Below are 72,089 nucleotides of genomic sequence, written 5' to 3'. Positions count from 1 at the left end.
ACTAGACCAGCAATTATACCTCTCAAATGGATACATCCACCTATATTGAACTGGACCAGCAATCTTTGCTTCATAAGCTAAGTGGATTGGTAGATGCTCCATAGAGTCAAAGAAACTAGGTGGAAATATACGTTCAAGTTTACATAGAATGAGAGGTATGTCATTATCAAGCTTCGTCATTTCCTCAACTGCAATTGTAGTGGAAGTAAGGTTCTTAAAGAATAAACTCAACTCTGTAAGAACTTTCCAAACATTTAGCGGGAGCAACTCACGAAATGCAATTGGTATTAACCTCTGCATAAACACATGACAGTCGTGACTTTTCATACCAAACAACTTCAACTTCTTCATATCTACACATCGACTCATATTCGATGCATAGCCATCAGGAAATTTGAGATTCCTAACCCATTCACACAATGCTTCCCTTGCCGGTTTGTCAAGTGTGTAACAAGCTTTTGGGAACTTTCGGGTCACAGGGTCTTGCTTCAGCTCAGGCCGCCGACAATAATCATTCAACTCTTCTCTAGATTTATACGTGTCCTTTGTTTTTCCAGTAACATCCATTACTGTGTTGAACACATTATCAAACACATTTTTTTCTATATGCATGACATCCAAATTATGTCGTACCAAGTGTGAACTCCAATACGGCAAATCCCAAAAGATACTTCGCTTCTTCCAACCGCAAGTTTTGGAAATTAATCCATTAACTTCAGCTGCATCCAATTCAGTGACCTTCTTAAGGCCCAAAGTCTCAATCTCTGCAAGGATATCATATCCTGACCGAACAGGCGGTGCCTCAGTTGTAACCGCTCTGTTCTTAAAGAATGCAGTCTTATTCCTGCGAAATGGATGATTCGGTGGCAAAAATTTTCGATGATTGTCAAACCACGATTGCTTACCACTGTGTTTTAGGGTGAAGGCATCCGACTTGTCCATGCAATACGGACAAGCTAACTTCCCAGCAGTGCTCCACCCGGATAACATCGAATATGCAGGAAAATCACTAACTGTCCACATAAGGGCAGCTCGCATCTGAAAATTCTGCTTCTTTGAAATATCATATGTTTGAACACCGACTTCCCATAATTGGGTTAACTCCATAACAAGCGGTTGTAAAAAAACATCTATCTTCTCTTTTGGATTTTTTGGACCTGGAACCAATACGGTCAAGAACATATACTCCTCCTTCATACACATCCAAGGAGGCAAGTTGTACGTTGTAAGTATCACAGGCCATGAGGAGTATTGTTGTCCTGACTGTCCAAATGGTTGAAAACCATCGGTGCACAGACCTAACCTGACATTTCGAATTTCAGATGCAAAGTCAGGATAAGTGTCGTTAAAATGCTTCCAAGCAAGCGAGTCTCAGGGATGACGCATGATTCCATCTTCAACGGAATTTGCATGCCACTTCATATCATTTGCTGTAGCATTAGATGCATACAACCTCTGCAGTCGAGGAACCAAAGGAAAGTAATACATTTTTTTGTATGCTACATTAGTTTTCTGTCGTTTTGTAGCTCCACGAGAAGTTTGTTTAAATCGAGGGTGGCCACAAAACTTACACGTTGTCATATCTATATCTGATTCCCAATATATCATGCAGTTGTTCTTGCAACAATCAATCTTCTGAACCGGCAATCCCATACCACGTAATAGCCTTTTGGTTTCGTAGAAGTTGTCAGGAACTAGATTATCCTCCGGAACAACTTCTTTCAAAAGTTCAGTGAATTGATTGAAACATTTTTCTGATATGTGATTCTCTGATTTCAAGCTCATCAGTCGAGCTACAAGAGACAATTGCGAGTGTTTTTTACTCCCAGGCCACAACTCTTGATCTGCAGCTTTCAGCATGTCATAAAACTTTTGGGCATCAGGATTTGGAGATTCTTCTATTTCATCCACATTAAATTCAGGACCAGCAGCATCCATAACCATTGTGTGGTAAGCATTAGATGCTTCTTCACTAGCCACTTGAGATGGGCCACCAACGTCTTGATCAACATCTAAATTGACATTGCACTCGCCATGGAAACGCCAAACATAGTAGTCTGACACAAATCCATATTTTGCTAAGTGATAATTCACGGTAGGCACATCTAAATACTTGGTGTTTTGACACTTGCGTTGATTACATGGACACTTAATTCTTTCCCCGTCCATCCAACTATGTTGACTAGTAGCAAATTGGATAAAAGTTTCAAGACCAGCCAAAAACTCTTCAGTGAGAAGACCATTTCTAATTCGTGTATACATCCAATGACAATTTGAACTCATTGTACTTATCACCTATTTCAAAATATTTTTCAATGCTACATTTCATTTTTTTTTTAAAAAACAATCACTAAGACATTCAAATAAAGTTGCAAATAAACAATCATGCATTCATAAACCTCCGGTACCCACAGGCGGTTTAGCCGGAGAAAACACATGTGCCGGTACCCACAGGCGGTTTAGCCGGCAAATAAACAACAAATAAACAATCATGCATATTTATAAACCTCCGGTACCCACAGGCGGTTTAGCCGGAGAAAACACAAGTACCGGTACCCACAGGCGGTTTAGCCGGCAAATAATAAATAATAAAGAACAAATGAAAATTTTGTAATTTTTCAAACCTTATCAATCGCCGAAGAACTTGAAGAAGCTTGACTGTAATAATGCGATTCCCAACCAATATTTGTGATTCTTGACTTGAAACTGCAATTATACAACGTTATTATTGGCCGCTTAGACATTTTGAGCTCACAATTCAAAGACAACAAATAAAACACAACAGCTATCCATATATTTTATTAAAATTTAAGAATATTTATGCATTCATATATCCGTGTTGGAGACCATGTTTTATCCATCCACAACTATGTTAAACATCAGGGAAAAGAAAGGGGATTCACTAAAATATGAAGTAAAAAATAAAGAAATAATGCTTCCTAGAGGTATGACACAAACTGTTTAAGAAAATGAGAGGTTTTAGTGTAATAATTTGAGCAGAGATTAAAGAAGGGTAATTATTTATGTTGGTCAGCCTTAAAAGAATGCAGAAAGGCTTCTTTTTTCAAAACACAATCTTTCAAAATGTGATGCAGAAAGCAGAATGTAACCAAAGGCTTATGTAATAACTTACATCTATCAAAATATTATTTTGATAATTGAAGCGCAACAACTTAAATTTGTAATCTCTCATAAATTATATATGTTACGTAATTAAATATACATTTTCTTTATTTTTAAAATACAACATTTTTATGAACCAATGTCAAACATATTAAAGCGAGATATATTAGCTATAACTACCCATATATATATATATATATATATATACCCAAAAGAGCTACCAAGTTATATATATATATATATATACCCAAAAGAGCTACCAAGTATTGTAGGTTGTGGTTAATATATTAAATACCATGCATTGAGTAAGCTGAGTTGGTCGAGAGCAATGGGTGAAGCAATCATCCACACAAAAGACAACTAATTAATTTATTGTTTGCAATTTGATCTTCAAAGTACTGTACCATGCATGCTGCCTTATTTTAGTAGGTTCCAACTTAAGGCAATTCAAGTAGCCTGCATTTTTAAATTAAAGTTTTGGAAAAATTTTATGTAATATATGGGCTTGAGCAAGCTAAGCTTCCCGACGATAGTACATTAAATTTGACAATATCATCATGTTTTATAATTTTGTAAAAAAAAACATAGTTAATTAATATAGATGTCTGCATAAAATTAAATGTAGTAGTTAATTAACAACCCGAACTTAAAATAGTTTAAAAAATTTAATATAAAATTTGAATATATACTGAGACTCATATATTGATTATGTGGTTCTGTGGCTGATCTGATCTGCTTGATGGTTGATCCCATCTAGCAGTCTTCTGGTTTCATGAGGTAAAGACAGCAGAATGCAGAGATGTATTTTTTTGAACCAATTCATTAGACTATGTACTCTGGAAGCTAACACTCACATAGTCATTCTGGTTGATTAATTAAACTCAGATGATAGAGTTCCTACATTTCCAACTGCAAAGAATAAGACACTTCTGCAACTTGCAAGACAACACATTAAGCAACACAGGTTGTTCCAAGAGATTGTCTAAAGAACTAAAAGTAATTAGTGTGGTTCATGGATCAATGCTAACACAGGTTGTTTCATCACCTTCTTCCATAGTTCCATGAAAGAAAACTTCAATGATGCTTATATTAAGCAACAATCTATGGCTGCTGTCATGCTCCTAAGACAACATCATCTATCTGAAGAAAGACACTTTTTGTCATCACTAAATGCCATCAAAACTAGTTGTCTTGCAACATGAAACATACTTCAAGTTGCAGTTCATCCCGACACTGAGTTATTTTGGAATGTTGAAATAGTACACTAATAAAGGATGTACCTTTACCATTTTTTAGTTATTATACTTGTAAAGAATTTGATGGATACCTGCACCATTATATACATAAGACAAGCTCTAGAGCTAAGCTACTAACACTTGCATTTAGTAACACTTGCTTTTAGAGTTAAGCAGCTAACACTTGCACCATTTATTATATTGCTTTAGTAGACTAGAAGATGAAGACCAACACTGCATTTTCTCCTTAGTAAATGATTGGAATAAAAAATTGTGTTGTGTGCCCTGGTTTTATGTGCAAGATAGAGTACTTAGGTGTAAGGTCATTTGTAGGTACAAATCTGCAGAAAGCAGAATGTGACACAAATCTGCAGAAAGCAGAATGTAAGGTAGTTGTTCAATCTGATTTTTTTTTGAACCAATTCATTAGACTACGTACTCTGGAAGCTAACACTCACATAAGCCAATCATCACCATTTACTGTCTACCCTAACCCCCATTTACCTGCCCACACCACAAGAAAATCGCAGGACAATCACGAAGTAGGAAGTAGGAACCCTAGTGATAAAATTGCACTACTGCTACTGCAACTTAGGCTTAAAACCTATCATAATCTCTTTATTTCACAAATTATATATGGGGAAACCATAAACACACATACCAGAAGGAAGCAGGTCAACCGGCGGCCGACGGAGCAAGCAGCGGCTAGCTGGCTGAGGAAGTAGCGGCGGTTGGCGGGGCAAGCAACGGCAGTCGGAGACGATGCAGGGGCGGTGGGAGACGATGCAATGGCAATCGGAGGAGAGGCGGTACGCTGATTGGTCCCAGCGGCGGTCGGAGGAGATTTATCGGGAGGAGAGGCGGTCGGAGGAGATTTATCGTTGTATTACACAAAAAGATGGTCAGTGTATTAGTTGACCCGCGTATTTTAACGACGGAAATTTAAATCCCTTGCTAAATGAAAAATACAGATGCAATAACATTCTAAACCATGCTAAATGATAATTACGGATATATCAGCATTACAAGGCTAGCGACGGTTTAAATTTCCGTAGCTATTTTAGCGACGGATAATTAAATCCGTCGCTAGATGATAAATACGGCTACACTACCATTATATTCCTAGCGACGGATTAAATTTCCGTAGCTATTTTAACGACGGATAATTAAATCCGTCGCTACATGATAAATACGGCTACACCACCATTCTAATCCTAGCGACGGATTAAATTTCCGTAGCTATTTTAACGACGGATAATTAAATCCGTCGCTAGATGATAAACACGGCTATACCACCATTCTAATCCTAGCGACGGATTAAATTTCCGTCGCTACGTTAACTACGGAAATTTAAATCCGTTGCTACACTATGAATTCGAACACACTAACATCCTAAACCTAGCAACGGAGACAAATACCCGTCGCTAACTAGCGACCGATATAAATATCCGTCGCTAGCTAGCGACCGATACAAATAACCGTCGCTAAAGTAATAATACAAACTAACATCGCTTTAAATTCTAGCGACGGATGTAGATATCCGTCGCTAATCTGTAGCAAAATAAATATTAGAATTAACCCGCGAAAAATCCGTTGCAAATCCGTCGCAAATATGTCGTAATTTTTTGCGCCAAAATTTACCGCTAAAATTAGCTACATTTTTAACGACGGAAATATTCCGTTGTGATATCCGTCGCCAAACCGTCGCAAATCCGTCGCTAAATGTTCCTGTAATAAAAAAATGAAACTCCGTCACTATGTTGTCGCTATTTTGTCGCTATATTAACAACGGAATGGGTCCGTCGCTATATCCATCGCTATTTTGGCATTTTTTTGTAGTGAATATAGTGAGTTCTCAAATTCCTTTCCATGATCACTCCTCAATCTCTGAACTTTTATAATGGACTCATCCTTTTCCTTCTGAATTCTTATGCACAGAGTCTTAAAGGCCTTGAAGGCTTCTGTTTTTTCTCTCAGAAAGTATACCCAGCTGTATCGAGAGAAGTCGTCCACACACACAAATATGTATTTCTTTCCCCCAATACTTTCAATTTATGTTGGCCCCATGAGCTCTATATGGACAAGGTCTAGACATTTCTCAGTGGTGATACCTCTTACTGCTTTGTGTGGAGTTCTGATTTGTTTCCCAATTGCACATGCGCCACAGATTTTTTCTAGATCAATTCTGATCTTAGGTACACCTTTTACTGCTTCCAGTTTTATCAGCTTATCCATATCTCTGAAGTTAATGTGACCCAGTCGTCTATGCCAGAGTTTTTATTCATCAGACTTGGATAGATGACAAGCAGTTTCATTTGTCAAAACATAACAATTGTCTGAGGACCGAGTTCCTTCCATGACAAGTTGATTTGCTTTGTCACTGACTCTGCAGCAGTTACGATCGAAGCACACATTCCAATTTTGATCACACAACTGACTGATGCTAATTAGATTCGCTTTCAACCCACTGACTAGCAGGACTTCTTCTAATTGAGGTAAGCCTGGTATATTTAGGATACCTTTTCCCACGATTTTACCTTTTTGTCCATCTCCATATGTTACAGCTCCACTGCTGGATTGAACAGCCATCAGACACTTAATATTTCCAGTCATATGTTTGGAACATCCACTGTCGAAATACCATCTAGCATCAGTTGTAGATGCAGTCAGAGCAATGGTGGGGTAGCAGATGACTTCTGACTTTCTGACCCAAACTTGTCTAGGGAATGGTGTAATAGTCTTATTCTGATATTTTTCCTTCCTTTGATCTCTGTAGAAAAAATAACACTCAGGTCGAGTATGACCTTTTGTTTGACAGTAGTGACAAATGGGAGTGTAAGATTTAACTTTGACAATCTTATTTTTGAACCTCGAATAATGAGATTGATGAGTTGATCTGGCCAGGTTAGTATTAGTATTCTTATCGTACCTCCTTCCCTTGTTTTGTACTGCCTGAGATGACTGTCCTTGTTCATACCTGTGATCAGCAGTGGTCTTAGACATTCCCTCTTTGATGAACTTTGGTGCGTTATTCGAAGACTCACCTTGTTCAAATCCCAGACCCTTTTTATCATTAGGATTTCTGCCAGAGTCTAGAATTTTATCTAAGGTAGATGTGGTGTCCATCATTTGGATAACTTCGAAGATTGGTGGCATCCAACACCATCTTTCCCACAAGCTTCAGTATACAACCATCAACACTTACACCCTTCCTGACAAGAATCCAGCTCAACACCATCCCATACGGTAGGCTCTTTTCGGTTGTGATCACGGCAGAAAACCATATGTTGCAACATCAAAGCCGGCAAATTGAACTTGACCATATTCTTAAGACAGAAAGCAAGGGTGCACTCCAACTTCCCCAACAACTGACTTTTGTTGTTATTAGGCAACGGGCAATCAGACACCAGCATAACCAAGATCCTTTGCTCCGCGGACAACCACTTTTTCTCTGGTCTTGAAGCTTGAGTGAAACCACTCGTGCGACCCAACAAGTAACTCAAATAGTCCCGATACCCCTATGGTATCCGTACTAATCCACGAGTTACCGCTTTACTAAGCAACTTCCGAAGCAGATAAACTCAAAAGCTGAGCTAGCCTCTTTTCAGACTGAACTACTTTCACACCTCTCACTTTAGAAGTGATCTCAAGCTTATCACCATCCTTTGTCACAACCATGTGACGATAAAATTCCTTAACCAAACATGGGTAGGTCTCGGCCCTTATGGCGAGGAACCCATCTAACAAACCTTGGAATCTAAGCATATCCAACAAAGAATTAGGAAAAGATTCCGGGTCAAAAGCTTTACCTTCAAGAACAAGGTGATGGGCATCCACCCATTCCACTTTCCTAGGCAAACTTGACCTTCTAGGCATGGTAGGATATGACCCAAAGCTCAACAAAAGAAGCCCACAACTTTCTTCTTCTTCTCTCTCGACGGCTCTCACTCTCACCCTCGTTGGTCTCTCTCTCGGCTTCCGGCGAATAGAACTGCTCGGCGGGGAGGCTCCGGCGTGCGACGACAGCAGCTCGGCTTCGACGGCGCCGGTCCAGCGGTAGTGCGTCGACGGGTGGAAGGAGGGGGGTAGCGGGTTGGGGTTCTTCTCGGCTGCACACGGGTAGGAGGAAGAAAGAGAAGGGGAATTTGGAAATTTTAGGGATTTGGGGGAAAATTGGGGAAAAGATGATTTAATTTGGGAATTTGGGTAAAGTGGAAATTTATGGTTTAGATGGAATTAAAAGAGTATACCTGGGTTCCAAACTCAAGGCTTGTAATTAAATATTTTACTTGACTTTTAGGCTCAAACAAGAAAGGATTTTGGTATGGGTTTTCTACTTCCAAATTCAAAGAATACTTGTAGAGATTTAGGTGGTTCTCAAAAAGGAAGGTTGCAAGAATACCCAAGTGCAAAGGTTATAGAATTAACCTAAGCCTGATTCATTTCAAGAATGAATAACTAACTCCACAACAAAGCTTACACATAAAACTAAGAGAATCATTCATCAAGAAAGGCTTACCCTTAATTCCAAAAGAATCATTTATCAAGGGAAAACATGACAAGGATAGCAAGGTAACTCAAATAGGCAACGAATAAACGCAAGGCAACACACAAGGCATTCAAGGAATGAGATGCGTTCTAAAGACAAGGGTAGGGCACTAGGGCTAGAAAAGGATTACCTGCTAGCTCCACCTCCACTAGACCCTCAGTCTCCGCCTGCGAACGCCCCATCACAAAGACTCTCCCCGATGGCCTGGCACCGGCTGCTCCACAGCTCGAGCTACCTCCAGCTTCTCCACGGCTCGAGCTACCTCCAGCTGCTGCTCCGACTCCTGGGGGTGGTGGCAACGCCCTTTGACTGGCTTGCTGGGGACACTCGGCGACTTTGTGGCCCCTATCTCCGCATCGGTAGCACCAAAACGCTTGGCCATTGCAATCTTGGCCCGCATGCACCTTCCCACATCTACGACATGCAAACGTCTTAGCTTGATTCCCATGCTCCATCCGGTTGGGTCATTGGGTTGGGGGTGATTGCATTCTTAGCTTGGAAACTCGGTCGCGGCTTCTTAAAGGTGGAACAACCTCCACTCTCGGTCCTCTTTCTAGCCAGCTCATAAGACCCTCTGTAACACCCCCCCCCCCCCCCCCCAAAACAAGCTATAGAAAAGCCTTAACGCATGCAGATATCAAAACAGAACACTAGCACAGCGGAAGAAAAGATAACTAGATAACAAAGAATCCAACGGGGGTGTTATGCCACGCTTATCAACATGATAAACGCTACGGCCAAAAATCTGCATGGTCAACATCTATCCAAGAGTACATAAGTCTAAAAATAACCAAACCGGCTCACATGCCGTACAACAAGGGAAAGGTACTACTCTATCGGGCACTAGCCCTCGCTCTCTACTAGACATCACCTATAGAAACACAAAGATAAACATGGGACGACGACCGGTCAGCGAATAATGCTGGTAACCCACCAATACCGTTAAGTATCATACATAGATATGGTATATATACAAAAGCCATTTTTGAAACGGAATACATATATATATATATATATATATATATATATATATATATATATATATATATATATATATATATATATATAGGGTTGAGTTCAAATGAGGACAACAATATATAGAGGACTGTGAGGACAAATAAAGGGCACACAACAAATTACTATCAGGCACACAATTTAATACATAATGGCACACAAGAATACATGTAAGCATCAGGTTTCGAACTCAGGCTCTGCTAATTAACAAATGTATGCACGCGACATACAAACTGTGGCACACGACTACATTCGGCCATGCACACAACATACAGGCTAATGGCACACACTACATCTGTCCTCACAGTCCTCTATAATATACTTGTCCTCATTTGAACGCAAGTCTATATATATATATATATATATATATATATATATATATATATATATATATATATATATATATATATATATATATATATATATATATATATATATATATATATATATATATAAGTTTAAAACCGAGAAAAGTAGTCACTACAAGACTCAACACTCACAACGAACAACACGGGAACACATCCCAAGACCACAAGCACAACACGACTCACAAAAGAGTCAAGGCACGATCTATCATCACTCAATAGACCGCAGGGACTGTCGTCCCCCAACAACAAGCCACCAACAAAGCTACCAATTTCATAGTACACAAGGTACCGTACACACACATAGCGACACACGCCTTCCCAAGAAAATACGTGAACCTGACACACATGTCACAACTCCATAATCACGTCACGGCCACCACGAGGACCGCTGCAATACGTTGGTGACTAGTGTCCCATACCACTAATCATGCAATCCAGGTAAAGCCACACACGCATCCCATCTCAACATGAGTCAATCAATGGATCACAACGAAGGTATGAAACATAATCAATCAAGGAATGGGTCACAGCCCAACAACAACAACGATGAATAACACAAGTTATCATCAACCCATCGGAAGGTACAAACAACACACACGCTAGCATTTACACACCGAACTAGCATGCTTATCAACGGGGAAACCAAGGATAGTTCCGAGGAACACACAAGAGACTTCACGGTCCTACGAAACATAATGTTGAACACTTAGCACGATTCAAGACACCAAATACCTACATGGCTTCCTACCATATAGTTCTAGACATACGAAACATCAAGAAGACACTCAAATAGTTCCACAAAAGAACATCGGGAAGTCAAAAGACCAAATACCGAGTCAAAAGAATCACGGGGAACAAATCCCCCAACATCACCACTGTGTTCCCCGCGGGTAGACCCACGGGTAGTGCCCCACCCGTGGTTCCGCCTGCGGGAACACCTTCCCACAAGGCCATGTACCCGCGGGTAGGCCGGCGGGTGGTGCCCCGCACGCCGTTCCGCCCGCGGGTACAATCTTGTACCACAATACACCACTTCGCGGTTTTTCAACTCCAAACTCAAATTCAAGTCCAAAACATGCCAAATCTCACCCAATACAACAAAATGACTTGAATCATGGAAAATGCCAAGCAATGGCACAAAAGAACCCTAAACACAAGCTCTAGATATGCATTTTCACAAGATAAATGCATAAACACTCACATTTCATAGCAAAACACAAGTAGAATCCAAGAAATCACATGTAGGTAAGCAAAATAGATTTTGTAGAGCATGGGTTACCTCTTGTTGACCAAAAGACTTCACTTTACACCACCACAAGCTCCCCACAAGGCTTACCTTCCAAACCCACTTCAAGATGAAACCAAAAGATCATAAAGATCCTACCTTTAAGAGAAGACAACTAAGATGGAACCAAAAAGACAAGATGGACTTAGATCTTACCCTCCTAGATGCCCAAATAGGTGAAAGGTTGAATCTTGGAAGCAAAACTTGGAATCTTGACAAGGGTCTCAACTTAGCTTGGAGAATAAGCTACACTTCTTTCTAGAGAGAAGGTAGAGCCAAATTCTAGGAAATGTAAGGAATGAAATGAAGAAGTCTTCTAGGTTAGGTTACAATACTAACTATTGGTGAAAAGTCAAGAATACCCTTACTAACCTTTAGAAAGTGTAAGGAACAAGGGAACTCCCCTCAAAGCTCGAGGTACAACACAACTTTAAGGTTGACTAGTCAAATACTAGTCCTTGAGTATTAAAAATCAGGATTTTATGGATTAAATCTTCAAATAAAATAGGATTAATTACTCAATTAATCCATGGATTGAATGTGGATTTTTGGGGTGTCACATCCTCTCCCCCTTCAAAGAAGCTTCGTCCCCGAAGCTTGGGTACGACGAATTTGAAACAAACGGCGATAAGAAACAACATTGTGACAAGAGGTTCAAGAATGAATTCCTTTGGTCAAAACTCAAAAGGTTCAACAAGGATTTCAAAACAAGAAAAAGGGCATAACGATTCAAGAATTGTCAAGAACTTAACAAGGAGTAGATTGGGCATCACAAACTCTATTCTTAACACCAATATCTACTTCTACCAAACACTAAGGACAAGACAACCAACACAAAACGCCCATTTATAGATACCAAACTAACCAAGACACAAGCATCACACAGAGACAAACACGCAAAGCAAACATCCAACGAGGAAAACGAGGTACCTTCTACAAACAACTCTGGGTAACGCTCCCGCATAGTCGACTCCAGCTCCCAAGTAACTTCCTCAACCCCGTGGTGTGTCCACCAAACCTTCACCATCTTAACGGATTTCCTACGTGTGTCCCGAGTCTTGAAGTCCAAAATTCTGAGCGGCCTTTCTTCATAAGACAAATCTTCATCTATCGGTATTACTTCCGGTGGTAAAACATGAGCCGGGTCGTGAACATATCACTTGAGTTGCGATACGTGGAACACATTGTACACTCTTTCTAACTCTATAGGCAACGCCAAACGGTAGGCCAGACTTCCAACTCTCTCTAGGATTTCATACGGGCCTATAAACCTAGGGCTCAACTTCCCTTTCCTTCCAAACCGCATTACTCCCCGGGTGGGAGACACTTTCAACCAAACTTTATCCCCCACTGAGAACTCCACTTGTCTTCTAGCCAAATCAGCATAGGACTTTTGACGATTTTGAGCTGCTTTCATCCTTTCCTGAATCTGTTTAACTTTCTTGGATGTGTTAAGAAAGTACTGCGGTCCCAACTCTATCGGATTGACAAGATCCTCCCAACATAGCGGACTGCGACACTTCTGGCCATAGAGGGCTTCATAAGGCGCCATGCGTATGCTCGAATGATAACTGTTGCTGTAAGAAAACTCAATTAAATCCAAATGGTCCTCCCAAGACCCTTGAAAATCTAGCATACAAGCTCTCAACATATCTTCGATAGTCTGTATAGTTCTCTCTGTTTGTCCATCGATGGCTGGGTGGAAAGCAGTACTGAGACTTAATTTGGTCCCCAGAGCCGCTTGCAAGGATTTCCAAAATTGAGACAAGAACCTTGGATCCCTATCGGAGACAATAACCCTCGAAACTCCATGACACTTCACCACTTGGTTAACATAAGCTTGACCCAACTGTGTCATTGTCCAAGTCTCTTTCATTGTGATAAGGCGAGCGGTCTTAGTCAAGCATTCAACTATCACCCATATTTTGTCTTTACCCGAACGGGTTGTCGGCAACCCTCCCACAAAATCCATAGATATTGTAACACCCCGTGTTACGGCCTTCAATCCCGGATTAATTATTAAATTAATCCCATTAATAATAATTAAATATGATTTAATTCGGTTAGGTTTCCGTCCACCATGAACCGTGGACCCTTGCCTAAATTAGAGTCCTAAGCCTATTAGGAATAAAGAAAGTAAACCCTTTACTATTCAGATTCTAATTAGGAATCCTAGACCTAGTTATCTATTAGGAATAAAGGAAGTAGGCCTTTTACTATTCAGACTACGATTAGGATTCCCTTTAATTAATTAATATGGTCCACTATGGGCCATGGACCCTTATCCTTAAACCCAATCCTTAGTTCCAAAAGGAATAGAATTAGCAAGCCTATAATATTAGTTCCTAACCAGGACTCCTAAATATATAAATAGGGGACTTAAGAGTCACCTAGAACCTCCCACACGCCTAGACGCCCCATCACCCCAAGAGAGCTCCAAGAATTCCCTTAGAAGAAATCAAGAAAGCAAGAAAGCTTAAAGAAAGATCCTTCATAGCCAAGGAATTAATTAAGGCTAAGAGGTAACCCACGTCTCAACAAAACCTATTTTCATAGCTATGATTTCCCCTTAGGGTTTCCCCCATATTATTGGGAATGGCGAAATTATGGTAATTATTATTGATGTTGATTTGAGGATTCCATGGGGAATCTTGATAATCTTGATATTGGGAGTTTCTTGATAATTAGGATGTTCTTGATGATTAATTGGGATTTTGATGATTATGTGTTGTTCTTGATGATTATGATGTTCTTGGTGATTAATTGGCATCCTCGATGTTTATGTGTTATTCTTATCGAATCTTGCAATTAGAAGATGAATCGCATTCTTGTTGATATAAAAATAATTAGAACCCTAGGTTGTATCGTATGTTATTATTCTTGGGTTATCGGGTGGGGAAATCACATGTTTGGGTGTGGATTATGATTAGAAAAGCATGATAGGTTATGTGCCGTTCGTTTATCGTATTTGATCCGTTAATTGTCTATGTGTTGTCGTTAATTACGTTGAAAAGTGTCTAAGCATGGTTTCGGGTTCCACAACGGTTCCCGGGACGAAAACTTGATGAAAGAGTCAGTGGGGGGTAGGTGGGGGGTAGGGGACCCGCCACCTACCCACGGCCGAGAACACTGTTCCGGCAGCGGGCAGCAGGCGGGCGGGCAGCTGCCCGCCGGCGACCCGCTGCCCGGAACAGTATTGTCCGGCGGGCAGCCGGCGGGTGGACCCCCACCCACAGGCTACCCGCTGGAATATTTCCCCCCTCGGGACCCCGGCTTCCCCGTTTGATGTTTCCCTGATCCCCGTGGTGTCCCAACGGACCTCGTTTGTCGTGCCTATGTCTAGTTTGACATTTCGGGTACCGTTCGTAGGTTTATGAGTCTATTATATTGAATGCTATTTGAATTGGTATCCCGTTGACCTAGGTGGAAGAAGTATGAACCCCTTAGGACTATTCTTAGTATGTGGTGGATCACGCATAGGTTTTGTTATACGCTTTATCCCCCTTCCCAATGTGTAATGTGGGCTGCATGTGCTTGCTATGTGTTATGTGTGCGTGTTGCCCCAATTCGGTTGCGATCGGATTGGTTATCCTGAGCTGCGGTTCAGAAGCCGGCTACAGTCAGATGGGAATTCCTGGCTATAGTCGGACGACGGTATCCTGGGCTGCGGTCCAGAAGCTGGTTGTAGTCAGATGGGAATTCCTGGCTGCAAACAGATGACATTTTCCTGAGCTGCGGTTCAGAAGCTGGCTGTAGTCAGATGGGAATTCCTGGCTACAGTCAGGTAGCACACGCTCTTGGGCTGCGGTCCGCTGTTTGGTTGCGATCAAACACTATGATGAGCTGCGGTTCATCGGTCGGTTGCGATCGACCCCTCCGTGTTGCGATACGGGGCAGGGTGCTGCGGGGCCGTGTCAGAGCTATATGCGCTGACCCTCATGTATGGGCATGCGATTGGTCCTGTGGCGCCAACAAAGTGTGCTATGTGTTGTGATATGGATGAGCTGTGATTATGAGTGTCTTGGAGAAATGTGACTGTGGGATTTATGTTGGGGAATTGTTTATGATGGGTCAAGATTACTGCTTATACCTTGCCTTATTTGCCTTATCTGTTATGAACTGCTTATGACTGTTATAACTATTGCTTGTGTCTGGCCTTATCTGTCGAGTCATTCCCGGTTTTAAAGCTAGAGTTCGTAGGATATATCTTCATGCTCAAAATGGTTTTCGTATATCTATATATATCTCTATATGTATTGTATTTCAACGCGTTGGAGTGGGTTACCAGCATCTCTCGCTGAACAGATATATTTGGCTTTCAGGCACAGAGGATTAGAGCACTGGAGCGCGCTAGAACTGGAACGTAGAAGTAGTATAGTTTCCCTTTCGGCCTGCGTGCCATATTATGCATTTATATTTCAGAGGATAGTAGTTAGACAGCCTGTGCACCTGGTTCTCTAGCCCAGGTGTGGCATAGCACCCCGTACACTTGTGTTACGTTTTGGGATTTAATGAGATGTTACCTTTATTATTAAGTTTTAAATGTCTTGAAAATCAGGGGTGTTACAGTTGGTATCAGAGCTTAAGTTTGACCCTAGGATAAGACTCTTAAGACCGGACTCTAGGACACTAGGCTTGAACTCTAGGTACTTAGGAACATAAGATCCAGGAATCTTAGGACGCGCAGTGAGATTGTGAAACCTACACATAACCTCCCCTCACTTCATCCCTCTCTAACTTAAAGGAACCTCCCCCTACGCTTACCACACCAGGTAAGGGTGCGAATAGATATGTTTACTTCCACAACTGGGTAACGTACACTTACCCGATAAATCGCCTCGCCCTAACTCCCGTCAAAAGACTTGACAAGGACCCTGACCAAAGAAAAGGAAGATTTGGATGACTACTAAGAAGAGGCGTTACAGTCAGGACTGCTAAATGGGACGGACTGCAATACGCACCAACCCAGGGTAACCACGGTAACCCCCGAGTCAGACAAATGACATGCACCTTCCGACAAGTTGCCTTATCTCGGCAAACCCAGGTTGCGGCTACAACAAACAGGAAGGAGAACTAGGACACCTATTAAAGTAGCGAAGGAACGAAACTATTAGTCGAATCCTTGGGTGCAAGGTAAGTATATCGCGACACCTTGCGACCCCACCACCCCAATTTAAAATATCATCCGCCCTGAAACCCCAGCATCTTGATACCCCTATTTGTTGAAAACTCCCACTCCGAATCCTTAATTACCTTAAGAGCAAATTCGCAACCGTCATGACCTTGCTCACCCTTTGTTACGCTTAACCCAAACCCTCGGAAACCCTAAATTGTTATTGCCCTTACTCTAAGTTCATATCCCCACTCCGTTTGGAAACCCTGTTAAAAACCGTAGAGCAGCATAAGGCCCTTACCCTACCCAGGGGCGTGAAGAACCGACATTCATTGATTCAATATTAAAATAAGTTGTTAGATAGGAATCGGCGAAGTAGGTGGAGGTTACGATTACGTATCACCCCACCCTTGCACGAAAACCGTGAAGGCTTCACGAGAAACCATAGCCTGTACGTACGCCACCAAAGAATGCCATGCGTTGACAAGAGCGGGCAAAACAAATACGTTCAATGTGTCAGGGGCCCTCGCTACAGAAAACATCGTCAAATAGGTGCAACAGGCCGAACCTCGAGGAGGACATAAATCCTTGCTAAGAATTTCATCCACCAAGGAAGGGATGAAACCCAAATAGAACAAGAAAGACTAACCCGAAACCCCCTTACCCTTAAGAACCCTCGGCAAGGATTAGGAGTCAAGACCTAGGGGTTTGACCCACTAAACCGACTGGGTCCAGACTTCTGGACATCCGAGGGGAACGTGCACGGAAACCATCACGAGAATTCTCCTAGAAGCCATAGAAACGAAGGGGACTTCGACACGGGAAGAGAAGATCAAACGAAAATCTTAGAATCAAACAAAGCCAAGGAAAAGGGATCACCAGTTCGACTGCATGCCACAACCAAGCCCCAAACAGGCATAATTACTCGAAGCCAAGAGTCCTTAGCCCCTTTCCCTCCCCTTGCCAATCAAGTACCATTTCGTTAAAGAATCCGTCCTATCACTCCAAACCTCGCTCTTGATCCCTCATTACAGACAAACCCATACAAGGTGGCAACCTTCCTTCCTGTATTACAACCTTGAGACATCGACCCTATCCGCCCCTCGACTTTGAAACCTAGCCCTTGCACTTCTTACACCCCTTTAAACCCAGACCAAGAAAACATAGATATATATATATATATATATATATATGTATATCTACCTCTAGAACTCGTGCTTAAGGATCAATGAACATTGTACGATGGGTCATCCTATGTATCCAAGTCCCTTTTATTGTGCACAAGGGCATGGGACTTGTCAGGACATGAATCTGTGCATTTTTGGGGTCTTTCCCGAAGGAATTGACTATTCCTAGTCACTTTCCCGCGGGTCCCCAACGGGTCCTTGACGAGACCTTGGCGGGTCCTTGGCAGGAGCTTGGCAGGCGGACGACCGCCCACCTCGCGCCCACTGGTACAATGTGCTGATTTCTTAACCCCTCATTTTATTGATCTGTGGTGCACTTGTGTGCCTCGATTGAGGAATGTGAGTCTTGGGTAAGGAACCATGGACCCCCCAAACATAGTGTCCTACGTAAATGACCTTGACGCACGAGACACCATCGGGAAATCACAATCAATTACATTGCACGAGTAATTGAAATCGGATCCTACGATACAACCGACTAGGGATGTTTGGTGTAAAGGATTGCGCAAACCAAGGAGGCGAGTTGGGAACTCGTACTAAGAACCCACGAAAACCTTAAAAGTCAAAATGCTAAGGAGGGACCGGGACTCCTCCAAACCATGGACATCGTTCGAGCAAATCAGAGGACTCCTTACAAGTTGTATGGAATCAAGAACTACGTAGCCCATGGTGCTAAGCAAAAGGGTGAAGAACACATTCGCGCCAAGACTTCAAGGGTCATTAAGGACCCACAAGGAAATGATGTGACTCGTAAAGTCGCCGAGTCATCCCACAACGAGATTTGGTAACCGACTGCACTTTAAAAGAAAAAGGACACGCAAGGACACCTTCATCATTAAAAATAACACAAACAAGGCACAACAATGCCGAACCTCGGGTAAGACATGAAGTCTTACTAAGAATTTCATCCACTAAAGAGGAGATGAAATTCAATAAGAAGAGAAATTCAACCCAAAGTCCATCGACTCCCAAGAGACTTTGAGAAGAATTTGGGAAGTACGCCCTAGGAGATTGGCTTGGTTGACCCAACTCGGTCAAAACCTTGGGCGCATTAAAGAAGTAAGTGTTGAATCACCACGGGAAATTCCCTCAAGAAAGAAGAGAAGGATGAAACCTTAGCCTGGGAAGCAAGGTCTAAACAAGGATCTTAAAGTCAAGCAAGCACCAACACCAAGGAAGGAGGATCATCAGCTCGTTGGCGCATCGTGATCAAAGCATCTAACCAGATTATTCACTTGGGATCGAGAAACCTTAACCCATCCTAGCCGAATTCCTTTTCCTCCCTCGGAAAACGACCCCTTCCTTATTTCAAAACCCTTTCTACCCTTCAGACCCCATTCTCAATCCCATGTTTTAACGATTCCATACAAGTGGCAACCTCACAACCTAAGTTGCAACCTCGAAAACTTGATCCTAATTCCTGAATTCACCGTGTCCTCAAGTTTGAAACCCACTCTCTTAGCCCTGTAAAACCTAATCGCTCCCAAAAACCCAACACACATAGGCATTCAAGTATACAATTTCCCCGTGGAATACCTTCTCTATAGGACCACGGTTCTTCTCTTGACTCGTTAACCCTGCAATGATTTCCAAGCTTCGGGGACGAAGCTTCTCGTAAGGGGGGAGAGTGTAACACCCCGTGTTACGGCCTTCAATCCCGGATTAATTATTAAATTAATCCCATTAATAATAATTAAATATGATTTAATTCGGTTAGGTTTCCGTCCACCATGAACCGTGGACCCTTGCCTAAATTAGAGTCCTAAGCCTATTAGGAATAAAGAAAGTAAACCCTTTACTATTCAGATTCTAATTAGGAATCGTAGACCCAGTTATCTATTAGGAATAAAGGAAGTAGGCCTTTTACTATTCAGACTACGATTAGGATTCCCTTTAATTAATTAATATGGTCCACTATGGGCCATGGACCCCCCTAAACCCAATCCTTAGTTCCAAAAGGAATAGAATTACCAAGCCTATAATATTAGTTCCTAACCAGGACTCCTAAATATATAAATAGGGGACTTAAGAGGCACCTAGAACCTCCCACACGCTTAGACGCCCCATCACCCCAAGAGAGCTCCAAGAATTCCCTTAGAAGAAATCAAGAAAGCAAGAAAGCTTAAAGAAAGATCCTTCATAGCCAAGGAATTAATTAAGGCTAAGAGGTAACCCACGTCTCAACAAAACCTATTTTCATAGCTATGATTTCCCCTTAGGTTTTCCCCCATATTATTGGGAATGGCGAAATTATGGTAATTATTATTGATGTTGATTTGAGGATTCCATGGGGAATCTTGATAATCTTGATATTGGGAGTTTCTTGATAATTAGGATGTTCTTAATGATTAATTGGGATTTTGATGATTATGTGTTGTTCTTGATGATTATGATGTTCTTGGTGAATTGGCATCCTCGATGTTTATGTGTTATTCTTATCGAATCTTGCAATTAGAAGATGAATCGCATTCTTGTTGATATAAAAATAATTAGAACCCTAGGTTGTATCGTATGTTATTATTCTTGGGTTATCGGGTGGGGAAATCACATGTTTGGGTGTGGATTATGATTAGAAAAGCATGATAGGTTATGTGTCGTTCGTTTATCGTATTTGATCCGTTAATTGTCTATGTGTTGTCGTTAATTACATTGAAAAGTGTCTAAGCATGGTTTCGGGTTCCACAACGGTTCCCGGGATGAAAACTTTATGAAAGAGTCAGTGGGGGGTAGGTGGGGGGTAGGGGACCCGCCACCTACCCACGGCCGAGAACACTGTTCCGGCAGCGGGCAGCAGGCGGGCGAGCAGCTGCCCGCCGGCGACCCGCTGCCCGGAACAGTATTGTCCGGCGGGCAGCCGGCGGGTGGACCCCCACCCACAGGCTACCCGCTGGAATATTTCCCCCCTCGGGACCCCGGCTTCCCCGTTTGATGTTTCCCCGATCCCCGTGGTGTCCCAACAGACCCCGTTTGTCGTGCCTATGTCTAGTTTGACATTTCGGGTACCGTTCGTAGGTTTATGAGTCTATTATATTGCATGCTAGTTGAATTGTATCCCGTTGACCTAGGTGGAAGAAGTATGAACCCCTTAGGACTATTCTTAGTCTGTGGTGGATCACGCATAGGTTTTGTTATACGCTTTATCCCCCTTCCCAATGTGTAATGTGGGCTGCATGTGCTTGCTATGTGTTATGTGTGCGTGTTGCCCCAATTCGGTTGCGATCGGATTGGTTATCCTGAGCTGCGGTTCAGAAGCCGGCTACAGTCAGATGGGAATTCCTGGCTATAGTCGGACGACGGTATCCTGGGCTGCGGTCCAGAAGCTGGTTGTAGTCAGATGGGAATTCCTGGCTGCAAACAGATGACATTTTCCTGAGCTGCGGTTCAGAAGCTGGCTGTAGTCAGATGGGAATTCCTGGCTACAGTCAGGTAGCACACGCTCTTGGGCTGCGGTCCGCTGTTTGGTTGCGATCAAACACTATGATGAGCTGCGGTTCATCGGTCGGTTGCGATCGACCCCTCCGTGTTGCGATACGGGGCAGGGTGCTGCGGGGCCGTGTCAGAGCTATATGCGCTGACCCTCATGTATGGGCATGCGATTGGTCCTGTGGCGCCAACAAAGTGTGCTATGTGTTGTGATATGGATGAGCTGTGATTATGAGTGTCTTGGAGAAATGTGACTGTGGGATTTATGTTGGGGAATTGTTTATGATGGGTCAAGATTACTGCTTATACCTTGCCTTATTTGCCTTATCTGTTATGAACTGCTTATGACTGTTATAACTATTGCTTGTGTCTGGCCTTATCTGTCGAGTCATTCCCGGTTTTAAAGCTAGAGTTCGTAGGATATATCTTCATGCTCAAAATGGTTTTCGTATATCTATATATATCTCTATATGTATTGTATTTCAACGCGTTGGAGTGGGTTACCAGCATCTCTCGCTGAACAGATATATTTGGCTTTCAGGCACAGAGGATTAGAGCACTGGAGCGCGCTAGAACTGGAACGTAGAAGTAGTATAGTTTCCCTTTCGGCCTGCGTGCCATATTATGCATTTATATTTCAGAGGATAGTAGTTAGACAGCCTGTGCACCTGGTTCTCTAGCCCAGGTGTGGCATAGCACCCCGTACACTTGTGTTACGTTTTGGGATTTAATGAGATGTTACCTTTATTATTAAGTTTTAAATGTCTTGAAAATCAGGGGTGTTACAGATATAGAGTCCCACTTTCCTTGTGGAACTTCTAATGGTTGTACCAACCCCTTTACCGTACAACGTTCCGCTTTTACCTTCTGGCAATTAAGGCATTTCCCAACAAATTCTGCAACTTCCTTCGTCATGTTAGGCCACCAAAAGAAGCCCTTTACATCCTTGTATAGTTTGTCGCCTCCGGGGTGAACCGAATAGGGTGTGTTATGACCCTCTTCTAAAATCTGCCGCTTCCACTGCTCACAAGACGCGGGTATGCACAACTGACCCTTATACCTCAACACTCCATCCATAGACAACTCAAACGGTCCCCCTTTCCCTTTAGCTAGGTCATCCCTTGCCTTCATCAAGTATGCATCCTTTTGTTGCTCTTCCTTAATTTCTCCCAGAAATGTAGGTACAATCCTTAAGTTATAGCAACGAACTTCTGCCTCAACATCTCCCTGTTCCACCACTTCCAAGTCCATCCGTTGGAACTCCTTGCAGAGCTCGTCCGCCACTACCCAAATGGAACTATCGGTATGCTTCGACTTCCGACTTAAGGCGTCCGCCACTACATTAGCGTTCCCTTCGTGATACTGAATTTCCAACTCGTAGTCCTTGATGAGTTCCAACCACCTTCGTTGTCGCATGTTGAGATCCTTTTGGGTGAAGATATATTTGAGACTCTTGTTTTCCGTGTAGATCCTGCAATGCACCCCATACAGGTAATGTCTCCAAATCTTCAAATCAAACACTACGGCGGCCAATTCCAAATCATGTGTAGGGTAATTCTCTTCGTGAACCTTAAGCTGTCGCGAGGCGTAAGCAATTACTCTCCCATTTTGCATCAAAACACAACCTAGTCCTTTCTTAGACGCGTCACTATATACCTCAAACCCTTCCGTTCCCGATGGCAAAATTAAAATTGGTGCAGTCGTGAGCCTCTCCTTCAACTCTCGAAATGCCAACTCACACGCTTGATTCCACACGAAAGGCACCTCCTTTCTTAATAACTTAGTCAACGGTTGAGCCACCTTGGCGAAATCCAAAACAAACCTTCTGTAATAACCCGCCAAACAAAGAAAACTCCTTATTTCCGTCACTGATGTAGGTACCGTCCAATCCTTTACTGCCCGTATCTTGTCTGGATCCACAGAGATCCCCCTACTGTCAATCACGTGGCCTAGAAACGTCACACTGTCTTTCCAAAATTCGCACTTAGAGAACTTGGCGTACAACTTCTTTTCCCTCAAGATTTGAAGTACCGTCTGAAGGTGTCCAACATGTTCATCCTTATCCTTTGAATAAACCAGGATATCGTCAATGAATACGATCACAAAATCATCGAGATGGGGTTTGAACACTCTGTTCATCAAGTCCATGAAAACTGCAGGGGCGTTAGTCAAACCAAACGGCATAACTGTAAACTCGTAGTGACTGTACCGAGTCTGGAACGTGGTTTTAGGGATGTCCTTGTCTGCTACTTTTATCTGATGGTACCCCGACCTCAAGTCAACTTTGGAAAACACTCCTGCGCCGTGGAGTTGGTCAAACAAGTCATCGATTCTTGGAAGAGGGTATTTGTTCTTGATGGTGACTTGATTCAACTCCCGGTAGTCGATACACAACCTCATACTTCCGTCCTTCTTCTTTACAAACAAAACCGGAGCTCCCCATGGCGATGTACTTGGCCGGATGTAACCCTTGTCCAGGAGTTCTTGTAATTGGGTCTTCAGTTCTTGCATTTCTGGCGTAGCCAAACGATATGGGGCCTTAGAGATAGGTGCACTGCCTGGCATAAGGTCCACTGAGAACTCCACTTCCCTAGTAGGAGGCATACCCGGTATTTCCTCGGGAAATACATCAAGGAACTTACAGACTACGGGTATGGTTTGAGCTACCTCTCCTTTTGCCTTCAAGTTCTCGACCGAGCACAAGTATAAATCATTGCCTTTATCCATATACATCTTCATCTTTACCATTGACACTAGCTTAATCCCGGGTTCTTCCGTCTTTCCCCGTTAAGATATTATTCTCCCACTAGGTCCTCGGAGCACTACCTTTTGATCCTTGCACAGAATTCGGACTCAAAACCGTCCCAACCAGTCCATACCTAAGACTACATCCATCCCGTCCAAGTCGTACTGGATTAGATCGCTGGGAAACTCTTCTCCCTTGATGTTGATCTTCATGCCCTCGAAGAGACGATCATACATTCTAACCTCCCCTGATGCTACCTTCACGTTAAACTTCACTCCTGTGCCCCTGGATAAACCTAACTTCTTCACGAGTCTGGGTGACACGAACGAGTTAGATGCTCCTGAATCGAACAAGATCGTTGCCGGGACCGATTGCACGAGGAAGGTTCCAACTACAACATCATTGTCACTTGTTCGAACTTCACTAAGGATAAGCATTTCCTCCTGGGATGATCCTTCCGTCGGATGATGAACCTCTATCATTCCATTCTCTCTTACACCCCGGAATGTCGGTAAGGTGGCTACACTAGGACTTATCCTGGTGGATGTGCCACTTCTGATCCACCGCTCAACCACTCCAGAGGTTTTATTAGATTCGGCCAACCGATTTCTTAACCACTTCCCCAACATCTTCAAACGTTGCGGCACGCTGACGAGGAGGCATCGCTGACTTCTGCTACAACAACACGATTACGAGAAGAAAAGCAACAAACAAAGAACAGAAAGCAACACACCGCTCACCGCGCACCCTAGAGTCCTAAGCCTGACACTTAGCTTCTTAAGGTCGCTTAGAGATCTCAAGACACACTTAACCACTTAGAAAGTCTAGACTTAACTCTTCCTAGGCTCTGATACCAACTGTAACACCCCCCCCCCCCCTACCCGAAAACAAGCTATAGAAAAGCCTTAACGCATGCAGATATCAAAACAGAACACTAGCACAACGGAAGAAAAGAAAACTAGATAACAAAGAATCCAACGGGGGTGTTATGCCACGCTTATCAACACGATAAATGCTACGGCCAAAAATCTGCATGGTCAACATCTATCCAAGGGAAAGGTACTACTCTATCGGGCACTAGACCTCGCGCTCGATTAGACATCACCTGTAGAACCACAAAGATAAACATGGGACGACGCCCGGTCAGCGAATAATGCTGGTAACCCACCAATACCGTTAAGTATCATACATAGATATGGTATATATACAAAAGCCATTTTTGAAACGGAATACATATATATATATATAAGTTCAAAACCGAGAGAAGTAGTCACCACAAGACTCAACACTCTCAACGAACAACACGGGAACACATCCCAATACCACAAACACAACACGACTCACAAAAGAGTCAAGGCACGATATATTATCACTCAATAGATCGCAACCCGATAAATACAACGCAAAAGAACAAGACACACTCAACCGGCAACACATGCCAAGGCCACACCTGCCTTTGTGACTACACACGTCACAAGATAAGATCACACAACACTGGCTACAATAGCCCTCGCGACATCACCCATCACGAGTTGGTATGCCTGCCTTATGCCCTGTTCCAACCTTATGGCTACCCCCAACCTTGTATCTTCTTTCCAACCATTACCTCCAGGACCCCTGTTCATCTTAGTCCAACCTTTTACCTCCGGGACCGTCGTCCCCCCCCCCCCCCCCCCCCCAAAAAGCCACCAACAAAGCCACCAATTTCATAATACACAAGGTACCGTACACACACACGGCGACACATGCCTTCCCAACAAAATACGTGAACCTGACAAACAGGTCACAACTCCATAATCACGTCACGGCCACCACGAGGACCGCTGCAATACCTTGGTGACTAGTGTCCCATACCGCTAATCGTGCAATCCAGGTAAAGCCACACATGCATCCCACCTCAACATGAGTCATCAATGGATCACAACGAAGGTATGAAACATACTCAATCAAGGAATGAGTCACAGCCCAACAACAACAACAATGAATAACACAAGTTATCATCAACCCATCGGAAGGTACAAACAACACACACGCTAGCATTTAGACACCGAACTAGCATGCTTATAAACGGGGAAACCAAGGACAGTTCCGAGGAATACAGAAGAAACTTCACGATCCAACGAAACACAATGTTGAACAATTAGCACAATTCAAGACACCAAATACCTACATGGCTTCCTACCATATAGTTCTAGACATACCAAACATCAAGAAGACACTCAAATAGTTCCACAAAAGAACATCTGGAAGTCAAAAGACCAAAGACCGAGTCAAAAGAATCACGGGGAAGAAATCCCCCAACATCACCAATGTGTTCCCCGCGGGTAGACCCACAGGTAGTGCCCCACCGTGGTTCCGCCCGCGGGAACACCTTCCCACAAGGCCATGTACCCGCGGGTAGGCCGACGTGTGGTGCTCCGCACGCCGTTCCGCCCGCGGGTACAATCCTGTACCAGAATACACCACTTCACGGATTTTCAACTCCAAACTCAAATTCAAGTCCAAAACATTCCAAATCTCACCCAATACAACAAAATGACTTGAATCATGGAAAATGCCAAGCAATGGCACAAAAGAACCCTAAACACAAGCTCTAGATACGCATTTTCACAAGATAAATGCATAAACACTCACATTTCATAGCAACACACAAGTAGAATCCAAGAAATCACATATAGGTAAGCAAAATAGATTTTGTAGAGCATGGGTTACCTCTTGTAGACCAAAAGACTTCACTTTACACCACCACAAGCTCCCCAGAAGGCTTACTTTCCAAACCCACTTCAAGATCAAACCAAAAGATCATAAAGATCCTACCTTTAAGAAAAGACAACTAAGATGGAACCAAAAAGACAAGATGGACTTAGATCTTACCCTCCTAGATGCCCAAATAGGTGAAAGGTTGAATTTTGGAAGCAAAACATGGAATCTTGACAAGGGTCTCAACTTAGCTTGGAGAATAAGCTACACTTCTTTCTAGAGAGAAGGTAGAGCCAAATTCTAGGAAATGTAAGGAATGAAATGAAGAAGTCTTCTAGGTTAGGTTACAATACTGACTCTTGGTGAAAAGTCAAGAATACCCTTACTAACCTTTAGAAAGTGTAAGGAACAAGGGAACTCCCCTCAAAGCTCAAGGTACAACACAACTTTAAGGTTGACTAGTCAAATACTAGTCCTTGAGTATTAAAAATCAGGATTTTAGGGATTAAATCTTCAAATAAAATAGGATTAATTACTCAATTAATCCATGGATTGAATGTGGATTTTTGGGGTGCCACACCCTCGTTGAAGCTGCTGAACACGGTACAGATCCGCGGCACTCACATAAGCATCCTTTAAAGAACTCGACCTACTCACAGTCAAGGCCTTTCGTGCTTCATAATTCAAGCCAGCAACGAATTTCTCAACCTTGGAGAGCTCCGTAGGCACGAGCATCCGAGCGAAGCGCGCCAACTCCAGAAACATCTTGTGGTACTCGACCACTGACAGAGATCCTTGCTGGAGGTGGAGGAATTCCTCGTACATGGCGGCTCGCACATGTGCTGGGTAAAACCTCTCGTGCATCCTATCCTTAAGTGCAGACCAAACGAACTCAGGCTCTTCAAGGTAGGCCGGACCTTCATGAATCCACCACAGATCAGCCTCATGACAGAAGTAGAACGTTGCCAGTTCTACCCATCTCTCCTTAGGACAACCCACCACCGAGAAGATCTTATCGAACACCCTCATCCGCTCTTCCAAAACAACCGGATCTTCTTCAACCGCGAAGGTCGGCGGTCTGTGACCCGACACCAAACGACCCATGTCCCTGTGCCCAGCAGGTTGAGGAGGTGGCACGGGATGGTTGTTATTCAGCAACGCCTCACTAAGAGTCGGCATCGTCTGTGTCAACTGCTGAAGGTCCTGAGCAAGCTGCTCATTCGTCGGGGTCTTCGGGGTACGCGCTCGTGGACGAGGAGGCATCGCAAGCCTCTACAACAACCACACGGTTACCAAAAAGACAACAAACAAGCAAATAACTGTAAGCAACACTCAGCTCACCGCGCAACCTAGAGTCCTAAGCCTAACACTTAGATTCTTAAGGTCACTTTAAGGTCTCAAAGCACACTTAGCCACTTAGAAGTCTAGACTTTACCCACCTAAGCTCAAACCTAGGTTCTGATACCAACTATAACACCCCCTAATTTCCATGCTAATTAAAGCCTTAAACATGCAGATATATAAACAAAACATCAAACACAGTGGAAGACTGAAAAGGATTATATAAAATGGAAACGAAAGGGGTGCTATGCCACGCTCACCCTGAGGTGAACGCACAGGCTAACATCTGCATAAACCACAATCAAAAATCCATACATGTCCAAAGTACTAAAGTATATCCTTGGCACACATGCCATAACAACAAAACATGGGAGCTACACTAGCAGGTTCTAGACCGCGCTCACGTCTATACATCACCTGAAAGAAACACATAGAAGATGGGACGACACCCGGTCAGCGAATAATGCTGGTAACCCACCAATACATGTGAAATATCATACATAGATAAGATATATATACAAAATCATTTGCGAAACGGAATATGTATATATAAGTTCAAAACCAAGAGCAGAAGTCAACACAAGACTCTAAGCACTCACAATCAACAATACGGGAACACATCCCAAGACACAAGATGTATTAACGACTCACAAGAACGGCTCAAGGCATAATCTACCATCACACAGTAGATTAACACCCGACATGCATAACTCTAGAGAATAAGGACACAACCAATGTCAACACATGCCTAGGCAACACATGCATTTGTGACTACACACGTCACAAGAAGAGAACTCACAACAACGGCTACACAAGACTTCGTGACATCACCCATCACGAATTTATATACCTTCCTTATGCCCGGTTCCAACCTTTACCTCCAGGACCCCTGTACACCAAGTCCAGCATTTTCCCTCCGAGGATCGTCGTCCCCATCCGCTAACGACTGCCAACAAAACCACCAATTTCATAGTACACGAGGGTACCGATCACACACACGGCAACACATGCCTTGGTAGCAAATGCCTCCCAAGAAATACGTGAACCCGACACACAGGTCACAAACTCCATAATCACATCATGGCCACCACGAGGACCACTGCCGTACCTTGGTGACTAGTGTCCCATACCACTAATCATGCAATCCAGGTACAGCCACACACACCACACCTCAACAGGAATCAAACAACGGATCACAACGAAGATATGAAACCATACTCAATCAAGGAATGGATCACAGTCCAACAACAACGATGAATAACACAAGTCATCATCAACAATAGGAAGGTACAAACAACACACACGCTAGCATTTAAACACTGAACTAGCATGCTTATCAAACGGGTAAACCAAACGTAGTTCCGAAGAACACACAAGACTCATCACGGTTCAACGAATCACAATGTTGAACACTTAGCACATTTCAAGACACCAAAACCTACATGGATTCCTACCATATAGTTCTAGACATACGAAGCATCAAGAAGACGCTCAAATAGTTCCACAAAAGAACATCGGGAAGTCAAAAGACGAAATACCGAGTCAAAAGGATCATGGGGAACAAATCTCCCAACAACACCAACATGTTCCCCGCGGGTAAACCCCCACCCGTGGTTCTGCCCACGGGTACACACCCACGACCACATGTACCCCGCGGGTGGATGCCTACCCGCTGTTCCGCCCGCGGGTACGTACCTATACACCAAAATAATCCCTTCGGGGATTTTCAACACCAAGCTCAAATTCACGTCCAAAACATGCCAAATCTCACCAAATACAACAAAATGACTTGAATTAAAGGAATAGCCAAGCAATGGCATATATGAACCCAAATACTATGCTCTAGATATGCATTTTCACAAGACAATGCATAAACACTCACATTTCATAACAAAACACATGTAGAATCCAAGAATCATCAAATAGGTAAGCAAAATAGATTTTGTAGAGCATGGGTTATGTAACACCCCCCAAAAACAAGACCTAAAAACAAGTCTTAACACATGCAGATTAACAACAAAACTAGCACAGCGGAAGTGTGACACCCCAAAAATCCACACTCCAAACCATGAATTAATTGAGTAATTAATTCTATTTCTTTTGAGGAATTGATTCCTAAAATCCTGATTTTTGATACTCAAGGACTAGTATTTGACTAGTCAATCCTTAAGTGGTGTTGTACCTTGTGCTTTGAGAGGAGTTCCCTTGTTCCTTACACTTTCTAAGAGTTAGTAAGGGTATCCTTGTCTTTTCACCAAGAGCTTGTTTTGTAACCTAAACCTAGAAGACTTCTTCATTTCATTCCCTTACATTTCCTAGAAAATATATCTACCTTCTCTCTAGAAAACAAGAGTAGCTTGTTCTTCAAGCCAAAAGAAGCCTTTGTCAAAATTCCAAGTTTTGCTTCCAAGATTCAATCTTTCCTCTATTTTGGCATCTAGAAGGGTAAGATCTAAGCTTGTCTAGTCTTTTTGGTTCCATCTTAGATGTCTTTTCTTATAGGTTGGATCTTTATGATCTTTTGGTTTGATCTTGAAGTGGGTTTGGCTAGTGAGCTTAGTGGAGAGCTTGTTGTGGTGTAAGAAGAGTCTTTTGGTCTTCAAGAGGTAACCCATGCTCTACAAAACCTATTTTGCTTACCTATATATGATTTCTTGGCTTCTACTTGTGTTTTGCTATGAAATGTGAGAGTTTATGCATTTATCTTGTCATATTGCATATCTAGAGCTTGTGTTTAGGTTTCCTTTGTGCCATTGCTTGGCATTTTCCTTGGTTCAAGTCATTTTGTTGTGCTTGGTGTGATTTGGCATGTTTTGGACTTGAATTTGTGTTTGAAGGAGAAAATCCCCGAAGGGATTGTTTGACACAGGAGCGTGTACCCGCGGGCGGAACGGCGGGGAGAGCCCTACCCGCCGCCCACCCGCCGGTACACAGGAATGTGGGTGTTGTACCCGCGGGCAGAACCACGGGTAGGGGCCTACCCGTGGGTCCACCCGCGGGGAACACAGTGATGTTGGAGTGGGATTTGTTCCCCGTGTTTTGTTTGTCTTGGTTTTTGTTCTTTTGGCCTCCCGTTGTTCTTTTGTGGAACTATTTGAGCGTCCTCTTGATGTTTCGTAGGTCCAGAGCTTTTGGTAGGTATCTATGTAGGATCTTTGGTGTTGTGTATTGTGCTAAGTGTTCAACATTGTGTTTCGTTGAACGGTGTGGTGTCTTGTGTGTTCCTCGGAACTATCTTGAGTTTCTTCATTGTTGAGCTTGCTAGTTATTATCCTAATGCTAGCGTCGTTGTTGTCGATGGGTGGTGACCTATCTCTTATTTGAGTATGTTTCGTACCTCTGTTGCAATCCGTTGCTTGTTTCGTGTGAGTGGTGGTGCGTGTGTGGCTTTACCTGGATTGCACGATTAGTGGTATGGGACGCTAGTCACCAAGGTATTGCAGCGGTCCTCGTGGTGGCCGTGACGTGATTTCATGGAGTTGTGGCTGAGTCCACGTGTTTGGGGGATAACATTGTGTTATCTGGGCATGTGATGTCGTGAATTGGTGGGTTTTCATTGGTGGTTATAGGTGGGGGACGACGGTCCCGGAGGAATAAGGTTGGACTTGGCTGTACAGGGGCTTTCTGGAGGTAATGGTTGGCACCGAAGGTACAAGGTTGGGGGTAGCCATAAGGTTGGAACAGGGCATAAGGAAGGCATATCAACTCGTGATGGGTGAGGTCACGAGGGCTTGTGAAGCCGTTGTTGTGGTGAGTTCTCTTCTCTCGTGACGTGTGTAGTCACGGAGGCTTGTGGTGTGTTTTGGCATGTGTTTCCGTTGGGTAAGTCTTTATCCTTGTGTGTGGTTAACCTTTGTGGTTTGGGATGTGTTCCCGGTTTTGTCCTTGTGAGTGGTGAGTCTTGTGTTGTCTTTTGATCTTGGCTTTTGACTTATATATATGTATTCCGTTTCGAATATGTTTTTCATATTATATATCTACCTATTTATGATACTTAACGGTATTGGTGGGTTACCAGCATCTTTCGCTGACCGGGCGTCGCCCCGATGTTTATCTTTGTATCTTTCAGGTGATGCGTAGTCGAGTGCGATGTCTAGAGCCGGTAGCTTAGCACCTGTATCTTTAGACAGTGTTGTTGAGGCCTGTGTGCCAATGTCTTTAGATTGTTCTAGTTTGGTTGTTTTTGGGATAGTGTTACACTTGCAGATTGTCGCCGTAGCGTATACCTAGCGTGGTATACGTGGCATAACACCCCGTTTTGGATTCCTTTTATCCAGTTATCTTTTTATCTTCCACTGTGCTAGTTTTGTGCTTGATCTGCAGGTGTTAAGACTCGTTTTAAGTAGTCTTGTTTTTGGGGGGGTGTTACAGGAAGATAAACGGGAACTAGATAAAAGGAATCCAAACAGGGGTGTTATGCCACGTATACCACACTAGGTAATGCTAAGGCGACAATTTGCAAGTGTATCACACTAACCCAAAACATCAGTCTAAAACAATCTAAAACCATTGGCGCGCAGGCCACAAAAACACAGTCTAAAGATACAGGTGCTAAGCTACCAGGCTCTAGACATCGCGCTCGACTACTCAACACCTGAAAGAACACAAAGATAAACATCGGGGCGACGCCCGGTCAGCAAATAATGCTGGTAACCCACCAATACCGGTAAGTATCATAAATAGGTAGATATAAGATATAAAAACCATTTTCGAAACGGAATACATATATATAAGTCAAAAGCCAAGATCAAAAGACAACACAAGACTCACCACTCACAAGGATAACACCGAGAACACATCCCAACCACAAAGGTTAACCACACACAAGGATAAAGACTCACCCATCGGCAACACATGCCAAAACACCACAAGCCTCCGTGATTACACACGTCACGAGAGAAGATCACACAACACCGGCTTCACAAGCCCTCGCAACATCACCCATCGCGAGTTGGTATGCCTTCCTTATGCCCTGTTCCAACCTTATGGCTACCCCCAACCTTGTATCTTCTTTCCAACCATTACCTCCAGAATCCCCTGTACAGCCTAGTCCAACCTTATTCCGCTGGGACCATCGTCCCCCACCAACAGACCACCAACGAACCACCACCAATCACGGCAACACATGCCCGGATAACACAATGTTATCCCCCAATCACGTAAACCTTTCTCGAAGGAACACAACTCCATAATCATGTCACGGCCACCACGAAGACCGCTGCAATACCTTAGTGACTAGCATCCCATACCACTAATCGTGCAATTCAGGTAGAGCCACACACGCACCACCACTCACATGAATCAAACAACGGATTACAACGAAGGTATGAAACATACTCAATCAAGGAACGGGTCACAGCCCAACGACAACAACGATGAATAACGCAAGTTATCATCAACTAAACGGAAGGTACAAACAACACACACGCTAGCATTAAGACAACAAACTAGCATGCTTATCAACGGGGAAACTCAAGATAGTTCCAAGGAACACACAAGACACCACTTGGTTCAACGAAACACAATGTTGAACACTTAGCACGATTCAAGACACCAAAGATCCTACATGGATACCTATCATATAGCTCTAGACCTACGAAAAATCAAGAAGACACTCAAATAGTTCCACAAAAGAACAACTGGAAGTCAAAAGATCAAATACCGAGACAACCGAAACACGGGGAACAAATCCCGAACCAAGCGCCACCGTGAACCCCGCGGGTGGACCCACGGGTAGGCCCCTACCCATGGTTCTGCCCGCGGGTACACAACCCACATTCCCATCTTGCGGGTGGGTGGCGGGTAGGGCTCTCCCCGCCATTCCGCCCGCGGGTACATGCTCCTGTGTCAAACAATCCCTTCGGGGATTTTCTTATCCAAACACAAATTCAAGTCCAAAACACACCAAATCTCACCAAACACAACAAAATGACATGAACCAAGGAACATGCAAAGAAATGGCACAAAGGAACCCTAAACACAAGCTCTAGATATGCAATATCACAAGATAAATGCATAAACACTCACATTTCATAGCAAAACACAAGTAGAATCCAAGAAATCACATATAGGTAAGCAAAATAGGTTTTGTAGAGCATGGGTTACCTCTTGAAGACCAAAAGACTTCTCTTACACCACAGCATGCTCTCCACTAAGCTCATTAGCCAAACCCACTTCAAGATCAAACCAAAAGATCATAAAGATCCTACCTTTAAGAAAAAGACAACTAAGATGGAACCAAAAAGACTAGACAAGCTTAGATCTTACCCTTCTAGATGCCCAAATAAGTGAAAGATTGAATCTTGGAAGCAAAACTTGGAATCTTGACAAAGGTCTCACTTGGCTTGAAGAACAAGCTACTCTTCTTTTCTAGAGAGAAGGTAGAGATATTTTTCTAGGAATTGTAAGGAATGAAATGAAGAAGTCTTCTAGGTTTAGATTACAACACTAGCTCTTGGTGAAAAGACAAGGATACCCTTACTAACTCTTAGAAAGTGTAAGGAACAAGGGAACTCCTCTCAAAGCATAAGGTACAACACAACTTAAAGATTGACTAGTCAAATACTAGTCCTTGAGTATTAAAAATCAGGATTTTAGGAATCCATTCCTCAAGAGAAATAGAATTAATTACTCAATTAATTCATGGATTGGAGTGTGGATTTTTTGGGTGTCACATCCTCTCCCCCTTCAAAGAAGTTTCGTCCCCGAAACTTGGGTACAACGAGTTAAACGAAGGTAACAAGGAAACAAAATTGTGACAAGAAATTTCAAGAATATCCCTTTTCGTCAAAACTCCAAAAGTTCTCAAAAGGTTCCAAGGCATAGAAGAAGACATTACGAATTCAAGGATTGGCAAGGCCAGGGGTCAACAAACGGATAGATTGAGCATCAAGAACTCTAACCTCAACACAACAACCAACTCCTAGCCAACAACCAAGAACTCAACAACTAACTCCAAGCACCAACTAGCACTCCAGCTAAACAACAAGGCAACAAGCTAAACAAGCAAGCACACAAAGCACACAACAACCTAGGAAAACAAGGTACCTTCTACAAACAACTCAGGGTACCGCTCCCGCATCGATGCCTCCAACTCCCAAGTAGCTTCTTCAACCCCATGATGAGACCACCAAACCTTTACCATCTTAACAGATTTCCTACGAGTATCCCGAGTCTTGAAGTCCAAAATTCTGAGCGGTCTTTCTTCTTAAGACAAATCTTCATCTAACGGTATTACTTCTGGTGGTAAAACATGAGCCGGATCGTGAACATATCTCTAGAGCTGCGATACGTGAAACACATTATGCACTCCTTCCAACTCCAAAGGCAACGCCAAACGGTAAGCCAAACTCCCAATCCTCTCCAGGATTTCATACGGACCTATAAATCTAGGGCTCAACTTCCCTTTCTTCCCAAACCGCATTACTCCCCGGGTGGGAGATACCTTCAACCAAACCTTATCCCCAACTGAAAACTCCACCTGTCTTCTAGCCAAATCAGCATAAGACTTTTGACGATTCTGGGCCGCTTTCATCCTTTATTGGATCTGCCTCACTTTCTCGGATGTGTCCAACAAGTATTGTGGCCCCAACACTATCGGATTGACGAGATCCTCCCAACAAAGCGGGCTGCGACACTTCTGTCCATAGAGAGCTTCATAAGGTGCCATGCGAATACTCGAATGATAACTGTTTTTGTAAGAAAACTCGATCAAATCCAGATGGTCCTCCCAAGACCCTTGAAAATCCAACATACAAGCTCTCAACAAATCCTCAGTGGTCTGTATAGTCCTTTCTGTTTGTCCATCGGTGGCTGGGTAGAAAGCTGTACTGAGACTTAGCTTAGTTCCAAGAGCTGCTTGCAAAGATTTCCAAAATTGAGACAAGAACCTTGGATCCCTATCGGAGATAATATCCCTCGGAACTCCATGATACTTTAGCACTTAGTTGACATAGGCTTGAGCCAACTGCGTCATTGTCCAGGTCTCCTTCATAGCAATAAGACGGGCAGTCTTAGTCAAACGATCAACTATTACCCAGATTTTGTCCTTACCCGAACGGGTCGTCGGTAGACCTCCCACGAAATCCATAGATATAGAATCCCATTTTCCTTGCGGAACTTCTAACGGTTGTACCAACCCCTTAACTTTACAACGTTCCACTTTAACCTTTTGGAAATTGAGGCACTTCCCTACAAACTCTGCAACTTCCTTCTTCATATTAGGCCACCAGAAGAAGCCTTTCACATCTTTGTACAAATTGTCTCCCCCGGGGTGAACCGAATAGGGTGTGTTATGACCCTCTTCCAAAATCCGTCGCTTCCACTGATCACATGACGCGGGTATGCACACACGTTTTTTGTACCTCAACACCCCATCCACGGATAACTCAAACGGTCCCCCTTTTCCTTTACCTAGGTCATCCCTTACCTTGGTCAGAAACGCGTCCTTTTGCTGCTCATCCTTAATTTTTCCCAGAAATGTAGGTACAATCCTCAAGTTATAGCAACGAACTTCTGCCTCCACATTTCCCTGTTCCACCACTTCTAAGCTCATCCGTTGAAGCTCCTTACAAAGCTCATCCGCCACCACCCAAATAGAACTAGCGGTATGCTTCGATTTCCGACTTAAGGCGTTCGCCACCATATTAGCTTTTCCTTCATGATACTGAATATCTAACTCATAGTCCTTGATGAGTTCTAACCACCTTCGTTGTCGCATATTGAGGTCCTTTTGGGTGAAGATATATTTGAGACTCTTGTGATCCGTGAATATCTTGCAATGCACCCCATAGAGATAATGCCTCCAAATTTTCAAAGCAAACACTACGGCGGCCAATTCCAAATCGTGCGTAGGGTAATTCTCTTTGTGAACTTTAAGCTGGTGTGAGGCGTAAGCAATCACTCTCCCATTTTGCATCAACTCACAACCTAGTCCTTTCTTGGACGCATCACTGTATACTTCAAACCCATCCGTTCCCGATGGAAATATTAAGACTGGTGCAGACGTGAGCCTCTCCTTCAAATCTCGAAATGCTGATTCACAAGCTTGATTCCAAACGAAAGGCACTTCTTTTCTTAACAACTTAGTCAACGGTTGAGCCACCTTGGCGAAATCCAACACAAACCTTCGATAATAGCCTGCTAAACCAAGAAAACTTCTTACTTCCGACACCGATGAAGGTACAGTCCAATCTTTCACTGCCCGTATCTTGTCCGGATCCACAGAGATCCCTCTACTATCAATCACGTGGCCTAGAAACGTAACACTGTCCTTCCAAAACTCGCACTTAGAGAACTTGGCGTACAACTGCTTTTCCCGCAAGATTTGAAGTATCGTCCGGAGGTGCCCAACATGTTCCTCCTTATCTTTTGAATAAACCAAGATATCGTCGATGAACACGATCACAAAATCTTCGAGGTGGGGTTTAAACACTCTGTTCATCAGATCCATAAAAACTGCAGGAGCATTAGTCATCCCAAACGGCATAACTGTAAACTCGTAGTGACCATACCGAGTTCGAAACGCAGCCTTAGGAATATCCTTGTCTGCTACCCTTATTTGATGGTACCCTGACCTCAAGTCAACTTTGGAAAACACTCCCGCGCCACGGAGTTGATCAAACAAGTCATCTATTCTTGGGAGAGGGTATTTGTTCTTGATGGTAACTTGATTCAGCTCCCGGTAGTCGATACACAACCTCATACTCCCATCCTTCTTCTTTACAAACAACACCGGAGCTCCCCAAGGTGATGCACTTGGCCGGATATAACCCTTATCAAGGAGTTCTTGCAATTGAGCCTTCAACTCTTGCATTTCAGGCGGAGCCAAATGATACGGAGCTTTAGAGATGGGTGCAGTGCCTGGCATAAGATCCACTGAAAATTCCACTTCCCTAGCAGGCGGCATACCCGGTATTTCTTCGGGAAAAACATCAAGAAACTCATGGACTACGGGAATAGATTGAGTTACCTCTCCTTTTGCCTTCAAGTTCTCGACGGAGCACAAGTACACATCATTGCCCTTGTCCATATACCTCTTCATCTTTACCATAGACACCAGCTTAATTCCGGGTTCTCCCATCTTTCCACAGTATGACACTCTTTTCCCGCTGGGTCCTCGTAGCACCACCTTCTGATCCTTGCACAAAATTTGGGCTCTAAAACGCCCCAACCAGTCCATACCTAGGACCACATCCATCTCGTCCAAGTCGTACTGGATTAGATCGCTAGGGAACTCTTCTCCTTTGATATTAATCTTGATGTCCTCGAAAAGACGGTCACACATCCTAACTTCTCCCGATGCTACCTTCACGTTAAACCTCACTCCAGCGCCGGATGATATAAACCTCACTCCAGCCCAACTTCTTCACGAGGCCAGATGATATAAACGAGTTAGACGCCCCTGAATCAAACAAGACTGTTGCTGGCACAGATTGCACAAGGAAGGTTCCCACTACTACGTCACTGTCACTTGTTCGGAATTCATTTAAGGTGAACACCCTCTCTTGAGATGACCCCACCACCGGATGATGAACCTCTATCCTCCCATACTCTCTTGCGTCACGGTGTGCTGGCAAAGCCGCTGCACTAGGACTTACCCTTGTGGACGTACCACTCCGGATCCACCGTTCAATTACCCCAGAAGCATTGCTAGCTTCGGTCAACCGAGATTTCTTAACCACTTCAAACACTGAGGATCGCTGGCGAGGAGGCATCACAGACTTCTGCAACAACAACAAGGTTACCAAAAGAGCAAGCAAGACAGAAAGCAACGCACATCTCACCGCGCAACCTAGAATTCTAAGCCCAACACTTGGCTTCTTAAGGTCGCTTAGAGGTCTCAAAAACACACTTAAACACTTAGAAAGTCTAGACTTAACTCTTCCTAGGCTCTAAACCTGGCTTTGATACCAACTGTAACACCCCCCAAAAACAAGACCTAAAAACAAGTCTTAACACATGCAGATTAACAACAAAACTAGCACAGTGGAAGATAAACGGAAACTGGATAAAAGGAATCCAAACAGGGGTGTTATGCCACGTATACCACACTAGGTAATGCTAAGGCGACAATCTGCAAGTGTATCACACTAACCCAAAACATCAGTCTAAAACAATCTAAAACCTTTGGTGCGCAGGCCACAAAAACACAGTCTAAAGATACAGGTGCTAAGCTACCAGGCTCTAGACATCGCACTCGACTACTCAACACCAGAAAGAACACAAAGATAAACATCGGGGCGACGCTCGGTCAGCGAATAATGCTGGTAACCCACCAATACTGTTAAGTATCATAAATAGGTAGATATAAGATATAAAAACCATTTTCGAAACGGATTACATATATATATGTCAAAAGCCAAGATCAAAAGACAACACAAGACTCACCACTCACAAGGATAACACCGGGAACACATCCCAACCACAAAGGTTAACCACACACAAGGATAAAGACTCACTGGCGAGCTGTCGTAGGCTCCCAAAATTAAAACCTTACAAACGTAGTAGCGGGAGTAAGGATCGATCCCACGAGGAGTAACTAGTTTAACTTTTGTGCTCAAATTAAAGGCAGGGGGTTTGGAATATATCGAGAATAAAGATAAAATAAAAGAGAATTTAAATAAACAAGAAATTTAATTGAACGAATAAAGCAATGAAAATAATATATCGAAAACACTTATAATAAGAAACCTTGGTTAGTAAAGATCCACCACCGGAATTCAACATTGATCATTGATTAATAAAGTAATTAATATGCATTTGAATATTTGTCGTGAAATTATTTCCTTTCTGTTTTCCCTTAGTTGTAGGTAAATAAAGCACAAGCGGTTTAATTACCCCTAACTACTAAATAACCTAAGACAAGTGCTATAGATTTAATTTAATTGCAGCAATAGGAACTAGGAAAACCGACAAACTAAATAACACAAGCACAAGCGGTTGCATTTAATTTAGGAAAATATTCTACCCGAGTCCAATTATCACTAAGCCGTCAATAATTAACCCAGTTGCTACTGAATATTAGAATAATTTGTAGCACAACATCATCTAATATAGCAAAGAATTATATCAAGTAAATAACTAGTAGGCCTTCCTAGCAATTAAATGATACAACTATTCAAATAACTTAGAAGAATATTTAATACCCAAATGCATAAAAATTATATAATAAAAATAAATAAATATCCTTACAGCGTTATGAACTCCGGGGCTTCAATTCACTAAACCAACTCGAAATTAGCCACAAATGGACATTGATAACAATTTCAACGAATACTATAGAGGAGGAAAGAATGAACGTTTTACAAAAGGATTTTGCAGGTATTTATACAAGTCTCATAATAAACTCAAATTAATCTCAATCGTTCATTTTCCTCTTTTTTCGCTAAGCCACGAAGTAATCCACAATTTTCAGTCCACACTCCGTCGAAATAGCGTTGCAAATTGACAAAATCTTGTTTGATGCTGCATGCGCCACATACTCTGTAAGGAAGAAAGAAACAACTAATTGTTTTACTTGTTTTGTCTTTTCCTAATATTTGGGGCGGTGGGTATCATGGCATATGATTAGGATAATAATTTGGGGTAAGGATAATTATAATAATAATAATTATTATTATTATCATTGTTATTATTGTTATTAGGGAAAACAAGGATAATTATTATTATAAAACACTAATTAATTAAAATCTAAAAATAAATAATTATGATATAATAGTAATTAATTAATGTAAAAATATTATAAAGACATACATAAAATAAGAGTATAAAATATGCCTATCAAATTCCCCCACACTAAAACGTTTGCTTGTCCCCAAGTAAAAAATATTATTTGCGAAGTAAATAAATAAAATCCCCAAAACTCATAACATATCATGAACAACAATCTGAAGCACCCTGGAATTAATAAGATAGCACCCCTGTCTGAAAATTGAGAAAACTAAATAAGTAAGCCCTCACAGGAATATCACTCATCACTCAAGTGTTTGATGGGTATAAATTTCACTCAAGTTTATTCCTATAAAATTGTTCTACCATAGGCTTGCATATCTTCTCAATCACCACTACAAGAGTCATGCATGACACAAATCATAAGGACTTTCCACAGGTTGTAATGGGGCTAAGGTTAAGGTAGGGAATATTTAGGAAAGTAGCTTAAACAAAAGCTTTCAAACTAGAGGAGCAAATAAATACAAATAATCCAAGATACTTGCTCAACACCAAGTATAGAATGTTTCCGCAGTATTACCAGAATTTCCCCTTACTTCATTTATTTAGAAGTAACTTCAACTCAAAATCAATTGCTGATTCTTTCTCATTTTCTCATAAATTTTCAGCAATATTTTTCTTTTTCAAACATATATTCTCCATTTTTCCATTTTTTCATTTTTTCAATTTTTCAATTTCCATATTTTTTTGGAATCATGAATTGTCTTAGTTTTCTTTTTCATAGAAGACCAGTGACAAATCGACAATGAAGATACAACACACCTCATTTTGCATCATATTCACACAAGAAAGTGACCTCCCCCACACTTCTTCCTCACAATCTCACGCAGATTACACGAATAATTCAAGATTTGCTCCACTAGTTATTCAGCTGGGTGAAGGCATTATTTTTAGATATAAAAGGCTTGTAATGTGGTTCAAAAAAAAAAGAAAAGAATGGCCATAAAGCTTAAAGTGGTTAACAAGGGTAAATAAATCATAGGACAAACCGGTTATTTGGCTAGTGAGGCTCAAGATCAAATAATGGCCTTAATCACACTTGAATCATGCATGGTCTAATTAGCTTTAAAAGAGAATCAAGGCAAGTTCTAGAGTAACAAAATTATGGAAGAAATCGCACAATAGAAAGAAAATAAGACCGAAGTGTCAGTCAATGGCTCAAAACACTCACAGGTTTATTGCTTACTTAATCTAGCCACTACATATCGAACAGGCAATGCTAACAAATTAATCACAACTTGCCAAACTATTTATTCAATCATGTTATGAATTTCAAGAAAGGAAAATATAAATTTTTTTCAAAATAATAATTTTTTTTTTACATAAAATAGTAGTAAAATATTTTTGAAAATTCTAAAATAAGAAAATAAATAATAAAACTTTTTCTTTTTTTTGTTTTTACATAAGCAAACAAATAATAAGACTAAATCCCCTCCCCCACACTTATTATCAACATTGTCCCCAATGTTGAAAAAAAAAAAAAAAAAGCACAGAAAAAGGGGTATTGAATGAGAATATGGAATAAAAGAAAAAAAATGGAACAAACACACCTTAGGTTGCCTCCCAAGCAGCGCCTTTGTTTATCGTCGTTGGTTCGACTTATGATATTTCTTTAAATTTCCATCGTCTTTTTGAGTACCTTCGATGATTGTAGGTATTCAAAGAAACAGTCCCTTCATGCAGATTAGTACTCAAAGATGATTTATTATTTCTTTCTTTTTCATTCGAAGCAATTTCATCAAAAGTAACAAAGTTCAAAGAATCAACAAAAATTGCAAAATTATCATCACTAGGAGATTTCATGGTATCATAAATATTAAAAGTCACAAGTTTACCATTAGACTCCATAGTAAGCATACCACTATGAATATCAATTTTTGTGTTTGCAGTTTTTAAGAATGGCCTTCCTAACAAAATATGATTATTATTTTCCATATCAAGCACATAAAAATCAGCAGGAAAAACCAAGTTATCAACTTCAACAATCAAATCCTCAATCACACCCCTAGGATATGTAGTAGATCCATCAGCCAATTGAATTATTATACTAGATTTATTCAGGGGTCCAAGATTTAAAGAAGCATAAACAGAATATGGCATGACATTAATAGAAGCTCCTAAATCTAACATAGCATTTTCAAATTTCACCCCATTTATCATGCATGGAATAGTAAACATACCTGGGTCTTTGCACTTTTCAGGAAGATTGCTTTGACTAGCCATAGAGACATTCTCTTGCACTTTCACTTCCTCAATTCTTTCATTATTTCGTTTCTTTTTCATAGTGCGTACCTCTTTTAGAAAATTTGCAGAGCGAGGTACTTTTTCCATAGAATCTAAAAATGGTTTATTCGCCTCACATTCACGAAAGGTCTCATACAGATCATTATTTGAGTTTCCTCTTATTGTTTCTAAAAGAGCTTGAGGAAATGGGAGTACTGGTTCATAATCAGAAAAAGATGAAAGCTTACCGTCGGACTTCTCTTTATTGTTGGCAATGATTCCTGCACTTATTTCCTTGTTTAAATCAACACTCTTTTCCAGCGACATACTGCCAACACTAATTGCACTTACACTCTCTTTTGGATTAACCACCGTTTGAGAGGGTAGTTGGCCAGAACTCTGTGCTTCCAACCGACTAACCGTAGTTGCTAGTTGGCCCATTTGTCTTTCCAAGTTTTGAATACTAGCATTTGTTTCTTGAATACTAGCCTTTGTTTCTTGACGGAATATTTGTGTTTCTTGTTGAAACTGCAGAGTGTTAGTAGCAAGAGATTTAACAATATCTTCTAGATTCATACCTGAGCTAGAGCCTTGGGTCGGTTGTTGTCTTGAAGGAAATGGTTGTCTATACTGTTGAAAATTAGAACGATTCTGAACTTCTGAACAAACTGGTTCCCTTGTGAGTTTCCATAGCTAAGGTTTGGGTGATCCCTCCATCCAGGATTATATGTATTGGAAAATGGATCATACTTACCTTGAGGTTGTCCAGGAAAACCTCCAGCCGTGTTGACTTGTTCAATAGGTTTTTCTTGAAGAGTTGGGCCGGCATCAGTTTGGTGCCCAATTACCGAGCAAATTTCACATGCTTTTACAGTTTGCATATTGCATACAGCTAATTGACGAACAAGAGTAGTTAAACCAGAAATTTGTTGTTCAAGAGCAAAAATATTTACCTCATTCACTTGCTTAGACGGTTGGACTATTCTATTGCCAAACTGTTGAGAATTTGCAGCCATGTTCGCAATTAGAGTTCTTGCAGCGTCTGGTGTCTTGTCAACTAAAGCACCACCGCTTTCAGCATCAATCATGCTTCTATCCATTGGAAAAAGTCCTTCATAAAAGTACTGAATGAGTAATTGATCACTAATTTGATGGTGTGGGCAGCTTGCACATAGTTTCTTGAAACGCTCCCAATATTCATATAATGACTCTCCATTGTTTTGCCTTATACCACATATTTCCTTTCTAATGTTGGCCGCCCTTGAAGCTGGGAAATATTTTTCAAGAAATAGTGTCTTTAAGTTATTCCATGTGGTGATGCTTCCGGAAGGTAAATAATATAGCCAATCCTTCGCTGAATCTTTCAAAGAAAATGGGAAGGCTCTCAACTTGATTTGTTCTTCAGTAACCCCTGTGGGTTTCATACTTGAACACACCACATGGAATTCCTTCAAGTGCTTGTGAGGGTTTTCACCTGCAAGTCCATGAAAAGAAGGCAAAAGATGAATTAATCCAGATTTTAATTCAAATTGGACATTAGCATCCAGAGCAGGAAAAGTGATGCATAAAGGTTGCAGATCTAAATTTGGAGCTCCAAGCTCTTTTAAAGTTCGATTTTGAGCCATGTGTTCCTCTTCTAAATCAGAATTGGTAGCCAGATCACTAAACTCCAATTTCCTCAAACCTTGTTTCCTCCACCTACGTACAGTTCTTTCAATTTCTGGATTGTATGGCAGGACTTCTTTGTTAGCAGATCGAGTTATAGGCATAAACTGTTAAAGATAGTGCAGCAATTATGTAAAAGTAACGAAAGAAAAGAGTTTTTTAAAAAATTTTTTGGGACAAATGAAAAACAAATAAACAAATAACAAAATAAATAAATAAACACAAAATAAGCTAGAAAATCTCCCCGGCAACGGCGCCAAAATTTGGCGAGTTGTCGTAGGCTCCCAAATTAAAATCTTACAAACGTAGTAGCGGGAGTAAGGATCGATCCCACGAGGAGTAACTAGTTTAACTTTTGTGCTCAAATTAAAGGTAGGGGGTTTGGAATATATCGAGAATAAAGATAAAATAAAAGAGAATTTAAATAAACAAGAAATTTAATTGAACGAATAAAGCAATGAAAATAATATATCGAAAACACTTATAATAAGAAACCTTGGTTAGTAAAGATCCACCACCGGAATTCAACACTGATCATTGATTAATAAAGTAATTAATATGCAATTGAATATTTGTCGTGAAATTATTTCATTTCTGTTTTCCCTTAGTTGTAGGTAAATAAAGCACAAGCGGTTTAATTACCCCTAACTACTAAATAACCTAAGACAAGCGCTATAGATTTAATTTAATAGCAGCAATAGGAACTAGGAAAACCGACAAACTAAATAACACAAGCACAAGCGGTTGCATTTAATTCAAGAAAATATTCTACCCGAGTCCAATTATCACTAAGCCGTCAATAATTAACCCAGTAGCTACTGAATATTAGAATAATATAGCAAATAATTATATCAAGTAAATAACTAGTAGGCCTCCCTAGCAATTAAATGATACAACTATTCAAATAACTTAGAAGAATATTTAATACCCAAATGCATAAAAATTATATAATAAAAATAAATAAATAACCTTACAGCGTTATGAACTCCGGGGCTTCAATTCACTAAACCAACTCGAAATTAGCCACAAATGGACATTGATAACAATTTCAACGAATACTATAGAGGAGGAAAGAATGAACGTTTTACAAAAGGATTTTGCAGGTATTTATACAAGTCTCATAATAAACTCAAATTAATCTCAATCGTTCATTTTCCTCTTTTTTCGCTAAGCCACGAAGTAATCCACAATTTTCAGTCCACACTCCGTCGAAATAGCGTTGCAAATTGACAAAATCTTGTTTGATGCTGCATGCGCCACATACTCTGTAAGGAAGAAAGAAACAACTAATTGTTTTACTTGTTTTGTCTTTTCCTAATATTTGGGGCGGTGGGTATCATGGCATATGATTAGGATAATTATAATAATTTGGGGTAAGGATAATTATAATAATAATAATTATTATTATTATCATTATTATTATTGTTATTAGGGAAAACAAGGATAATTATTATTATAAAACACTAATTAATTAAAATCTAAAAATAAATAATTATGATATAATAGTAATTAATTAATGTAAAAATATTATAAAGACATACATAAAATAAGAGTATAAAATATGCCTATCACTCACCCATCGGAAACACATTCCAAAACACTACAAGCCTCCGTGACTACACACGTCACGAGAGAAGATCACACAACACCGGCTTCACAAGCCCTCGCAACATCACCCATCGTGAGTTGGTATGCCTTCCTTATGCCCTGTTCCAACCTTATGGCTACCCCCAACCTTGTATCTTCTTTCCAACCATTACCTCCAGAATTCCCTGTACAGCCAAGTCCAACCTTATTCCGCCGGGACCGTCGTCCCCCACCAACAGACCACCAACGAACCACCACCAATCACGACAACACATGCCCGGATAACACAATGTTATCCCCCAATCACGTGAACCTTTCTCGAAGGAACACAACTCTATAATCACGTCACGGCTACCACGAGAACCGCTGCAATACCTTGGTGACTAGCATCCCATACCACTAATCGTGCAATCCAGGTAGAGCCACACACACACCACCACTCACACGAATCAAACAAGGAATTACAACGAAGGTATGAAACATACTCAATCAAGGAACGGGTCACAGCCCAACGACAACAACGATGAATAACGCAAGTTATCATCAACCAAACGGAAGGTACAAACAACACACACGCTAGCATTAAGACAACAAACTAGCATGCTTATCAACGGGAAAACTCAAGATAGTTCCGAGGAACACACAAGACACCACTTGGTTCAACAAAACACAATGTTGAACACTTAGCACGATTCAAGACACCAAAGATCCTACATGGATACCTATCATATAGCTCTAGACCTACGAAACATCAAGAAGACACTCAAATAGTTCCACAAAAGAACAACGGGAAGTCAAAAGATCAAATACCGAGACAACCGAAACACGGGGAACAAATCCCGAACCAAGCGCCACCGTGTACCCCGCGGGTGGACCCACGAGTAGGCCCCTACCCGTGGTTCTTCCTGCGGGTACACAACCCACATTCCCATGTACCTGCGGGTGGGTGGCGGGTAGGGCTCTCCCCGCCATTCCGCCCGCGGGTACATGCTCCTGTGTAAAACAATCCCTTCGGGGATTTTCTTCTCCAAACACAAATTCAAGTCCAAAACACACCAAATCTCACCAAACACAACAAAATGACTTGAACCAAGGAACATGCCAAGCAATGGCACAAAGGAGCCCTAAACACAAGCTCTAGATATGCAATATCACAAGATAAATGCATAAACACTCACATTTCATAGCAAAACACAAGTAGAATCCAAGAAATCACATATAGGTAAGCAAAATAGGTTTTGTAGAGCATGGGTTACCTCTTGAAGACCAAAAGACTTCTCTTACACCACAACAAGCTCTCCACTAAACTCACTAGCCAAACCCACTTCAAGATCAAACCAAAAGATCATAAATATCCTACCTTTAAGAAAAAGACAACTAAGATGGAACCAAAAAGACTAGACAAGCTTAGATCTTACCCTTCTAGATGCCCAAATAAGTGAAAGATTGAATCTTGGAAGCAAAACTTGGAATCTTGACAAAGGTCTCACTTGGCTTGAAGAACAAGCTACTCTTCTTTTCTAGAGAGAAGGTAGAGATATTTTTCTAGGAATTGTAAAGAATGAAATGAAGAAGTCTTCTAGGTTTAGACTACAACACTAGCTCTTGGTGAAAAGACAAGGATACCCTTACTAACTCTTAGATAGTGTAAGGAACAAGGGAACTCCTCTCAAAGCACAAGGTACAACACAATTTAAAGATTGACTAGTCAAATACTAGTCCTTGAGTATTAAAAATCAGAATTTTAGGAATCAATTCCTCATGAGAAATAGAATTAATTACTCAATTAATTCATGGATTGGAGTTTGGATTTTTGGGGTGTCACAGGTTACCTCTTGTAGCCAAAAACCTTCACTTAACACTTCACCAAGCTCCTAATAACGCTCACCCTTCAAACCCACTTTAAGAACACACCAAAAGATCATAAAGATTCTATCTTTAAGAAAAGACACCTTAGAAAACACTAAAAACACAAGATGGACATAGATCTTACCCTCCTAGATGCTCAAAGGTATGAAAGGTAGAATCTTGGAGACAACCCTTGAAGATTTGACAAAGCTTCAACTTGGCTTGGAAGAAGAGCTATCAAACTTTTAGAGAGAAGGTAGAGCTAAAGTTTGGAAAGTGTAAGGAGAAAGAATGAGGAGTGTCTACTAGGTTACCTTGCATTACTAACACAAGGTGAAATGTCATGAATACCCTTACTAAAATGAAGAGGTGTAAGGGAACAAGGGAACTCCTCACAAAGCTTAAGGTGCAACCTTGACTTTGGGTTGACTAGTCAATTACTAGTCCCCGACTATTGTATTTTCAGGAATTTAAGGAATTAAATTACCAATTGGTTTAGGATTAATTACTCAATTAATCCCTTAATCGAATTTTGGATTACGGGGTGTCACATCTACAATATGTTACAGCCTTCAGAAGATTAGTTGGACGACTCTTATACTTGATTGCCACAAGACCGGATATAACATACGCAGTCCACCAATTGAGTCAATTTGTCGATGCTCCGACGGACAAGAACTTGATAGCTGCTCACAGGGTGCTCCATTACATTAAGAAATCTCCTGGTCAATGATTGTGTTATCCAAAAGGAGGTGAACCGCAACTCAACATTTTTTCTGATTCAGATTGGGCTTCTTGCATGGAAACACGTCGTTCTATTACCGGGTATTGCATTTTCTTTGGTTCAGCGCTTGTCTCTTGGAAATCAAAGAAGCAGGCAACCGTATCTAGATCCTCCTCCGAGGCAGAGTACAGAGCGCTAGCTGCCACCGTGTGTGAAGTGCAGTGGATCTTGTTTCTTCTTAAAGATTAACAGTTTGTTAACATAAGGCCGGCAAACGTGTTTTGTGACATTAAGTCGGCCGTAGCCGTAGCTGAAAACCACGTTCTCCATGAAAGGACGAAGCACATCGAGATCGATTGCCATCTAGTCCGGAAAAAAGTGTCTCAAGGGGTGATAAACTCTTGCCAATCTCCTCGCAAAGCCAAATAGCTGATGGTTTCACTAAGCCTTTGCCTGCTTCTCAATTCGACTCTTTCGTTTCTAAGCTGGGTATGCATGCTCCAGCTTACCCGGGGGTAACAGAGAATGCAAAAGGAAAATGAATCGAATGGCAATCTTGTCATATTACATTCTGTTGTAACCGCTTCTCTTTTCGTACATATACTGTAATTTGCTTTCCCTCTGTATCAATTCAACTTTCATGAAAATAAACCAGACGCTCTTTCTCTCTCCTCGCATGCGCTCTGTTTCCGGTCACTTCTCACGGATTGAGACCCGTGTGACGGTCTTACACAAGTGTTACCCATATATATATATGGAAGGGATCAGGTGCATTTGAGGCTTCCCGTGCGGTTGTGCAGGTGGACGCACGTTAAGCATTAATCTGACCCACTTAAAGTACACAACACATTCACATTAAGTACACAAACCTCACGCATGTTAAGCATAGGCCTCACACATGTTAAGTACAAGTCTCACGCATGTTAAGCACAAGCCTCACGCTTGTTAATCACAAAAACACACGCACCTTAAGTTTTAAAAACAACTCACATTAAGTACACACTCACGCACATTAAGTACAAAACTCACGCACCTTAAGCACACGACTCACGCACATTACGCATAAAACTCATGCACTTTAAAGTTTCAACAGCAACTCACACAACAACTCACATTAAGTACACACTCACGCACATTACGCATAAGACTCACGCACAATAAGTACAAAACTCACGCACAATAAGCACAAGAATCACGCACATTAAGTACAAAACTCGCGCACATTAATCACTCGCACAACCGCATGGGAAGCATTTACCCGCACTAGAACTTTAACCTCTATATATATATATATATATATATATATATATATATATATATATATATATATATATATATATATATATATATATATATATAGGGTCCGGATCAGGTGAGGACCTAATCTTAGGTGAGGACGTGAGGACTAATCTAGACCATTAAATCAGAATGATGTATGGCTGAGATTAAAAGGAACAAATCACACGGATTAAGAAAACAAATTCCTTTAAAATATTAAAATATTAAAATATATAAATTTAGGGTAAATCTGTCTTATTAATAGATGTGCATTCCTATACAAAATGTTGTGCATTCGTATACTGAGTGTTGTGCATCGATAACTTTATTGTTGTGCATTCAAACCCCGCCAAAAAATCATGCAGTGGACATCCCAATGTCCTAAGATGCACTAAACTATGTACTATAATGCACAACTCTCTAGCCTATAGTGCACAACTTACAACGCTAGGTTGCACAATCAGCACACACGAATGCACAATCATACTATCCAGGCATTTATACATATACACGAAAATTCAAATATAGACAATATTATACTCAAAAGAACGAGCGAAAAAAAATAAAAAATACTGATTAGTTTACATGGGCGAACACTCAATCAATGATGAAGAAATCGCGGCTCCAAATTGCAACGGTGATGATCCAAGAAAATAGGAAACCAATTTGGCCAAGGATTACACATGCGTTCACACTTAAAAAATAAATAGAAAAAGACACTACTACCCCACTTTAACAAAAAAAAGATCAATCCATGTCATCTCAAGAACTCAAATCTGGGCCATCCAAATAAAAAAAACAAACGCACAAGATTAGTCCTCACGTCCTCACCTAAGATTAGGTCCTCACCTGATCCGGATCCTATATATATATATATATATATATATATATATATATATATATATATATATATATATATATATATATATATTTATTTATTTATTTATTTATTTATTTATTTATTTATTTATTTATTTAACTTTCAGCAATGGTGATGAAGGAGAAGGGAAAATTCCTTCCTTCAATTCATCTCCAGATCAAGAGGCGAAGAAGTCTCTCCTTCTCACCTCTAGATTTGGAGACAAAGAAGATGACCCCTTTGTTTTTTTTTTTTTTTTTTTTTTTTTTTTTTTTTTTTTTTGAAATAGAACCCTTTGTTATATAACATGCACTTTAAAAATTATAAAATCATGTTACATAAACTAATTTAGTAAAAAAAATTGTTTAATGTAATAGAACTATTAAATTATGTCATATTAAATAAGATTTTAATAATCAAGTTGGTTTGACAGTTGACTTGATAATGATAATGTTTCAAGTTTGACTCTTGTGAAAATTATCTATTAGTCTTCTTAATTTGAGTCAGTCAGTATTAATTAATCTAGGTTGGTTAGAGACTCAGAGTGCACTTTCATATAACGACTAAATTTTCTCAAAAATCAAAGATTTAAATCATATTTGATTTGCATATATCATATTGCAAAAGAATATTAGCTACTTGTTCAAGCAACCAAGTTGGAAAGAATGAAAAGAAGTTTTTTCCTTTTCGTCTCAATTTCAAGACTTTGACAGCAAATGGAAATAAAAAGGATGTTGGAATCTTTCAATGTCGAATTTATCTCCAGTTACTTAATTCCTCTGGAAAGGATACCATGCTATGTGGTCAAGAAATTGCGAATCTTTTTTCTCCTTTTTGATAAAAATTAATATAAAAATTTAGATTTTTTTTTTTTTGAGTACCAATTGACGTTGATGTTTATAGTATTGGACTATTGGGTATAACTAATAATTCACCCGCACTATGCACGGGGAAAAAATTTATGTTATTATAAATATAAATAAAAAATAGAAAAAATAAAAATATTTTAAATTGTTGAATATAATAATATTTTTGAACTTCCATTGGTCAAATATTTATTATTTTTATAGAATACAAAATTAAAATTAAAATTAAAATTAAAATTTTGTATGGTTAATATAATCTCTAATTATGTACATATTCAAATAAACTTATAGAGAGAATTTACATAATTACATTGATTTACTCTTAATTGTATTTCATCTATATTATAATTTTCACAATACGAATAATAACTAAGATAATTACATTTAGAAAACAAATTTCAAATTTTGTATGAGTAAATTTAAACTCTAATTGAACACATTTATGATTATATAATATATTCTTTATGCACATGTCATGTCATAAACCCAAATGTCATCATTCTCTAAGCTCAAGACCACTTTTTGTGGAGATAATTCAAATGTATTTTTTTTCTTTTTAAATTCCTAAGTTTAGAAATCCAGAAAAACATTAAAGACCCATACGATATATACATTTATATATATTTAAATTTTTATTTATGGCTCAAATGGTTTTTTATTTATTTATTCTGAAGTCCAATAATTGACCCACGGCCCACAGCATTTGCTTTCTTCATCATATCCCTTCTCGCTTCTGCCATTTCTTTGAAGCATTTGAGAGGGAGAAAAATTATATGTAGAGGCTTGCATTAATTGCAATGTTTCAGATATCGAATAGGCTTTCATCGAAAATTTAATTAATATTGTAATCTCAAGAAGCACCATAAATAACAAAAGCATATCAAATAGACTTTCATTGTAAAGCCATATATTTAATTAATATTGCATCGCTTCATATTTTCTATTAATCGGGAATCGGAATCCTTAATCATAATATCATAACATTTAATAACTCCATTAATTCAATAAATTTAATCATTTGTTATGGGCGAGAAAAAAATAGCTATTTTATTTTTCAAATGTTGTGCTTTTTTTTTATATAGTAAAGAATGTTGTGGTTATTTTATATTTATAATGATAGAGACAATAATTATAACAATAATTACTCACCAAAATAATAATTGTAACATTAATTACTTCCCAAACCATATAGTTTTATTATAGTTAAGATTATATATGGTGAAAAATGTTAAATGAACTCTCAAACTGGTAGTAATAATGTAATTAGGCCTCTTAATTGAAAAGGAAAAAAAATTCCATTTAAACACTTAAATTTGTAAATTGGGAAGTCATATGGGAATTGGGAAGTCATATTTAGACATGTTCCAAGGGAACAGGATAGAGCGATGGATAACATTGCTAGTCATGCCCTCACCAACGATACAGAGGAACATGTTTTTGAGCAAGCCACAATCGACATGCAGAGCTTTCTTAGAGATGATGAACTTGGTCTTCTTGGTGAAACTAACATTGTGAGAATCAACTAATGATTCAGGGTGTTTCCTCCCCCCCCCCCCCCCGCCCCCCCCCCCCCTCCAAAAAAGAAAAAGTGCAATTAAACTTTTGAACTTGTAAAAAAGAGTGCAATTAGAACTTTTAAAAGGTTAATACAGAGTATCGATTGATGCGGTGTAGTAGTAATAATAGTAATAACAATAGTAATAATAATAATAATAATAATCTCTATATATAATATAGCATATTCAAGGTGAAAAATTTTTCCCTCCATTTGGTGCATTTGAGAGTTATGGAATATCAAGGGTTTAGGAACTTCATAATCATCATAAATAATTAAATAAAGTTGAAAGAAAATCAAAGTGAATAATAATAAAAAAGAGTTTAGTGGAGTGGAGAGTAATTCAAAAAATTAATTTGAGTAATAATTGTTGATCCATAATTGAAAATTAACATTGAAATACTTATGTTATGTTTCTAAGTGCATCCCCATTAAGGCATTGTTCGCAGTTTTTTAGGAAAAATGGCAACTTAAAGGAGAGAGATGGAGGAGAGAGGAGTAGGGTGGATGAGAATATAGATTGTGTTGTATTCAATCATAATGTCTGAGAGTACAGAGAGCGAATATATAGATACTAGATAGAATCCTAGTCTAACACGAATAATATAGTCCTAGTCTAATCTGGATAACATAGTCCTAGTCTAATATGGATAATATAGTCCTAATACTCCCCCTCAAGCACAAGGTTGGCTAGCCAAAACATTGAGCTTGTCACGAAGAGAATTAAAACGAATAGACGAAAGAGACTTGGTGAAGATATTTGCTAGTTGATCCTTGGTTGAAATAAAGTGCACCTCTAACTCCTTTTTGGCTACATTATCGCGAACAAAATGATAATCAATCTCAATGTGCTTCGTGCGGGCATGAAACACTAGATTAGCACATAAGTAAGTAGCTCCCAAATTATCACACCATAGTCGAGGAGGAGACGCAGGTGGGATGCCGATCTTGTGTAGTAGAGAAACAAGCCATGTAACCTCAGCAGATACATCAGCCAGATTCTTGTATTCTGCTTCAGTTGAAGAACGTGCTACTGTCCGTTGCTTCCGACAAACCCAAGATATAAGTTTACTCCCCAAGAACACAACAAAATCACTAGTAGACTTGCGATCATTCGGATTGCCAGCCCAATCTGAGTCAGAATAGGCGTGAATATCCATCGACGCAGACCGAGAAATACGCAGACCAAAATGCAGGGTGCCTTTGACATATCGCATGATTCTTTTTAGAGAGCCCCAGTCCGTAGTAGTGGTGTAACACCCCGCGTTACGGCCTTCAATCCCGGATTAATTATTTAATTAATTCCGTTAATAATAATTAAAAAGGGATTTAATTTGGCTAGGATTCCCTTTAATTAATTAATGTGGTCCACCATGGATCGTGGATCCTTGCCTAGACTAGAGTCTTAAGCCTATTAGGAATAAAGAGAGTAAACCTTTTTACTAATCAGATTCTAATTAGGAATCTTAGACCTAATTATCTATTAGAAATAAAGAAAGTAGGCCTTTACTATTCAGATCATGATTAGGATTCCTTTTAATTAATTAATATGGTTCACCATGGACCATGGACCCTTATCCCTAAACCAAGCCCTTAGTCCTATAAGGAATAGAATTAGTAAACCCATACCATTCAGACCCTAATTAGGACTCCTCAATATATATATAAGGACATAGGAGGCACCTAGAAGTCACACCACAATAATCTCTCACCACACAAGAAGTTCCAAGAATTCCCTTAGGAGAAATCAAGAAAGACCCTTCATAGCCAAGGAAATTAATTAAGGCTAAGAGGTAACCCATGTCTCAACAAAACCAATTTTCTTCGCTATAATCTCCTTCCTTGGCCTCCCTCTATATTCTTGTGTCTTGATAAATTCTTCTATGTTAATTGTGATTTGTTCTTGACGATTGATAAGATGATTTATGTGTATTCTTGATAATCTTGATGATCTTGATGTTGAAGAGAAGTTATTGATATGGTTGTGATAATTCTTGACGAATCTTGATATTTCTTGATGTTAAAGATAAAATATGATCTTGATGATTTGGGTGGGATTAGAGCCCTAGGATGGATTGGGAATTTGTATTGTAATGTTCTTGATATATATTGGGTGGGAATTCGCATGTTCGCGGGTTGTTTATGTTTAGAAGTCGTGATAGGATGAGTTATACATGATTCTTGCTTTTGATCTATTAATTGACTACGTGGTGTCATTAATTGCATTTAAAAATGTCTAAGCATGGTTTCGGGTTCCACATAGGGATCCCGGGATGAATTTTTGATAAAAGAGTCAGTGGGGGTAGGTGGGGGTAGGGGTACCCGCCACCTACCCACTGCCCGAAGAACACCGCCCGGCAGCGGGCAGCCGCCTGCCCGTCGGCAACCCGCTGCCCGTCGGCAACCCGCTGGTCCGTACCCCACCCCGAGTCTTTGGCTCCCCCGTTTGATGTTCCTCGCTCCCCATGGTGTCCCAACGGACCCCGTTTGTCGTGCTTGAGTCTAGTTTGATATTTCGGGTACTATTCGTAGGTTAATTGAGTCTTAGGGATTGCATGCTAGTTGAATTGGTAACCTGTGGACCTAGGTGGAAGTTGTATGGACCCTTAGGACTATTCTTAGCATGTGAATGATCACACGTAAGTTTATTTACATGTCTTTCCCCTCCCAATATGCTATTACGTGCTCTTATGTGTTATGTGTTGCATGATCCCCCATTTTGGCTATAGGCCAATTGGGTGGTTCCCGGACTAAGGCTCGGAAGTCGGTTGAAGACCGAATGGATTGTTCCCGGAATAAAGGTTCGGAAGTGGCTGAAGGCCAAATGGGTTGATCCTGAGCAAAGGCTCAGAAGTGGCTAAGGCCAAACTGATTCACTTCTTGGACTACAGGTCCAAATATGGGCCTCGGTGATATGACCCACCGACCTGGACGCGCCTGGCGGTGTGTAGGGCCAAAAAGCTGAGGAAGGTTGTAGTCCACCGACCTGAGTAATCAGGCGGTGTGTAGGGCTACGACTGGCTGCGATCCACCGAGTGATGGGACAGCGGTGTGTAGGGCCGTAGTCTCCGAGGATCTTCGCCCACCGACTGAGTTTAGCTCAGCGGTGTGTCGGGCTTGATCCGCTATGGTCCACCGACTGTACGCATCAACGGTGTGTAGGGTCGTAAGTCCCCCCTTGTAAAGGGGATCGCGGTCCACCGACTGTGCGCGTCAGCGGTGTGTCGGATCGTGATCCGACGTTGAGTTCGCCAGCGGTTCTCAAAGGGTTGGTTGCGATCAACTCCCCTAGTACCACGGTACTGAGGTAGGGTGCTGCAGGGCCGTGTTAATGCTATAAGCATTAACCCTCATGTTCGGGGCATGCGATTGGTCCCGTGGCGCCATCAACGATTATGTGATATGAATGGTGATTGAATAATGATGTGTTTTAATTGGAAAGCGATCTGTGACCTTAAATGCATATTCCTTATGATGTTATCTCTACTTAACTGTTTATTATTGTTTGATGTGCTTATCCCTAATTGCTGAGTCTATTCCCGGTTTTTAAAACTAGTGTCTCTTAAGTATATATCTTCCTGCTTCAAAATGATTTTCGTATATCTATATATACCTATCTATAATGTATTTCAACGCGTTGGAGTGGGTTACCAGCATTTCTCGCTGAACATATATATTTGGCTTTCAGGCACAGATGAGTAGATCCCAGAGCGCGCTAGAAGACCGTGGATTAGATAGATAGTCTTTCCTTTCGGCTTGCGTGCCATAATGATGTATTGAGGATGTTTAGTTAGTATAGCCTGTGCATCTGAGTTCTCCAGCTCAGATGTGGCATAGCACCCCGTACACTTACAATTAGTAATGCTCTGTTTGGGATTTTATGAGAAATTACCTTTATCATATAAGTTTAAAAGTTTCAAAATTTCGGGATGTTACAAGTGGGGGCATGCATATGTTGACACAAGAGATTAACAGCATGAGACAGATCAGGACGAGTTACCGTAAGATATTGGAGAACACCTGCAAGACTTCTGTATTGTGTTGGATCGGCATATGGAGTGGCAACATCGTCGGATGTTTTCGCGGTAGAGACAGGCGTGACCACTGGCTTACAGTCCACCATGGCAGCACGTTTGAGAATATCCTTCATGTACCGTTGTTGAGATAAAAGCATACCACCAGATAATGGGACAGTTTCTATTCCCAAAAAGAAAGAAGGCACACCCATATCACGAACTTTAAACTCAAGTGCCAATTTATTAATAAGAGCAATAACACAGTCTGAGTCAGATCCCATAATCAAAATGTCATCAACATACACCAAGAAATAAAGACGAACATTATCACGAGAATAGATAAAAAGAGACACATCAGTCTTTAAAGGCGCAAAGCCCACAGAGACTAGAAAATCATGTAGCCTTGTGAACCATGCACGTGGAGCCTGTTTGAGACCGTAGAGAGATAATTTAAGCAAACACATATGATCAGGTAATGACTGATCCTCATAACCAGGTGGTTGGCGCATGTAAACAGTCTCAGCTAGCTCGCCATTCAAAAAAGCATTGTGAATATCCAACTGGCGAATAGACCACCCACGCGATACGACTAAAGATAAGAGAAGACGTACCGTAGTGGGTTTAACCACAGGACTAAATATCTCAAAAAAGTCCTATCCAGCAACTTGATTAAAACCCTTGGCCACCAACCGTGCTTCATGACGTTCTACTGAACCATCGGCCTTTCGTTTGGTTCTGAAAACCCACTTGCAACCAACAACATTCATACCTGGTTGAGAAGGAACAATATGCCAAGTACGATTATTGTTAGTGTTTTTACTTTCACCAAAAAAACCCCAACATATAATTGGCAATATTATTATGGCAAACTAAGATAGGGTTTAGCTTGGTGTCTGTTTATTGCTACAGAAGACTGATTGATCAAGTTCATCAACAGACACACTGACACTGGAGAACTGATAAAGGAAGATGTTTCCAAAATGCTGAACGCGGTTTGAGAAGACAGTTTTGGAAAGAAAATCAGTGCATCTGTGTTTGGAAGGTATGGACCGAATCTTTAAGATTGCATTCTTCACAATTTGTCCTACCATCTATAATCAAAAATATTTTTGGAAGTGTTCTTACCAAGGAAGTATAAGTATCCTTATTTGGTCAAGAATTAGGGTTACGAGTTTAAGAAGACAAAAGCACTTTATGCTACACAGAAACATATATCTTTGATTATCATGCCTCTTCTCAAGACAATAAGTTCTTGGTGATTATGATGAAGAACTTGAGAAGAATTATCGTTGCTTAAACGAAAGGACGCGAAGATCACTCAGTTGTGGGAACAACATGGGACTGCGTCATTGAAGTGGACTGCATCATAGTTAGCTCTCCAATTGAAGGAATCTCATTGGACTTCTGCATGCGTGGCTCTCTAACTTCAACAATCCACTAAACCTTTGTAGACTGGGTAGGTACCTTGTGTGGGGCACTTGGGTGAGATTGTTGTTTCTCTACCTTTGTACATTGGATTATGAGTCAATGGATTCGACGCCTCGGTGATCGTCCCCCAGATGTAGATACACACTGTACCGAACTGGGTAAACATCGTACGTGTTGATTTATTATATGCTCTAGTTTTCCTCTACAAACTAATCTGCAATCTATCTAACTGACTGACAATTCACGTCTCTAAATCAGTCAGTCCAATACATCAGTCGATTATCTCTAATAATAATCTTAAACTGGAAAATGCAAAATTACATGTGGTATCAGAGCTTTTAAGTCTACACAGTGACTTGATCCTTACGGGAAGAACTTTTTGCATAGGTCTCTCTTTAAGAAGTTGTTTACTTGGTTGTCTGTTGGCAGTTTGTTTGCTCCTTGTGTGTGTGTTTTGGCATGTTGTCTTTTGATTCAGGATGGTTGCAAGTATGAAACCACCAGAATTGGATGGTCACAACTATTCATTCTGGAAGGCTCGAATGGAGATTTACCTTCAGGCACAAGGTACCAGAGTTTATCGTACTGTTCTTACCGGATGGAGTCCTCCAACTATTCAGAATGCTAACGGAACTTTTGGAGCCAAACCTATAAAGACATGGACTGAGGATGAGATGTCGTCCTCTGATCTGAACAATAAAGCACTGAATTCTATTGTAGGATCTCTGCATGAATCTGTCTTTACCTTAGTCACCGGGATAAAAGAAGCAAAACAAGTATGGCAAATCCTTGAAACCAGATTCGAGGGTACCAGTGATGTCAAGCAGTCCAAACTACAGTTGGTACTATCAGAGTTTGAAGCTCTCTGAATGGGTGAAGAGGAAACGATCTCAATTTTTCACAGTCAGGTTCAGAATTTGATGAATAGAGCTTCAATACTTGGTGAACCATTTACTGATGAAAGAGTGGTCAAAAAGATACTTTGATCTCTACCAAAACGTTTTCGGATGAAAGTGACTGCTATTCAGGAACACACAGGCTGGGAGAAGAAGAGTGTGGGAGAACTTATGGGAAGCCTACATACGTATGAGCTTGAAGTGTTAGCTGATGTTGAACCTGCACTCAGCAGAAAAGGCAAGTTAGTTGCTTTTGTTGCTGAAGTTGATCGGGAATCTGGCACAGATGAAATAGATGACGAAGCATTAGCCTTGCTAACAAAGAACTTCAAGAAAATATTGAAAGGCTTCAATCGCAGGAGTCAAGGACAACCTAACAAGACACAGTACAAAAATGGAAACTCCTCATATCAGAAAACAGAAACGCCCTCCTTCTCACAGAACAGTCAGTCCTAGACTGGCCGAACAAGACAAATCAGGAGTGATCCAACTGACACAGTTAGACCTCTAAACCGAACAATGCAATGTCGAGAGTGTGAAGGATTCGGACATATACAATCTGAATGTGCAACTAATCTCAAAATAAAGAAAGCTATGTCAGTGGCGACCCTAAGTGATATGACGAGGAAGCAGCAAATGACCAGTCAGATGAAAATGTGGGAAACTCCGTGGCCTTCTTCACAGTGACAGAGAACCTATCAAAAGAGAATGACACCGATGAAGAATCGTACATATCATCAGATGACTTTGAAGAGAGACATATACAACTAGAACTGGAATTTGCTAAACTAGTTTGAAGTTGGGAACAACTGGTGAAAGTCAATAAGAGTCTGAATGAAGATCTGAAGCAGTGAGATGATCTCTGAAGAAACTAAACACTGAACTAGTCACTAAAGAAGATCTTATTACTCAAATAAGATCTCGAGAGGGGAAGTTGATAAAAGAACTGGAGGATCTAATGCAGAACATTAAGATGATGGATACCATTTCTACCTTAGACAAAATTCTGGTTTCTGACCGAAACCCCAATGATAAAAAAGGACTCGGTTTTGAACGAGGAGAGTCCTCGAAGACAGCACCAGTGTTTATCAAAGAAGGTACATCAATCGGTAAACCGGTTCATAGTTATGAACAAAGTCAGACATCACGTTCAGTACAGACAAAGCAGAAAGGAATCATGCACACTCGGATTGCTGAGACTGAGTCTGGCAGAGTCAAATTTCAATCTCATTACTCAAGGCTCAAGACTAAATTTGTAAAAGTTAGACAATACGTACCCATCTGTCACTACTGTCAAACAAAAGGACACACTCGACCTGAATGTTACTTCTTCTACAGAGATCAGAGGAAGGAGAAATATCAGAAAAAGTCTATTACCCCTTCACAAGATAGGTTTGGGTCAGGAAATCAAAAGTAATATGTTATCCCACAATAGTTCTAACCGCTTCTATGACTGAAGCAAGATGGTATTTCGACAGTGGATGTTCCAGACATATGACTGGGAATGTCAAGTATCTCATGGCTGTTCAACCTAGCAGTGGGTCAGTTACATATGGGGACGGACAGAAAGGAAAGATAGTTGGAAAAGGTATTCTAAATATACCAGGATTGCCACATCTGGACGAAGTTCTTTTAGTCAGTGGTTTGAAAGCAAATCTTATTAGCATCAGCCAGCTATGTGATCAGAATTGGATTGTGTGTTTCAATCGTGACTGTTGCAGAGTCCGTTATAAAGCAGATCAAGTGGTGAAGGAAGGAACACGATCTTCTGACAATTGTTATGTGCTGACCAATGAAACTGCTTGTCTAATATCTAAAACAGATGAATCAAACTATGGCATTGACGATTGGGACATATAAACTTCAGAGATCAGAGATATGGACAAAATGATCAAATTAGATGTTGTTCGTGAGATACCTAATCTCAAAATTGAACATGAAGGAATCTGTGGTGCATGTGCCATTGGAAAGCAAATAAGAACTTCTCACAAAGCAGTAAAGATAATTACTACTGGGAGATGGCTAGAACTGGTTCATATAGACCTTATGGGACCAACTCACACTAGTACAAAATAGAACATAGGAGACTGACATTTAGCTACTGTTGTTAAAAGAACAGTAGTTTATTTTTAATTCAAAAATTTGCGGTGGCAATTTCGTAATAATGCATAAATAATCTGCTACTGTTTTTAGGTGTAACGGATGCGGATTTAAAAAATATAAATAATACCGCCACTGTTTCTACACGAAACAGTGGCGGAATGTATTAAAAAAAAATTAAAAAGAAATCTAAAACAACCCTTGGTCAGATACTCAGATCCGGCTTCCACTCTCACTCTATCTCAGCTCCTCTCTCGCTCTACCTCCTCTCCTAAGACGACCACACTCTCCCTTCTCACTCCCCGCCTCCACCGCCACACCCGCCGCTATTGCATCGTCGTTCCTGCCGATCCGGAGATCTGAGATGTAAACAAATCACGGCCGCACTCTCAGATCTAGACTAACCACACCGCGACGAAGATCTGCCGACGACGACGCACCACACCGCGATTACCTCGACGCAACCACCGCCTCCACCGCGTGATTGACCTTATGCGGAAGAGACGACGAAGCGATTCCTGGGGTTTTGGGGGCTTCCAGATGCGCAAAGAGTGATTTTCTTCTTGCTCTTCTTATTTAAAATTTATTTCCAAAATTACGTTTTTTTTTTCTGAAGCTATTATTTGTTGTGTATTACTTGATAGGTATTAGGAATAACTGAATAAGGGCTTGGGGTGGCTTGAATTGGATCGATATGGCTCAAATTGTGCCATCTTAAATTTGCATTTGGACATGCCATCTAAAAGATTATGTTTACATGCATGAAGCTGTTGCAGAGCTGCTATCCACAACTTTTACATGAACTTTCATGTGGAATATAATTATTGTGGCAAATTTCTATCTTATCTTACTTTTTAAGTTTTTAGGGCTTTATTACTTATCTGTGGCATGGTATATGTTTGGTAATGATTTTAAATCAGCTTAATGTTAAATATTCAGGCAGTGGCTAGTGAGGGTGGCACTGAAGATGCAAAAAGAAGGGGTGATGTGTTTGCTAGTGCATTTTCAGCACATTTGGCAAGGTAGTATGTTTTAGTAATCCAATTGTTCTTACATTACTCTTATAAAAATCATTTCCCCATAGTATGATACTTTTTTAAAAATCATTTCCCCATAGTATGATACTTTTTTATACTAAAATTTTAACTGATTGCATCATTTTTCAGTTAAGTTTATGAGTACAATATTTGGATTGTGATATTTTGTATTAAAAGTTTTTGCTACCCTTGATTGTCATACTTTATTTTTCTCTAAGAGATCATATGCTTTGTGATTCAGTGGACGATGTTAATGTTCTCGTCATCTCTGCTTCACTATGAATATGACTTAATTGTTTGAAGAAACCCCTTTCTTATTCAGTTAATGTTTCTTGTTTGGAAATTCTAGTCTCCATTTCTGCATTCTTTATCTCACTAAACGTATGCTTTTGCAATTTTCCTGTTATATGAAATCCTTTTAATTTTCTGTTATATTTGTATTTTGTTAACAGATTGATGGAGGAGCCTGCTGCATATGGTAAGCTAGGACTGGCTGACCTTTTGGAACTACGAGAAGAGTACTTGAGAGAGTTTCATTTCTTTGATGCCTACAGGACCATTAAACAAAGGTATGGATATAGGAAAGATACATCTTTTGCATATTGTTCACTGAAAATGACCCCTTCCATCTATTATTCTATATTTCTATATATCAGGGAGAACGAAGCATCACTTTCAGTTTTACCTGATCTTCTAATGGAGTTTGACGGCATGAATGAGGTATGATTAACTCTATTTGCAGTTTTCCTGTTTTGCTGAGTAGAAGTGCTAGGAACGTGTTCTAAAATGTAACGTTTTACATATTTCATTCAATCCTTTCAACTTATCTCTAGCAATCAAAATACTTCCTCTCCACTTAAACTGCTTTAATTTCTTCTAGGAAATGAGACTACTTACCCTAATTGAAGGAGTACTTGCTGCAAACATCTTTGATTGGGGATCACGGGCCTGTGTTGATCTCTATCACAAAGGAAAAATCATCGAGATATATAGGATGAGCCGCAATAAGATGCAAAGATCTTGGCGGGCAAGTGACACAAAAATAATTTTCTAAAATGAAATTTCAAATATGAGTTTTTTTTTTTTTTTTTTTTTTATAAAACTCTGAACTGAGACATTATAATTATTAATACTCTTTCTGATGTACTCAAGTGGATGATTTTGATGAATTCAAGGAGAGAATGTTTGGATCTGGAGAGACGAAACCACGACCTCATAAAAGAACATTGCTAGTAGCAAACTCACTCCCAGCATTAAATGATGTTACTGCTATGGAGTTGCCGGATATTGTTGCTGAAGTTGCTAAGGTATACTAATATACTACTTCATCCTGACTTGGTATTTCCCCTCCATAGACTAATGTAAAAGTATGATTTATGTGCCTGATACCTCTCCTTTGACCAAAGCCTTATAAGAAGACATGATAGGTTATGTGCCGAATTGACACATTTCACCTCAACTTAAAGTATTTTTTTGTGGACTGATATTACATTGTTAGATGTCCTCAACTTACCTACCCTGTGTTGAAAGTATCAATGATTTTACGTTTTATGCACATTTCAAGTGATGTGCCTTTTAATTTTTAAGTGATGTTATTAACTTGTTTTTTGTCTCATTTTTTAGCTAGACTAGTGGTGTGTGAAGAGATTGAGCTTTACTTGAAATGAATTGATAAACCAGCGGTGATAACTCGCCGCTCCTTCTCTGTCTCCCCAAGTTCCCTCAGCCTTTGCCTTCCACCTCCAAGCCCCTCTCCTCTCTCTCTCTCTGAGTTGCTCAACTCAGCTCAGTTCTCCCCAGGTTAGCTCTCTCTCTCTCTCTCTCTCTCTCTCTCTCTCTCTAGTTACAGACCACCCTCTTTTCATTTCAAATCTTCTAGATTTGTTTGTGTAGATTTGGGACCCCAGATCTGCTTCTGTTATGTTGAATTAACTGCTATATCTATAATCTATCTACATTGTGTGTGTGTTTGTAATGTAGCTCTGAATTCTGGTTTTCTTGTGCTTGCATCTAAAAGGGTACCTGAATCTGTTATGTTTCTGTTTGTGTCCTTTTCTTGGAACTTACGTCAGAATGCTGAGATCTACAGCTTCGGTGGGCTAAAGATTACAACTTTAAAAAGGAAATACAGTACTAATCTAATATCCCAAATCCCAAATCCCATTTCCCAGCATGTCTGTATGTACTTTCCTTGTTCACGAAAAGTGACATTCTTCTTGAGATGCTGGGTTTTAGTAATTCTTTTAATATTCTTTCTTACTGAACTGAATCATGAATGCTTATCTATTAAAGGGTGCCTGATCTTTTTCATTAGTGGCTTATTATTATCCTTCTTTTGGATGGAATTAATGTCCAAATGCTGAGATCTACATATATATGGGGGCTAAAGAATGTGACTTTATCAGTAGTAGGATGATTCTAGATTTCTAGACTTCTAGTTAATGTAACTTTAGTAGAAGTAGAATGATTCTAGTTGAACTGTCTTTGGATCTATGTGTTGCCTATGATGTTTGTGATTTCATTTAATTAGGATCTTGCAAATGCAGGGACTCTAGTCTCTAGTGTTTATTCCAGGGAGAGAGAGAGAAGCACATTATCATACCTGTAAGATGGATTACACTTTTGTGTTTGTGGTTGCTAGTCTGCTGATCTTTTCTTAGGTAATTTTGAATTTTAATAAATTTACTGTTATACTTGCCTAAAAAAAAAAAAAAGAATGAAAGAAAAAAAAAGAAAAGAATTTACAGTAATAAATCTTTGTTGCTTGCAAAATTGCAACTGGACTTGGAATTAATTTATAGTTTTATACATCCTTGTTTTGCAGTTCAGCTTATATAAATCCAATTGAAAGTACCGGTAAGATGGATCTTTGAACATTTCTAAGATGGGCAGCCATTCATCTTGGTTGCTCAACCTTGGCAGAAATTGAATGAGCTCCACCCACTACTGAATTGGAGCCTATACGATCCAACTATAGCCAGGTCTTAGTTTTGGCACACTAGTTCATTGATTGTTTTTTAGCCATTCATCTAAATTCATTGATTGTTTTTTAGCCAAGTCTTAGCTTTCAATTATTTTTAATTTGGAACTGTAAATTTGTAATTCATTGATTGTTTTTTAGCTTGAAGTATTGTAATTTTATAATGTTTGTATGAGAATTGCAGTGTGAAAAACAAATACTGTTTTTGTTTTTGTTTTTTTAATTTTTAATTTTTTTTTAAAAAAAAAATTAAAATGAATCCGCCACTCTTCTTCAAAGAAGAACAGTGGCGGAAAGTGAATTTTTTAAAAAATATAAAATTAATCCGCTACTGTTCTTCAACAAGAACAGTAGCGGAAAGTGAATAATAAAATAATAATAATAATAATCTGCCACCGTTCAAGTGAAGAACAGTAGCAGATGACTCAACTTTTCGCTACTGTTCCACAACAGTGACGAAAAGTCCATGACTTTTAGTGACTATAGTATTCGCTACTGTTGTACAACAGTGGCGAAAAGCCCTTTACAACAGTAGCAAATGTGCAGTTTTGTACTAGTGTCAGACTGAAAGCATTGGCATAAAGAAATACATCTTTATGTGTGTAGATGATTTCTCTCGTTTCAGTTGGGTATACTTTCTGAGAGAAAAATCTGAGGCATTCAATGTGTTAGTGTTTTGAGTCTAAAACCCCAACTTGTAATTGGCAAAATTATTATGGCAAATTAGATAGGTTTTCTGTTTTAGAGTCTGTCAGAGTTTGAAGACTGAAGTTCTGATTGATCAGATATTCCGAAAGAGCGTCTCAGAATTAAAACCGCTGGAGATCATCTATTGAAGACGCGTATGAGCTGGCAAACGCGGTTTTGAGGTGATATTTCAAGAAAGAATATCATTAAATCATCTCTCCTTAGGTATGGACAAAATCTCCTTAAAGAATCAATATTGATTAGCTATACAAGTCCTACCTTTTACAACCAGAGCTATTTTTGGAGAGAATCAAAGACAAGAAGTATTTATGCATACAAGCCTTCACAAGTTAGGGTTGAATGCTTTGAAGCCAACACTCTCAATACTAAAAGAATACACAGCTCTGGCTATTCCATTCCTTCTCAAGAAATACAGTTCATGGTGCTTAAGAAGATGAACTTGAGAAGAATCAATCGTGCTTAAACCAGTGGACGCGAAGATCACTCAGTTGTGGGAACAACGTGGGACTGCGTCAGTGAAGCGGACTGCATCAGAATTAGCTCTACATTGAAGGGATTTCATTGGACTTCTAGATGCGCGGCTCTCCGACTTCAACAATCCACTAAACCTCTGTAGACTGGGTACTGACCTTGTGTGGGGCACTTGGGTGAGATCGTTTTTCTCTACCTTTGTACATTGGATTATGAGTTAGTGGATTGGACGCAACGGTGATCGTCCCCCAAACGTAGATACACACTGTATCGAACTAGGTAAACAATATTTTGTGTCTTTCACTGATCTAAGACAGTGCTAAGTCAATCTCTCAAACAGAATCATACAGAAATATTATCTACACACCCTAATAACACGAATACAGAAAATTACACAATGCTTTCAAGACTCTATCATAAGAGTACAAAAAGAAAAGGACGAGCCCATTATAAAAATCCAAAGACTAAGAAGTGATCATGGGAAAGAGTTTGAAAACTCTTTATACTTAGATTTCTATTCCGAAAATGGAATAGCTCAGGAGTTCTCGGCTCCCAGAACAGCACAACAGAATGGTGTGGTGGAAAGAAAGAATCGGACCTTCCAGGAAATGGCCAGAGTGATGTTACACGCATCGCATCTGCCACAGCGTTTCTGGGCTGAAGCAGTGCACACAGCATGTCATACAGTGAATAGAGTCTATCTCAGACCAGGTACGTCTAAGACACCATATGAGATATGGAAAGGGAAGAAGCCAAATTTGAAGTACTTTCATGTGTTTGGAACAAGATGCTATGTTCTAATTGATAGTGAACAAAGGGGAAAGTTTGAACCCAAGAGTGATGAGGGCATCTTTCTTGGATACTCTCCAAATAGTCGAGCTTATAGAGTTTACAACAAACGAACTCAATCATTCGTGGAATCAGTGAATGTTGTTATCGATGATAACCCAGAAGAATCAGATGAAACATCGGTCATTGATCTAGAAACAGACCTTCCTATCAGTGAGTCATTAAAAACAGCTGAGAATACCAAACTGTCTGACACACATGATTCATTAGAAGAAGATAAGGAAAGCCCTGAACAAGAGAAATCTCTCTCGGATGGTGATGGAAAGAATAAGCCTACCAGAACTCAGAAAAATCATCCATCAGACAACATAATTGGTAATCCATCAGATGGAATGAACACCAGAAGTTGGATGAGAAACAATCTGGTAGAAATATATGGATTTGCCTGCTACACCTCAAAAATAGAACAAAAAAAATATGAAGGAAACCTTGCAGGATGATCTATGGATTAAGGCAATACAAGAGGAGCTACATCAGTTTGACCGCAATCATGTATGGGATCTGGTACCAAGACCTGACCGTGTTAACATAATCGGAACAAAGTGGATCTTCAAAAATAAAACTGATGAAACCGGAAACATTGCAAGAAACAAGGCTCGATTAGTTGCACACGGATATACCCAAATAGAGGGAATTGATTATGATGAAACGTTTACTCCTGTTGCAAGACTGGAGTCAATCAGAATCTTATTGGCAGTAGCGTGTATTCTGGGATTCACACTGTTTCAGATGGATGTTAAGACAACTTTCTTGAATGGGTACCTGCATGAAGATATTTATGTGGCACAACCAAAAGGATTTGAAGACCTAGTTCATCCAACGCATGTCTACAAACTCAGAAAAGCTCTCTATGGGCTTAAACAAACTCCAAGGGTATGGTACGAACGTCTGACACAGTATCTGTTGCATCATGGGTATAATCGATGAAGTGTCGATAAGACCTTGTTTGTTAAAACCACTGGAAGTCATGTTACTATAGCACAGATCTATGTAGACGATATTGTCTTCGGATCCACTCTATAGAAATATACTGATGAGTTATTGAAGGTTATGAAGGAAGAATTTGAAATGTCCATGGTTGGTCAACTGACCTATTTTCTTGGACTTCAAGTTAAACAGAGTCCTGAATGCTACTTTATCTCACAAGAAAAGTATGCTAAGAATCTGGTCAAGAAGTTCGATCTGGAGTCATGCGAAACTCCCAGGACCCCTATCTCTACCTCCACAAAGGTATCAAAAGATAATACTGGTGCATCAGTTGATAACACAGTCTATCGAAGTCTAATTGGAAGTCTGCTCTACTTAACCGCAAGTCGGCCAGATATAATGTTCAGTGTTGGAATGTGTGCAAGATATCAATCTGATCCCAAAGAGTCACATTTGATAGCTGCTAAACGGATCTTGAAATACATCAAGAGAACAATTCAGTATGGGATATGGTATTCCAAGGATAGTGAACTCAGTCTGATTGCTTATTGTGATGCTGATTGGGCAGCAAATATTGATGACAGAAAGAGTACATCAGGTGGATGCTTCTTTGTTGGAAAGAATTTAGTATCATGGCTAAGCAAGAAACAGAATTCAATCTCTCTAAGTACTGCAAAGGCAGAATATATAGCAGCTGGAGGATGTTGCACTCAGTTGGTCTGGATGAAGCAAATGCTTCTAGATTATGGTCTCACTCAAAGGACTATGACACTATACTGTGACAATGTCAGTGCAATAAATATTTCAAAGAACCCAGTTCAACATTCCAGAACGAAGCATATTGATATAAGGCATCACTATATCAGAGACTTGGTAGAATCAAAGGAGATAGAGTTGGAATATATTCAAACAGATAAGCAATTGGCTGACATACTAACTAATCCTCTGGATGCAAATCGGTTTGAGATTCTCAGATCTGCTCTGGGAATCTGCAGGATTGATTAATAAGGCAGAATAATAATACAGAAGGAGAGTGTATGGTGGTCTCTATCACGGGTCAAAATTACATCTTTGACTTCCTTTTTAATCTCTCTTATGTTTTTGTTAAGATAATATCTTAACCTTGGTTACCAAAATTAATTCGCCTATTCAAAATTCAAATCTTCCGTTTAATCCCTAAAAAGGAGCTATACCGTTGCATCAATCACATCACAGCTGCATGCATTCTAACAGCCGCATTGAATAGTGTTCATCACCCTTGGGATTATATATTTTATCGGGTCAATTTTGATGGAAGAAGAGTCCTAAATACTAATTTGCTCTCTGTTAATCGCTTACTGATCCTCTACCTATGGTTTCTCTTTTCTCTTTCCCAAATCGCACAACTATGGCGGATGCAGTAAGAAATATTATCATCAAGCTGGGAAGGAAAATCCATTCACCAGAAACCGCTACGAAGCATGTAAAAACACTTCTTCAACTCGCAATGAAAAAGAAGTTGAAGCTTGACTCTGCTCTCCGCGACGAAATCATAGTCACGGTAATTTCAGATTACCTGGAGTTCTATGCGGACTGGTCCGATGATGATACAAGTGATCTTTTGATGTTGGCCTCAGAAGCGAGTGATGATGTTAGCCTGAAGATGGAAACCGTGCTAGGGCTTTCCTCCAATATTTTTCCCAAAGGGCTCTGGAGTCGAAAGACGTCTCGCGTCGACGGGCAGCAACTCAACCTCTCTACCTTCAAGCCGCACAGGACGAAGCCAAACACCGTCTTGAGATTCTTCGTAATAGGTCTAATACTTCTAAAACTCCTATTGAGATTTCTCCTGATAAGCTTGATGAATTAATTTCTGATGATATTGACTCTGCTTTGCCTATTGCTCAATCTGATAATGAGAATGCTTTACTGTCTACGAAATCCTTTGTGTCTGCTGATCCTCACCTTTTGTCTTCTGAAAACATTGAGTCTACAAAAGTAGTTCTTGACAGTGAGTCTGATGAAAAAGATAAACAATCTGACAAAGTAGAAAATTTGAGTCTGGTTGTTTACTCTTCTGATGTTGAGCGATCTGCAATTTCTGTTGTGCCTGTATCTAATGTTGCTAAGTCACCAGTTGAAGTTTGCCCGGTTGATGATCCTCCTAAGTTTTCTACTGAAATTGAAGCTGACAAACCTTCAAGCCCTCGTCCCTCTGATTCGATTGATGGAGTTCCAGTTTATACATCTTCTACCTTGACTGAGAGCCTTGACCACATCCGACACTTTGCGAGATTACCCTATGCTTCTGTACCTGAACCATACAGAGTTATTCATCCTGATGATCCCTCTGTGCAGATAGATAGTGATGATGAGAAAATACTGGCTGAAGTGTATGGTCCACAAGCCCCATTGTCAACGCGCGTCGTGGTGCAGGATATAAATTGCCTCAAAAAGGATACCCAATACTACGAAGTAGCTTAGAAGTTCAGTAGGATTGGGCCTCTTCGTAGTAAAAAAGATTGAACTTCCTATCCCTAATGTAATAAGAACTTTCAATATGAGATAGTCTATGAATCAATTCCTTTTAAAAACTCTAAGCTATAAATAGACCCTCGTACATGAGGAGGGGATATATAATTATTTCATCATTATTAATGGAAGAAATGACCTATTTTTCTAAAAATTTAAAAAATTGAATAAATAAAAAGCTATAAAAATGAAGAATCTATTAACTCGTCATTTCTTCAATTTGGAAAATGGGGATCAATTATCAATTTTTATAGATTTTGGAGAACTAATTTAACATGTGCGCTATCCAATTTGAAGAAATTGAATTCTTATCAAGGTAGCATGAAAATGAGAAATAGGAAAATGGCGGACCATAATATATGAAATGCAAGAGAGATATATTTTTTGAATGCAAGAGAGACATACAAATTATAATAATTAAGTATAAATTACATAGCCAAACACTTTGTGTTCAGATGACATGTAGTGACTTTTCTCATGTGGGAGGTCATGTGATCAAATCTTAGTGGAGACGTTGTTGAATCTTTGTGCTTCATTAGGTTGAGAAAGTATGTTTGAATGGATACTACAATATAATAAAGTCAGTAGCATTCAAAAAAAAAGGTATAAATTAAATGTGTATGTGCAATTACATTTTTCTTTAAATATGTATACCTATTAATTGTTTAATAATATTTTTTTTATTTAGAAAATGTATTTTTAAATTAAGAAAACGACCTTGAAACGAATGAAATTTTCATAAATGAGT

The 72,089-nt window shown here is 40.3% G+C and overlaps 3 protein-coding genes and 1 long non-coding RNA gene across 4 annotated transcripts in view; 1 reads left to right on the top strand and 3 right to left on the bottom strand.

Annotated features, from left to right (window-relative positions):
- LOC109149905 overlaps positions 1–5,221 on the bottom strand; it is an 8,918-nt gene extending 3,697 nt beyond the window's left edge. Inside the window, exons 1-2 of the mRNA XM_019297897.1 lie at positions 5,020–5,221; positions 2,625–2,706 (exon numbers count right to left, since the gene is read on the bottom strand). The gene's annotated coding sequence lies outside the window, so the exon portion shown is untranslated. The remainder of the gene's footprint in view (positions 1–2,624; positions 2,707–5,019) is intronic.
- Positions 5,222–38,397: 33,176 nt separating this feature from the next.
- LOC109149925 lies at positions 38,398–54,578 on the bottom strand. Its single transcript, XM_019297916.1, has 2 exons — positions 54,396–54,578; positions 38,398–38,808 (listed from the first exon to the last, which is right to left on the bottom strand). Exons 1-2 carry the CDS (start codon positions 54,576–54,578, stop codon positions 38,398–38,400), a joined length of 594 nt encoding a protein of 197 aa, XP_019153461.1.
- Positions 54,579–57,334: 2,756 nt separating this feature from the next.
- Positions 57,335–57,943, bottom strand: LOC109149924 (uncharacterized mitochondrial protein AtMg00810-like). Its single transcript, XM_019297915.1, has 2 exons — positions 57,656–57,943; positions 57,335–57,562 (listed from the first exon to the last, which is right to left on the bottom strand). The coding sequence occupies exons 1-2, from the start codon at positions 57,941–57,943 to the stop codon at positions 57,335–57,337; spliced, it is 516 nt and encodes a 171-aa protein (XP_019153460.1).
- Positions 57,944–62,795: 4,852 nt separating this feature from the next.
- Positions 62,796–63,449, top strand: LOC109149993. Its single transcript, XR_002049067.1, has 2 exons — positions 62,796–62,880; positions 63,348–63,449. It is a non-coding gene; the product is annotated as an uncharacterized LOC109149993 (long non-coding RNA).
- The last annotated feature ends 8,640 nt before the right edge of the window (positions 63,450–72,089 follow it).

Source organism: Ipomoea nil, unplaced genomic scaffold, assembly GCF_001879475.1.
Source record: "Ipomoea nil cultivar Tokyo-kokei standard unplaced genomic scaffold, Asagao_1.1 scaffold2165, whole genome shotgun sequence".
In the NCBI taxonomy this organism is placed as follows: domain Eukaryota; kingdom Viridiplantae; phylum Streptophyta; class Magnoliopsida; order Solanales; family Convolvulaceae; genus Ipomoea; species Ipomoea nil.
The sequence above is the reverse complement of the archived record's forward strand: the minus strand, read 5'-3'. Positions and strand labels throughout refer to the sequence as shown.

Bases quoted from the DNA above. Each gene is read 5' to 3' on its own strand.
- LOC109149925 (XM_019297916.1), bottom strand. From the start codon at position 54,578: ATGGATATTCACGCCTATTCTGACTCAGATTGGGCTGGCAATCCGAAT. The intron at 38,809-54,395 runs GTTACATGGCTT...TTGTTGTTGCAG, and splicing joins TGGCTGATGTATCTGCTGAG to AAGTCTGTGATGCCTCCTCG.
- LOC109149924 (XM_019297915.1), bottom strand. From the start codon at position 57,943: ATGCGCCAACCACCTGGTTATGAGGATCAGTCATTACCTGATCATATG. The intron at 57,563-57,655 runs GTTCGTGATATG...CGGTACATGAAG, and splicing joins AATTGGCACTTGAGTTTAAA to GATATTCTCAAACGTGCTGC.